Here is a 67,700-nt window from a genome sequence, read left to right as displayed (position 1 = left end):
TTTCTAAGAATTTGTCCATTTCTTCCAGGTTGTCCATTTTATTGGCATAGAGTTGCTTGTAGTAGTCTCTTAGGATGCTTTGTGTTTCTGCAATGTCTGTTGTAACTTCTTTTTCATTTCCAATTTTATTGATTTGAGTCCTCTGCTGCTTTTTCTTGATGAGTCTGGCTAATAGTTTATCAATTTTATCTTCTCAAAGAACCAGCTTTTAGTTTTATTGATCTTTGCTTTTGTTTTCTTTATTTCTATTTCATTTATTTCTGCTCTGATCTGTATGATTTCTTTCCTTCTGATAACTTTGGGTTTTGTTTGTTCTTCTTTCTCTAGTTCCTTTAGGTGTAAGGTTAGATTGTTTGCTTGAGATTTTTCTTGTTTCTTGAGGTAGGCTTGTATTGCTATAAAACTTCCCTCTTAGAACTGCTTTTGCTGCATCCCATAGGTTTTGGATAGTCGTGTTTTCATTGTCATTTGTCTCTAGGTATTTTTTGATTTCCTCTTTGATTTCTTCAGTGATCTCTTGGTTATTTAGTAACGTATTGTTTAGCCTCCATGTGTTTGTGTTTTTTACGTTTTTTTCCGTGTATTTCATTTCTGATCTCATAGCAATGTGGTCAGAAAAGATGCTTGATATGATTTCAATTTTCTTAAATTTACTGAGGCTTGATTTGTGACCCAAGATGTGATCTATCTTGGAGAATGTTTCGTGCACACTCGAGAAGAAAGTGTAATCTGCTGTTTTTGGATGGAATGTCCTATAAATATCAATTAAATCTATCTGGTCTATTGTGTCATTTAAAGCTTCTGTTTCCTTATTTAGTTTCATTTTGGATGATCTGTCCAGTGGTGTAAGTGAGGTGTTAAAGTCCCCCACTATTATTGTGTTACTGTCGATTACCTCTTTTATAGCTGTTAGCAGTTGCCTTATGTACTGAGGTGCTCCTATGTTGGGTGCATATATATTTATAATTGTTATATCTTCTTCTTGGATTGATCCCTTGATCATTATGTAGTCTCCTTCCTTGTCTCTTCTAACATTCTGTTTTAAAGTCTATTTTATCTGATATGAGTACTGCTACTCCAGCTTCCTTGATTTCCATTTGCATGGAATATCTTTTTCCATCCCCTCACTTTCAGTCTGTATGTGTCCCTAGGTCTGAAGTGGGTCTCTTTTAGCCAGAATATATGTGAGTCTTGTTTTTGTATCCATTCAGCGAGCCTGTGTCTTTTAGTTGGAGCATTTAATCCTTTCACCTTTAAGGTAATTATAGATATGTATATTCCTATGACCATTTTCTTAATTGTTTTGGGTTTGTTTTTGTAGGTCCTTTTCTTCTCTTGTGTTTCCCACTTAGAGAAGTTCCTTTAGCATTTGTTGTAAAGCTGGTTTGGTGGTGCTGAATTCTTTTAGCTTTTGCTTGTCTGTAAAGCTTTTGATTTCTTCATCGAATCTGAATGAGATCCTTGCCAGGTAGAGTAATCTTGGTTGTAGGTTCTTCCCTTTCATCACTTTAAGTATATCATGCTGCTCCCTTCTGGCTTGTAGAGTTTCTGCTGAGAAATCAGCTGTTAACCTTATGGAGTTCCCTTGTATGTTATTTGTCATTTTTTCCTTGCTGCTTTCAGTAATTTTTCTTTGTCTTTAATTTTTGCCAATTTGATTACTCTGTGTCTCGGTGTGTTTCTCCTTGGGTTTATCCTGTATGGGACTCTCTGTGCTTCCTGGACTTGGGTGGCTATTTCCTTTACCATGTTAGGGAATTTTTCAACTATAATCTCTTCAGATATTTTCTTGGGTCCTTTCTCTTTCTCTTCTCCTTCTGGGACCCCTATAATGCAAATTTTGTTGCATTTAATGTTGTCCCAGAAGTCTCTTAGGCTGTCTTCATTTCTTTTCATTTTTTTTTTCTGTATTCTGTTCCACAGCAGTGAACTCCACCACTCTGTCTTCCAGGTCAATTATCCGTTGTTCTGCCTCAGTTATTCTGCTATTGATTCCTTCTAGTGTATTTTTCATTTGTTACTGTATTGTTCCTCTCTGTTTGTTTGTTCTTTAATTCTTCTAGGTCTTTGTTAAACATTTCTTGCACCTTCTTGATCTTTGCCTCCATTCCTTTTCTGAGGTCCTGGATCATCTTTACTATCATTATTCTGAATTCTTTTTCTGGAAGGTTGCCTATCTCCACTTCAATTAGTTGTTTTTCTGGGGTTTTATCTTGTTCCTTCATCTGGTACATAGCCCTCTGCCTTTTCATCTTGTCTATCTTTCTGTGAATGTGGTTTTTGTTCCACAGGCTGCAGGATTGTAGTTCTTCTTGCTTCTGCTGTCTGCCATCTGGTGGATTAGGCTATGTAAGAGGCTTGTGCAAGTTTCCTGATGGGAGGGACTGGTGGTGGGTAGAGCTGGGTGTTGCTCTGTTGGACAGGGCTCAGTAAAACTTTAATCCACTTGTCTGCTGATGGGTGGGGCTGGGTTCCCTCCCTGTTGGTTGTTTGGCCTGAGGCGACCCAACAGTGGAGCCTCCTCAGGCTCTTTGGTGGGGCTAATGGTGGACTCCGGGAGGGCTCACGCCAAGGAGTACTTCCCAGAACTTCTGCTGCCAGTGTCCTTGTCCCTGTGGTGAGCCATAGCTACCCCCCACCTCTGCAGGAGACCCTCCAACACTAGCAGGTAGGTCTGGTTCAGTCTCCAAGGGGTCACTGCTCCTTCCCCTGGGTCCTGATGCACACACTACTTTGTGTGTGCCCTCCAAGAGTGGAGTCTCTGTTTCCCCCAGTCCTGTCAGAGTCCTGCAATCAAATCCCGCTAGCCTTCAAAGTCTAATTCTCTCAGAATTCCTCCTCCAGTTGCTGGACCCCCATGTTGGGAAGCCTGACGTGGGGCTCAGCACCTTCACTCCAGTGGATGGACTTCTGTGGTATGTGTTCTCCAGTCTGTGAGTCACCCACCCAGCAGTTATGGGGTTTGATTTTATTGTAATTGCGCCCCTCCTGCCGTCTCATTGCGGCTTCTCCTTTGTCTTTGGATGTGGGGTGTCTTTTTTGGTGAGTTCCAGTGTCTTCCTGTCGATGATTGTTCAGCAGTTAGTTGTGATTCCAGTGCTCTCGCAAGAGGGAGTGAGAGCAAGTCCTTCTTCTCTGCCATCTTGAACCAATCTCAGAAGATCATTTCTTTTCCTTTCCTGGGCAGCCTAACTGCAGAAGATCATGATATCTTAATCTAAGTCCCTTTTCAGAGAGAGCATCACACACATTTCTGAGATCAAACTAATCTCCAGCTACTTTGCCGGGTGGACCTGAAGAAGCATGTTCCAGAGTCAGGACCTCAGATTTCTTCTTTTTTAAAAAAATGTCACCTTTCCCGGGTCATCATCATAAACTTTTATATCAAGAAGCTGATCCTGATAAAGTGAGGAATGGAAAAGTTTAAATATGGGATGAGAATGATTTTTAAATGCTGGAGGATTTTCCTAAAATCATTCATGTTTTTCTATCCAGCAAGTCCTTTTTTTGAGTCCTTTTGGAATGACGACAGACCTTTGAATATTTTCTTCCCTCTAATCATTACTTCAAAGAACCTGGAGAAGGTGTGAAAAATGAAATTGATATCTGTTGCTTTATGGCCCAAACCCAGGCCCACCCACTGCTCTTCGTTGGGCAACCCCTTTCTAGATCAAAGTCGCGTTCCCCAGGAATAAACTCCTAGGTCGTTCACCGGCGACCTGTTATGTTGTTGTTACATTGGTGCCTGACTGTTACTCACTCCAGCCTCAAAACTGGAATGGGTGACAGTTCAGATCATGCTTTTAGTCTGAGGCCCGTTTACAGCTGTATGTCTGGGGACCACTTATCGTCAGTTTCCTTGTCTATAAAATAATAGTTGTCATGGAACTTTGCAGTGGACATCCTAGGAGAAGTGTGTAAAGGTCTAGCAGGTGCCTGGAGTCTGAAAGGGTGCAGTACAGATACCCTCTCTTTCCTTACCTGTGAAAGGTGACCACTCATCTGGGGCATTTTTTATTATTATTAAAGCAAGGAAGAAAGCTTCGTCAGAGGGTTCTGCCTCTTTATTGATGCCTGCCACCCCGTGACCCATCAGCTGCTAAGTGTCAATAATTCTGCTGGTTTTCCTTTCCTGAACACAGATGGTGGAGGCAGCATCAGACAGTTCCCCAGGCATGCTAAACTGAACTAAAACATCACCCAGGGAGAGCCCCATTCTGTTGAGAAAGCATCGTCCAGAACCTGAAGTAGTTGTAAAACACAGAAAAGATTCCAGGATCACAAGCACCCCCTAGGGAGTGGCCAGGAGAATGGCAAACGGTACTAAAGCCTCAGCTGTATCCCCAGACACAGCTCTCTGTGGACCACAGCATCTCAACTAGGGTAAATCGGCTTAATCGTGAGGTGACTGCTGCCTGGCTTCCCTTTTCTTTCCTTGCTGTGTTAACCCATGAATCATTGTCCCTGAGGCTGCAAAGGTTGGGAAGTTTGGTGGATGGAAAATGAGAATGGGAGTGAGATATATTAATTTCCTTTCCAGGAGTCTGAATTTGGAGGAGGCCTCTGCTTTTTCCCTATAATATAATCAAAAGTATATTTACACCAGCAGCGTGGGATTGATTGAAAGCGTACTCTTTGCAGTTAGACTTCCTGGGTTGATGTCCTGACTATGTAATTGAATCAGCTGTCTCTCTTTCGGTGGATTATTTGACTTTTGACCTTGATTTTCTCAAACTATAAAATGAGAATAATAATATTAGTTCACTCAGAATTGTTTTAATTTTAAAATGAAATTATACATATGAAGTGCTTAGAATAATGCTTAACAAATAGTGTTCACTCAGTAAATACTGTATTTGCTCTCCTTGTAGCAAATTGCTGGTATCCATGGCAAGAACACTGGGTTTTACATTCAGTTATCTAAGATTCTCTAAGACAGCTCTGGCATAATTTCTTCTGAGCTAGCACTCGGGTGACGCTGAAGACATCTTTTTCTATGTCTTTCATTCCTGGAGACCTCTGAGGTTTAAAGTTATATGTATCTTCTTTCCTTAGCAATCAATATCCATTACGTATAGCTCACGGTTACCGCTTTTCCTGGAGAAAGATGTTAATGGATTCTGTCAAGGCCACGAGGCAGCCACTTCCTTACAGAACGGCTTTTGAGTTTCTTAAAAGCCTGACCTTCAGTTAGAAAGTCATCAGGAAGCTTCCAATGAGCTCAGGAGTCTAATCAATATTTCTCAGTCTTTAGTGATGATCAGTTGTCATCAAGGGTCCACCAAAAAGTCATGTCACACAGGCTGTGGCTTTTCCTGACATTTTCTATCCATTAGGTGTCCCTGGAAAAGGGGGAGCTCTTCAAGTTTCCATGGCAGAAGTGGCTAATCTGCCGGCCTTCTAAAAAATAAGTACACAGATAATACAGAATTTAAAAACAAAAGCAGAACCTCACAGGAGTCTTCAGGAGACTGGGTTATTTGCGACTATTGACAGGTCAGCTTCAAGAAGACTGGATTGCAGAACTGAGAATAAATAGTATTTGCCTTTCCAATTTAAAATCTCCAATCATAGCTTTCAGGCTGCCAGCCCAGCTCCCCTTTTGTTCAGTGATAATTATCCCTATTTTTCTACCTCAACCCACGACCCTGGCAGACAGGAAGTTGTGTCTGGCTAAATTCACAGAGTTACCTCCTTAATAATCAAGAACAGGACTTTAACACATTTCTTAGTACGTTTATTTAAAGTCATGATTTTGACGGCCTGGTGTTGTCTGACAAAGGGATGAAATCGTCCAGCAAGCTGCCTGCTCACAGGAGATTTAGTTTCCTATGTCGCCACCTAGTGACCATTCTAAGAACTTCATTGATGGGTTGTCAGGTACAGACAGACCTGCCACATATATATGCACGTTTATAAGGAGGTGATTACCTTTCTTTAGAATATATTTCCCAGTTTTAGCACATGTGTGTGCTAAAATGTGTGGATTTTTTTTAATTCCACAATCTCGTGTCAGTACAGATGCTTTGAGAAAAAGGCAAATTGGGTATATGGAGCTGGTTGATATTTGAGAATACAGTCATCCCTTTGTAATGAGTTCTGCATGCAGGGATTCAACCAACTGAGGATGAAAAAATATTTTTAAAAAAATTCACAACTTTCCAAAAAGCAAAACTTGAACTTGCCACATCCCAGCCACTATTTACATAGCATTTACATTTTATTTACAATTATTTACAAAGCTACTATTTTCATTATATTGGGTATTACAAGTAATCTAGAAATGACTTAAAGTATACTGGGAGGATATGCTTAGGTTATATGCAAATACTTTGCCGCTTTATGTAAGAGACTTGAGCTTGGGAGGAGTTTTGTTTGGGGGGTCCTGGAGCCAATCCTCCACAGATACCGAGGCAGGACTGTAATGGATGCTATTGGCAATGCTGGTTTTGTCTTGTTTTCGTTTGGGTCACCATCGCTGCATTCCTGGCAGAAATGATATAAAAATATACTTGAGATTCCTTGGCACTGTAGCATTAGACAATGTATTTTAACAAATACGGATTCTGATATATTTTTTTGGAGAATTTTTTTTTTTATTTTTTGCGGTACGCGGGCCTCTCACTGCTGTGGCCTCTCCCGTTGCGGAGCACAGGCTCCGGATGCGCAGGCTCAGCGGCCATGGCTCACGGGCCCAGCCACTCCGCGGCATGTGGGATCTTCCCGGACTGGGGCACGAACCCGTGTCCCCTGCATCGGCAGGCGGACTCTCAACCACTGCGCCACCAGGGAAGCCCTGGAGAATTTTTTAAAGTGATTTTATGGGAAGTTAAACTGCAGAATCTATCCCCCAACTGCCCTCCACCCCCTGCAATGTACAGCCACTCACGTCTCTGCTCAGTTTGACTTCTTTTTATGTTTTACTGATTCCTGTGGGGTTCCCTGGTTCTGTATCACTCACAGGTCAGAGGTTTGGGCAGCAGTTTTGCTCAAATTCTGGGAGCTGATATACCTTTGGCCCTCTGTCCTTGGTCTGTGCCTGGGCTGGGGAGCATCGTCAAAGTTCAGCTGGGTTTCACTCATGCCTTGGATTTTCCTCTGTGGTGCTCTCTTAGGTACTCACCCCCCAGGTGGGGGTGGGATGGTGTGGGGGGCTTGTCAAACCTGCCATGCTTCCCTCATGTCCATACCTGCCTCTTCCCATTTCAGGTCGGTCCACTCTCGTCCTCCCTATGACTAAACCTCAGCCTAACTAAGATGCATCTTTGTCCTATTTGTTTTCTGTCGGCACTTTTGCTGATCAGTTGTTTGGCTTCCTGCTCACCAACCCAAACCAGCCCACTGAATGTCCTTAAAAAATGTAAATACAAAGTTAGATAAAAGGTCTTGGAAGGAGCAGTGCATGTGATGGGCCCCGAAGCCCCAGATTGTGGATAAATCTGCCTCTGTCCAGGGCAGAGGGCACATGACCCAGCCATAAGCACAGCCCAGCATCCCAAGACACAACATCCCAGACCCGTAGTAAGCTCGGTCTAAGTTGAGGCAAGTACTAGCATCAGGAAGGGTTATTTATTCGTGGCAGGGCAGCAAGGCACTTATGGGGCTGAGGTGGGAGGCAGAGGTGCTCGGACAGTAGGTCTAACAGGTAAGTCCATTCCCACCAGGAGTTCTGTCAGTGCCTGTGGGTTCAAGGGAAAGGATTCAAACCCTGGGAGGTGACAAGAGCTAGAAATATCAAGGCTATGAAATCATAACTGGCTCCATAACCAGGGACAGAACTGGGCCTACAAGGGGCCCACTAGTAGGGGATGGCTGTGAAAATGCTTCTTGATCTGTAGACAATATTGGAAGAAGAAGATCCCTAAGAAATAGAGCAGAGAGAGGCAGTGTTTGAAAGGACTGTAGGTAAAGTCTCTAAGGCCCAGGTTGAGTAGTATGGGCAAGCGTGGTGAATACCACCTGAAATTAAAAAGAGGCTCGATTGTCAGAAGGCCCCTGGGGTTATTTGAAAAACAGGGAAGCAGATTAGAAGACTAGAGTGATTATCTAGGCAGGAAGCAATGAAGCAGGAGGACTTAGGGAATTCCAGACATATTTATAATTGGAGAAAAGAAATTTGAAAAAAAAAGAATCACTAGAAATTGGTAGTTAGCTGAATGTGGAGCCCAAGACAGAGGATATGAGTGACGTCCTCGGAAAGGATACCATGAGGGGAGTTTTCTGAAAGAGATATGGGAACAATTAAAAAAAAAAAAAATCAAGAAAATGGTTCTTTTAAAGGGGGAATATCACCAAAATGTACATTGTTCATCAACATGTATTGTTCAGGCAAATATGGATATGTGAACATCCCTTCATTTTGTCTTTTTTAAAAAAATTGTTTATAGTTGATTTACAGTGTTGTTAGTTTCAGGTGTACAGCTAAATGAATCAGTTATACATATACATATATCCACTCTTCTTTAGATTCTTTTCCCATGTAGGTCATTACAGAGTATTGAGTAGAGTTCCCTGTGCTATACAATAGGTCCTTATTAGTTATCTGTTTTATATATAGTAGTGTGAATATCTCAATCCCAGTCTCCCAATTTAACCCTCCCCCTGACCCCTGCTTCCCCTGCCAACCATAAGTTTGTTTTCTACATCAGTGACTATTTGTTTTGTAAATAAGTTCATTTGTACTTTTTTTTTTTTTAGATTCCACATATAAGCAATATCATATGATATTTGTCTTGGACATGAGGATTATTGTTTGCTTTAATGAGGCTAGTATATATGATATGGAATTTCTCTTTTCTCAAAAATTTACATAAAATATTTCAATTAGTATATTTTGCATTAAGCATGCCTTTATCGGTATTGTTTCTTTCTTTCTTTTACATATAAAGATTTATTTTAATCAGGTAAGTATTCATCATCTCTTTTTTAAGTGTCCAACTTATCCTGTGGAGGATACACAGGAGACAGGCACTTTTGTGGAGGTCAGAGCACAGAGGCAGACTCTGTATCTCCTACCAAGACCAGACTCATGTCACTCTGGAAAATGGGACAAATTAAATCTATAACACCTATCAATATATACTGTGAAACCTTATTTCATTGCCACAGGCTGGTAAATGCCCTTGGTGCATGAATGCATTGCCCATCCAAGGTGCCAGTTTTGTTTCTTAAATGAATAGCTTTGATTAGAAAAACAGATGCTTTTTGAAAGCACACTAGGTACAAAGTGCTGAGTCACTGCTGTCCTTTGCTGATTTCACTCACTCTTCCCATCAACCAGTCAGCAGAGCCACAGAAATTCACCAAGAACCATCAGCTTTCTTCTTTGATTTGCAGTCTTTATTTCATTGAATCAGAAAATTTGCAGTTAGCCCTTGAAAACTTTATTTCAGTAAGTGAAAAAATAATTGCAGATAGCTTTAGCAGTTAACAAAAAAGAAAACAGAACCCATGAGAACACTTTGAGGAGCCCCCATATAAGAAGGAGCTGAAATCATTCCCAGGACAATCCCGCTCATCACTGTCCACTGACAGGAAGGGAAGGAAACAGTGCAGAAATCGCACAGGAAGTGCTCAAATCTGTATATTGTAAGGATCTCAAAAGCCCTTCGTGGGAATTGTCTTTCTTCTCTGCTGGAGTCAATTTTCTGAAATTTTTGTAATGCTCTGACTTTTCTGTCAAGTTCTTAAGGAATTCTAAAAAATAAGGAATTTTGAATTAACGTCTAGTAATTTAGAATTAACAGGAGCATTTCATGTCCTCTTTGGCTGCCTCCACAAGTTTAAGAAGGATTTTTGTAGTTAAAGTGACTATTCTTTTCCCTCTTTCACTGTCTACCTTTTAATTAACTAGTGGAATCTGATGTTTCCTGCACAGATTTCCTTGGCATCTCTGCAGGAGAGAAGTTCATTTAAACCATAATTAATGGTAATTATGTCAGGTTCAAATTAAGATAAGTACTTTTATGTTCCCAAAGAAATAACCTGTCATAAGAGATGTTTTACTTCTTAGACTCAGCGTTGTAATTTACTGTCCTCTAAGTTTTGACTTTTTTTTTTGAAGTAATTAGATTAAGGTAAGAAAATCCTAGAGCAAGAAGACTATTTTTTGTATTAAGGAGCATTTGAAAAATGGTAGATTTTTTGGGTAGCCTATGTCTGTGCCATTCTACAGGTAAATATTACAGAAGATGTTGTTTCTCTTCACCGTTTTCTGTCTGGATAAAAAACATTTGAAAAACTACCAGAAATATGTGTAGCAAACATCTAGGGAAGGTTAAGAAGATCTTGCATCCAGAATCCTCAGCGTAGCCTTGCACGGCCGTGTTGGATATCCAATTTCAAGCTCTAAATAAAAAGAGATGGTTAAAAGTAAATTGTTTTCTGCAAAATCTATAAGCATGTTATATTTCATTTATATCTACTAATTACAGTAACCTTTCTGGATTCTCTTGTACTTCATTTATTCACATTTTCCCATATCGCCTTAGCCATGGCTAATTAAGCCGTCATTATGAAATAAAATCAACAAGCCTATCACAAAAGAAAGAAAATCATTTTATTTTTCAATACAAGAAGCCAGTTTGCTTGCACTAAGGAGCATCTCTTTCTACTCCCCAGTATGAGACAGGTTCATCCTTGTGGAGTGGAGGGACCATTAGAAAAGTCTTTTCTTCTCCATCCCAACAGGGAAAGTGTATTGGGCAGTATTTCTAGTAAGAATGCTTTCTTGGGGAAAGCTTCACATTAACCCAGTACATTGTAGGGACTCAACAAAAGTCACTGAATGGATGAATGAAGGAATGAAAACAACAACTCTGAATGCTCATTTTGTCTCCCTTTGGCAAAAATCACAATTTTTTGATAAATTTTCTGACAATAGACCTAATAATTCAAAAGTGAAATCATCCCTCGGGCATAGTCAGTTATTGATTTGTAAGTGAAAACTTGGACAAAGTAATCATGGAAAAAACTGTTCCATTAGAAAGGATACCTTTTCTATGATTACCAGTACTGTTATGTCCTTTAAAATACCTCATGAGAACCCATGGTTATATATACTTTAACCAAGAAAAGTTTGAGAAAGAAATTTTGTTTTTGTTGTTATTTCCAAAATGTGTTCAGACTCTGACACTGTTGAATTCTAGCTTGCTCCTTCAGTCAAGTTGAAAACTAAAACATGCACTGCTGAATTTCTATCAGTTAGAAATTTAAACATATCAGGGGAAACAATTTCAACCTTCCTAATCTTTTGATAAGAACAGAGGATCTCTCCAATCAATGAGTAGACAAAGAACACAAAAGGAGGCTAGCATTTGAAAAATCTGTGTCAGGAACCAAATCAGATTTCACACACAGGCACACATACACATGAGCACATATACACACAGACCACCTCTTTTTGATCCATGAAAAACCTAAGACTGTAAATCGCTAGGGAATGGAGCGGATGGGGGTGGGGTGAGGCAATGATAGTTCAGGATAAGTGAAGTTTTATCAGAAGCCATGTTTCCTTGTTATCTTGATTGTAACTCTCTCCAACAATATATTTGGTAAGAAGATTGCCAGATATTTTTCAAGTACTAGAGTTTTCATTCAAAAAAATCTCAGTTGAAATCCCAGTAAAACCAATTTATAAAAAGGGACTGTGCTGGTGGAGCAGGGCATGGGGAGACATGCTCATTCCGTGCCACCCTGACTATACAGCACGTTCTGAGACCCTTTTGTGTGACAGGCCGATTCTGTGGAGCCACAGACTGAACACGACCTTGATCACACCCTTCTAGCCATTGAACAAGGCGTAATGAGAATTGCTGAGTTTACAAAGATGTAGTTGAGAATCTCGGTGATTTTGGCGTCCAGTTCTGAATAGGAAGTGTTCTGTGTGACCTTGAGGATACAGGTCTAGATAAAGATTCCAGTGGTACAGGTGCTCTTAGAAACCTGGTAATATCTCTTTTTTGGCTCCGTGTCTCTCGTGCATGTGTGGGCTGATTTAGCTTATTTGTTTCTTTCTCATCAATATTTATTCAGGGAAGACATCTCCTCAGTTAGCGGAAAGCCCTCTGCTGATCAAGGCCTCTCTGGAAGCTGTCATTGGGTTTGACCCCTGAGAACCAGGGCTGGGACCAGGGCGAGGTGAGCAAGGCATTTGTCCCAGGAGCAGCATTTAAGGGGTACAAACAAACTCTGTGATCACAATCAATAATACGTTGATGTGGTGTTTAAAAAAAAATCAGAATTAATTCCCAAGAATTCGTGATGAGCACAGTCAGTATTTTAAATAATGACGGGATCTGACTGTGTACTTACAAGAGTCACTGTGCTCTTTATCACCCTAATCCCAGCCCTGCTGAGAAGTAGGAAGTTCCTATTTCTGCCTCAAGTCAGAGAGCCATGTTATATTGTTGGAAATTTTCAAGGGACCAATGAGTGGTTACGTGGCACCAAGATTATTAGTGAAATGTACACAGACTAGCACAACCAACAGAAAAGAGCCAAGGGACCATACCAGCGTGATGTAGTGCGGACTCAAGAAACTGGTTGGAGTCTCTCCGAGGACTCTGCAGTTCTTGGCTGACGAAAAGAGATACTCTTAACCTGCAGTTAGGGCTCAAACAAATATGACTATTTTCCAAGCCTACAAAATACATTTGCTAGTCGTCTCCAGGATACAGTCCTAGTAAATGTACAGATATTGAAACACACAGAGACCATATTCTTGCCTACGTTGTTCTCTTGTGATGGATGAGTCTAACAACTTATCTGTAAATCAAGCATACATATAAGAGTGGGAGTTTCTTTACATGTTATGATATGAGTAGTTCAAGGTCAGTCTGTTAACTTCCAAATCTTAGAGTCTCTAATTGTCTGCATGCCTGAAATTCCACAACCAGGCACATCCCTTTGGACCTTGGAGGTCTTTGAGGATTTCCAGAACTTACTATCTGTAATGCAGATGTGCCCTGCCGAAGTTACCCTTTTTGAAGTGCTTTCTTTTAACCCCCGTGGACATTAATACAACCAGGCAGCGTGGTTCAGTGGAAACAGGACCTAGGAGAGGCACAGGGTACCAGACAGAAAAGCTAACCAAATATCATTAATGTAACTGGGAAAGGACACCAAACACAGATCTTTTCCAAACCACAATTTTGCTGAGAACTGGCCTTTGATGGGTAACTAATGTATCAGACAGGAGTCAGCTAAATCATTATTATTCATATAATTTTATGACAAATAATACAAAAAACCTAAACAAGAGATTCAAGGACCCAAACTGTCCTATACAATCTACATTTATAATATATTATGCTATATGGTTAATTAAATTCATTCATATATTTAACAAATATAAGCTCTTCTTCTAAGTTCCCCCATTTAATTAAAAATCCAAAAAGCCCTTAAGGATTTTGTATTCAATATAAATATGCCCCAGGCTCTGTTTGAACCTCTGGTGACTATCTATCATTGATCATATGCTCAGGCTAACTTCACCTGAATCCTTTCTCTGGGAGTGCAACTGTTTTGCACATTAATTTAAAGAAAATGTAATTAGGAAAGTTACTGCGACAGTGCATGAGGCATAGTAGACACTTAACACATATTAGGTGCTAAATATATACCAGACACGGTGCTAAGTGCATTTACATTCAGTTTCTTATTTAAACCTGATATTAGCATCCTGTGTTCTCATATCAGAAAATCTCAGTGTAAGCTTAATAAATTATTACACAATATTTTCCTTTCATTTGCGTGGACAATGTAGACTCGTTGATTTGGGTCACCACTGGCATAATAAAATGTATGAATGGATAAAAATGATCAACCATCATATTACCAGAGAAAGGGTAAACTATACAGACATAAGTAAGAGAAGTTCAGTAAAAGCCTTTCTACTATAATGTCATATATGTGTTCCTGGGGGTAGGGTGGGAGCTTGTTCTGTAATATTGTACAGTAAAAAGCACAGGGCTTTTGGGACATGGAGAGTTGGGGTAAAGCATTCAAAATCTCTGGAGCCATGGAGCAAAACCAAAAAAAAAAAAAAATCCTTATTTTAAAATACTAGCAACATTATATTTTCATTGGCATTTGCATCTAACAAGGATCAGTTCATACTTCCTTCAAGACTTAGGTCCTAGTGGGCAGTTTCATCGGTATAATCTTATCTCAAATTCTTTCCTCACTGGTTAACTTTTTTTAAAGGAATGCTTTTGTAGCTTCCTAAGCAGCACTCACATTTTTTTTTTTTTTTCCACCGAGTCAAATGCTTTGGAAATCATAGCTGTTGTTAAAGGTGCTGAACAAGCCACTGCTTGCAAGGACTTTTACAGGATTGTCAGCTTTTTTATTAGGTTTTCATATATTGCTATGGGTGTTATTTTAATAGACTTTTCTTTTAATGTAAAAGATACACAAAGAAATGTACAAACAGAAAGTATGAGGTGGGTGAATTTTAAAAAATGAGCACCTATGGGTAACCGAACCCCACCCAGATCAAAACATAAAACTTTAACTGTTCCCTCTGAAAATCTTCCCTGTGGTACGACTACCCTGACTTCTAATACCATACAGTAGTTTTGTCAGTTTGAATTTATATAAGTTGAATCATACAGTTTGCTTTTAGGTTCGGTGTGTTGTCTAAGAATATGTGACAGTAAGATATCACATATAATAGTATGTTGTAAATGTCAGTAGTTTGTTCGTTTTTCCTTCTCTGTAGCGTTATTGGACATACGTATTATTTTCACTTCTTGCAAATAATGCTGTTGGAACATTACTGTTGATGTTTTCCGATATACACATGTACACATTTCTGTTCGGTGTGTTCATAATGACAGGAATTGCTGGATTACAGCGAATGTGTATGATCATGTTTAGGGTATAGTATGAATTTTACCTATTGGTTGTACCATTTAAAGTTTCATTAGCTTTTATGAGAGTTTTTACTCTCTATATCCCCACTAATAATTGGCATTGTTGCCCTTATTCATTTTTAGTCATTTCTTGGGAAAATACAATACAGATAAAAAACACACACAAAACAGATTCATGGCTTAATGAACCATTTAAGGTAAATATCCTTGCAATCACTGCACTGATTAAGGAATAAAACTTTGCCATTTCAAGTTTCCTATCATTACTGTCACCCACTTCCTCCCCCCAAATTAGCCACTTTCCCAACTTAAAATAATGACCTCCTCCTTGCATGTGATTACACTTTTACCCCCAGATATTTATCTCTTAACACCATCGTTTAGTCTTGTACATTTTAAATTTTTTACGAGAAAAAGATTTTTCCCAGTATTTTCTGATACTGATCTCTAATAGAATTTTATTTTGAGAACATATTTTGTATGACCCCAATTCTTTTAAATTTATTAAGATTTGTTTCATATCCCAGAATATGATTTATGCTTGTACATTTTTCCAGTCATGCACAAATTAGTATTTTATTTAACCAATATATTCTGCTCTGAAATAGTGTCTTGGTATGTTTGAGTCCTGCCATCCTCTCCTTCCCTACCTGTCAACGGAAGGTTATTGGTGTGGAATCAGGTTAGACCATTCTGCGTTTCCCACCTCACTTAGCTTAGGGATAGTTCCACTTCACACATACATACAACTACTTTTTAAATTGATTAACTAGTGCAAATGGTATTTTCTTACATGTAGGGGGTGAATATCAGGTAAGATGGACTCAGTCCTTGTCTGCTGCTCATCACCAAAGTATCCTTTATTCTCCACTCCTAGGGTTTCTCTCGGTGGGCTGTCAAGAAAGGAATTGAATGTTGATACCAGCTAAAGTATGAGGTAAGCCGGTGGTTAATATTAAATCATCTCGGAGATTTTTTAAAGACTGATACTCATGTTACACTCTATAACAATTAAGTCTGATGGAGGAATCAAATTTAGTATTTTTTAAAAATCTCCTTTTAAAAAAAAAATTGGAGTATAGTTGCTTTACAGTGTTGTGTTAGTTTCTGCTGTGTAGCAAGGTGAATCAGCCACGCGTATACAAATATCCCCTCTTCCTTGGATTTCCTTCCCATTTAGGTCACCACAGAGCATTGAGTAGAGTTCCCTGTGCTGTACAGTCTGTTCTCATTAGTTATCTATTTTATACATAGTAGTATATGTATGTCAGTCCTAAATCCCTTTTGATTCCAGTGTGCAGCAGAGTTTGGGAGTCACTGGGATAAACATTTCAATGAGAGCAAAGTGTGTAAAAGCTTGACTTATTACTAATCTACTTGGCCTTCAGTAAGAGGCTTATACTTTTCTCCCATCTCTATGGCCATAAAGCTTACATAGTCTCAGTCATGGTCCCCTTCAACACACAGAGAATACAGACATACCTTTGAACTTGCTTCAACTTACATACATTTTTTTGTAACGAATTAATACTATGACAACCACAACACCAATAATAACCAGGATGAGCCCAACCACCAGGATGGAGATATCTGTAACATTAAGACACATGAACTTCAGCCAGGACATCAACTTTAGGATGATGGAATATTAACACTTAACTGAGCTGTTACAATTCTGCTTATTCCTTCCTTAAAGGGCTTTAATTCTCCCTCCACCGGTTATTTTTTTAAATAAAGTAAAAGACCAAAACATTGCACAAATTATTATCTGTATTAACAATTAACACTCCACCCAAGATTCCATTGTGTTTAAGGGAATCACAGTCAGCAGGAAAAGTTGGATTATCAGTCATTGACTATAGAAAAGGCCTTATTGTGTTATGGGTTCTTAGAAGAACTCATCCAAATTTAACTAGAAGGAGATATGTTCATTCTAAAAAGAAATTTTAGTAAATTCAAACTTGGGTATTTAAATATCCAATGTACCAAGAAGACCATACAAATCCATACAGAAATACAACATATGTGCAGTAGACTTAGAATATAAGCAAAAAGCATTCTCACCGGTGAGGCTTTTGATATATGAAAGATATTATATTAATCTAGGATGCTCACTGGTAACCTTTAAGGTTTCCTCCCATTCCGCAGATGCCTGTACTGCCTCACACTGGCACTCAAGTTCACCATCATCCACCTGGAAGAGCCGTAAATCATAATTCATCAAAGGACTGAGGTAAGTTGTGTCTTGAAGCTCATTTAGCTTAGTGCCAGCTCTACATCAAACACACACACCCAAAAATACACACACCCACGCACTCATGAACTTTTTATTGATTAATTAACGAAACTGCTTACCAAAATCAATGTTGGGAAAAATAAGCAAACAGAATACAAGGAGCACCTGTCTTTGAAGATGGCCTTGGAACAAGAGAATGATCCTGACAAATTCAAAACCAGATGAGCCAGGTAGTTTGACTTATTTTTCCAGAAGCCATAAATCTTATTAAATGAACAGCCCGGCTAGAGCTGGACATGTCATAGCCAAAGAGGAGACTCTAACTAGGCTTAGTAACAGTGAGATAATGTTAACGTGGGAAAAAAGCGATGGCGTAATGTTTAGTTTATCAAAGAGCATTGTGTAATGGTTAAGAACACACATTCTTTCTGTATTGAATTCTCAGCTTTTCCTTGCACATACCATCAGTGTGACTCTAAAAGTGGGCATAGAAATAGTACTTATCTTTTAATGTTGTTATGAAGCTTTTAAAATTTAATATATATGTAAAGTAATTGAAAGAGTACAACTCTGTATACGTGTTACTGATTAATTTGGCTTAGGAAAGATGTTACCCACACATGCAAACTGCTAGGTACTGCTAGTACCTAGCTAGGTACTGCTAGTATTGAACAGTGTTAAATGAGTGAAAAAAATTGCTTTTATTGTTTTTCTCAAAAGCTTTAGGCTATTGTTGATACTGGTGTAATTTAACTGTAAGTGAAATTATGATAGATCCAATGTTAAACTTCAGGTTTAAACTTCATTCATATGTAAGCTCCTGGGTTTCTAGATTACCAGTCCAATGATAAGACATATACTTGCAACACTGGCATTATCTATGTATAATACTTGGTTTGGCTTTTGGATCAATATTATTGATGATACATGAAAAAAATGGATCCCAAATGCATATTTGATTTAAAAATCACTATACATACATATATACATACATACATACATACACGCCCATGCGCACACCTGCACTTATACATGGGCTCAGGAATGAAGTCTTGTGTAAATAAATGACTGGTAAGACACTAATTTTAAAGGGAGTCAAACCTTACAGAATTTTCATTGCACTGAGAGGAGCAGTCGGTTGAATTGTAGGCCTGTGCAGTAGTCACACATTCACCATCGCTGCACACCTAGAAATGAAGTCACCAAGATGAATCAGAATTACTTGCTCTTAGAATTTGCATCATTTGTTCTGTTGGGAAAAACCACATGTAGAATCTTCTGTGGAAGAAGAAATCCTCTATAAATATTCAATGGTTATTTGAAATGTGTACTGCACATTCAAATACTGTTGTATACAGACATTAATTATTATAATGTCTATGTCCTTATTAATTCTTCAAATGTTAATCTATCAAAGATTCCACCATTGTAATTACAGCGATTTCTTCTGTTACTTCTATCAGGTTTTCTTCTCATTTGATAAGGATCTGTGATCGTTTATTTCACAGTTGCTGGTTGGGCATTTTGTCAAAATCAATTAATCTTCTTATTTATACTTACTACTTTCGTTTTAAATTATGCTCGTCTTGGGGGGTAGGTTTTATGACCAAATTACTGTTGTTGTGTTGCTTGTGGTTATTGCCTGGCTTATCTTAGCTCATTTATTTGTCAACTGTTATTTTTAGTTTTACCTGTTTCTTTAGAAAAAAAGCTTACATCTGGAAATGTTTTTCCAACTCTATTGAGGTATACTTAGCAATTAAAAATTGTATATATTTAAAGTGTATATCGTGATGACTTTAGGTACTCTTATGCATTGTGAGATGACCACAAACAACCTAATTAACCCACCCATCACCTCAAATAGTTACTTTTTTTGTGATAACACCTAAGATCTACTTCTCAGAAAATTTCAGGTACACATTACAGTATTATTAACTATAGTCACCATGCTTTACATTAGATCTCCAGAAGTTATTCATTTTATAACAGAGAGTTTGTATCCTTTAACCAATGTCTCTCTGTTTTCCCTACCCCTCATCCTCAGCAACCATCATTCTCCTTCCTGCTTCTGTGACTTTAATTTTTTTTAGATTCCACATATAAGTGAGATCATACAGTATTTGTCTTTCTGTGTCTGGCTTATTTTGCTTAGCATAAGTGAAATATCCAAGTTCATCCATGTTGTTAAAAAGGATTTCTATTTTTTAAGGCTAAATAATATTCATATATATATATATATATATATATATAAAGTCACATATATATTTACATATATAATCACATTTTCATTATCCATTCACCTGTCCAAGGACATTTCAATTGTTTCCATTGGCTATTGTGAATAATGTTGCAGTGAATACCAAAGTGCAGATATCACTTCAATTTAAATTCATTTTCCAGTTGGCTGGAGTACTTGACTATTCTTCTTTTCAGAAAATAAATGCTGTCTAATTTTACTGTATATTGTCTTAATCATAAGGTTGTGAGGGTGTTGTTCTATTACTTTACACTCTGAATAATAGCTTGGTTATATATATGGTTTTAGGGTCACCATATTTCTGTTTCCCAAAACTGTGGATTTTGCTGCATTATCTTCCGGCATGTTTTGTTGGAGATAAATATGATGGTAACTTGATAATTTTTCCTATTGAAAAATAATACTTGCCTTCTTTTGTGCTCATAGAACATTTTCTTTATTGTTGACTTCATGGTATGAAGATAAGTCTAAATGCTCATTTATTTTTATGATTTTTTCCTGGTACTGAGTTTTTACTTTATTCATTCCTAAGCTCAGGGACATTGTTGGGTATTATTTCCTTAATTACATTTTTTTACCTCTATTCTGTTTCCTTTATCTAGAATTCCTATTAACACTGTATCAGGTTTCTTAGCACTGTTTCTCTTGCTTTTATTCATTTTCTTTTATTTAAAAATTTTTCCTTATCTTATTTTTCTGTGTTAAGAAGTTTAGCTTCCAATTTCCTTTTTTTTTTTTTTCCTGGAGTTTCTATTCCATGGCTTACTGCATAAATTGCATATAAACAGGCAATCACGATTCATTTTGCACTTTGAAGGCAGTGCTTCTTGATTTCAAATTATATCATTTTTATAGATTTAATATCCTTCTAAATAGTATAAAATATAAATTTAACTTATTTCTAAAGGATTTTCCTCTTTTTAAAAATGCATCTGTTTCATAGGAGACTATCATCTTTGATATCTTAGACTGGTCTCCTTTGTTCACTACTGAATTGTCTTATGTCTGTTATTTATCTTCTTTCCTTATGCTTCTAGAATGGGTTTTCTATATACATGATTAAACACTGAGAAACATTGTTTTAAAACCCATGTAGACCTCACTTCAAGTATTTCAGGCTCAACTAAAGGAAAATACTGAGATGTATTTTATTTTGATTTTGCTGTTCTGTATGTTTAATAAAGAGATAACTACAGAGACAGTTTTTGAGCAATTCTTCTCTGGTAGAGAATGAAAGAATTAACTAATTTCCTCTCTTTCTTCTCTTCTCTCCTCTACTCTCATTCTCTCTGCAGTCTACTATCTTTCTCTCTTACTGTTTCTCGTCTTTTACTTTTCATTTTTTTTCTTATCTATGTTGTAAGTTCTATAGTATAACTAAGGAAAAGGGCACCCAGGGGTAATGGGATATGTTTGTCCTCTTTTCCCATGCCAAATTAAAATTTACCCAGAAAGAATAACTACTAAGAGAAACTAGAATGTTTTTAGGCATTTAAAGTTCCTCAAGTCTAAAAAATAGTATCTCAGAATAAATATGAAAATGACAAATTCTGTCAGTAGTGTCCTTGTGATACCTCTACAGACTAGCGTTTGCTATGCATAGATTCCCTCAATAGGAATTGGTTCAAGAATTGGTACCATTGTGAGTGGCGCACTTCTGTACTAAGATTTCTCTAGAAGGAATTAGGCACTCAATGTGGTGGTACATGGTCGTGATGTGTTTGCACAATCACGAAGTGTTCCATAGTAACTGCTCCCCTATCATTTTCTTGGCTTAATTCCTGCCATTCTGTGAAAGGGATGTTGTATGTTTGCTTTGTACCTCTGGCTGATTTTCCTTACCTGAAGTGAGTAGAAAATTATTCGGTATTTTCTTCAAACCAATGCCTCATATACTCTATCTTACTGAACGTCCTTGAACTTTCTAGTTTGTGGTTGGTACACATACCCAAATTTTCACAGGTATTTACTCCTCGCCATTTTTATGTTTATTTAGTCTTTTAATGGGAAACTGTATAATTAAATCTATGGACTTGAAATAGAGGTCTCTATGAAATTATTAAATTCTGCTTTTACATGCTGAATTTTTACTTTCCAATTCATTTATCTATCTCATTATATGAATGATACTGTAATGCTTGTGGATGGCAGTGTCAGGGGGTGGTGCATATCACAGAAACCGCTCAACTTCAAAATTGCTGATTTTCTCTACGGCGTTATATTTTTTCAAATATTCTTGTGTTTTTAAACCTTGATGAGATGGCTACTGTTTTTAGTTTACATTCTCACGGTTTCATCTTGGAGTGATAAAGCCTCTCCAATCAGGCTTCACTCTACCTGTTCAATTTAATTTTTTGCCATTTCACTCGGAGCGCCAGTCACTCTGAAATTGTCAGCTACCTGTCTATGCCATACACTTGTACCTTTGCGTATTATGTAGGTATATTTCTTTTTAAAAGGTCTTTTCTCATCTTCTGTGTGTTGAAAAATGTTGTTCATAAAGTCAAAGCTGAAATGTCGCTCATTTAATGGTGTCAGAAGATGCCACTCTGTGTTCTACAAGTAAAGTCAGCCACTGCCTTTGGACTCGTGCACATTGATCACATCACCGTGAAAACAGTTGAGTTTTGTAGTGATACACTTAATTTAATCTACGCAATTCTCAAGTACACTCATCTTACATCAAGTGTGCCCTACACAGACACTGGCACCATAGTACGTGCCCAGTAAATATGTCTGAATGAATAAAATAAATGAAGGATCTATGGCTACTTCATAGTCAAATAAATTTTTAAAAAGTCAGTCTATAATTTTATTGAGCATCTACTGTAAGACACTAATTAAGCACATTTATAATATTTCCATAATTTGTATAACAAATATTAAGCAAAATGAATATTTACTATAGTGTTATTGCTACTCTGCTCAATTAAAAAAATACTGCAGAGTTTTTTTCTGTGTTCCCATATATAAGCCCTCTGGAACCATTTATAGGATCCAGTGAGGTTTTAAGTGACTGGACAAGCAGTTTTAATAAAACAAAGGGCCTTCGTCTTACCAGTCCATCTCCACATTTTGTTCCAGGAGCAACCAGGCCAAAATCCTTAGAATCGTGGTATAAAAAAAAAGTTTTGCATTCAGTGGCATTCTACTTCAGAGGCTTCTTAAGGTGATAGATCTTTTCTTCTCCAAGGACAGAAGAATGCTGCCCACCTGTGCAGAATATCTTTCCACATTTGATATCTCTGAAGGAAAGGAGGAGTATTCTCACACTTGGGACCAGAAATACAATAGAACTTTAGAGACTAGGTTGGAAGTGAAGTGGCCCGGTCACGTTTTTCTAAACCAGGCTTGTCAGAGCCCAGGAGAGGCTGGGTAAACTGTTGGACCCTGTTTCCTGACCCTGGAAACTGAGATGAGTAGACAAAGATGTAAAATGATTGTATCTCTTTATAATATCTATGTAATTCTCATAAAGCAATATTAGCTTAAGTTTACAGGAGAATATTTCTAATTAGTAATTTGAATTAGCATAACTTTAATCAGGATATTAAGATTTCCTTCTTACTCTTTCTTGCGTGGAGCACATCAGTTGATTCTCGTAACAAATCTATGAAGTTGCTATTATTATAACCCCCTCTTTATAGATTAGGCAGCAATTGGAAGTGAGAGAAATTAAGCTACTGCCTATTTTTAGGATTATATTTAGAAGCAAAGTTGAACTCGATTCTAGGTTTTTATTATTGTTGTTTTCAGTCCAAATCCTGTTTGGGGGCACACAGAAAGCCTTGCCAAATGTCAGAAACAAACCCGGAAGTGGGGGTCAGCACATGCTTTTTAAAAATCAGATCTAACATCCAATTGTCCCATTCGTCTTCAACTTCAGCGTCTACCTTTCTTTCTTCTGATGGCTTTCCTTCTTTTTTCCTCTTCTCCCCTTTTCTACTTATTTTCGCCCTCCTTCTGTTTGCTTCTTTCTCTCTTTTTTTGGTAGCTTCTTTTCCTCCCTTTCTTCCTAAGAATCTTAAATCTTCCCCATCTTTCCTCCTTGTGTTCCATGACTTTCAGTTACAAAATACAGAACATAAATGCCGGTTAATTCCATCAGGGATGTGTGCTCTCTCCCTTCTTGCTTCCCTTTCTTCCTAATCTCAGTAAAAACAGGCTGGCAGCTGTCAGAACAAGAGCTGTTCTGATTTTGCAAAACACTCTCAGAGGGCACGTACTTTTCTTTACAAGGCACTTACTTTTCTTCAGAAGGAATTAATATGTGTTTCTTGTTTTTGCAGTATCCAAATTTATTTCCAATTTTATTCATCTTGTAGCAGATATCAGAACTATCTTTTGCCTCTGGGACCCAAAAACGGTATGATAAAAGTAAAACGTTGAAAGCATGAATATGACATATCATAAAATGCCTTACTTTTCTAATATAATTGAAATTTCAGTGTCATGTAGCAGTGAAGCAGAATGGGACAACTAAATAACTTAAAAACTATCCTATTGCCTCGGGAGGATATTTTAGGAAGGAATATGAATATAAAAAAGAAACATACCTTAACCCACATACTGAGCTAGTCAATTAATATTAGAGGTAAAGTCAATGAATATGAAAGGTATTATTCAGAAAGGTGCCAGGTGCCAATATCTGGCACAAATGGCATTGTCTCCAATCTTGTCCCCAGATTCCTAAGGGACAGTAACAGAAATAATGGCTGTTATCTTTATCAATCATTCACTGTAATTGTCTCTCGCCTTTATCAAACACTTCAGAGCACTGATCATCCCGGGTGGGACAATTCCCCATGAAGCAGTAGCCTTTTGCATTCTTGCAAGGAAACCCATTTATTTGGAATTGGTCCTTAGGACACCCGGAAGAGTGGCCAGTACACATCTCAGGAAAATCACACTCATCTTTTGCTGGTCTGTATATAGACGCTGCTTTTTTCAGCTGTTGAAGAAAAACGAATAGATTGAATCTTGGACACCCATAGGTTAGGAAAGGTTCAGTAAGTAGGAGGAAGTAAGGAGGTTGCCCCATTTAATTTATCTAAAAGTTTTAAGGATGGATCATGACTTCCCTCTCCACTCCACTGAGAATTATTAGCATTCTTGGTTTTTATGTAATTTTAGGAGCGACAAGTTGGTGTTTTTGAAATTTGGTATTAGAGCAGCACTGAGAAGAGTTGGAATGGACATAAAATGGAGAAATGAAGCATATGTTCTGTTCATCTTGCCTTCTTCATCCCTTTAGTACATCCCTTTCTCACACACACACCCCCCCCACCGTACACACACAACTGGGAGCACCTGACTCTAATGAGGAATCACCACTCCCAATAAATCAGATCTTTTCAGATGAACTAAAAACATACCCAGGCTCTCACTGCTGGAGGGCACGACATGGAAATATTCTCTCTCATTCAGCCATTCAATATGCATTTAATTTGTGCTGGGTTTTGGAAAGATTTGAAGATGAATAAAACACACTTCCTTTCCTTTGTCAGTTTGCAATCCAGTGGCGTGAAAGAAGTGTCAATAAACCCTTAGACAGAGGCATTTGGACTTTTGGTCATCTTTCCTAGGAATATATCTCCAGCTACTAGTCACTGTCACTTTCCAATTCCAGGATAACCCTTTTCCCTTTCAGTTCACTGTTGTTGGGATGCCATTTTCCCCCTCAGCTGAGGTGAAGTAGGTTGGCAATGATGGGCAAAAAAAGCAAGAATCATGTTAGTTGTATAACTCCACTCCTAAAAGTCCAAGCACTGCTTACCTGCTTCTCCACTCTCCAGACCATAACACTGCTTAGTATTTAGAAGTCTGAGCATCTCAGAAGAGGCTGTATTGGATACAAGCAATCTTAGCTCCAATCTGGGATTAGTGGTGGAAAGTCATTCAGTGGCCAAACGACTCTTTGGTTCTATGTATACTTAATAAACTGAAACCAGAGAAACCCAGTCCTAGCAAAGGATCTTACCTGACAAGATTCACAGCATTCTCCTTCTGCACAACTAAATCCTGGCTTCAACATACATTTGTGTGCCTCACAGCAAGGATTAGTGCACTCCTGGCAATAATCAAAAATGAAAAATTAGGGCTTTCCTGGTGGCGCAGTGGTTGGGAATCCGCCTGCCGATGCAGGGGATGTGGGTTCATGCCCCGGTCTGGGAAGATCCCACATGCCGCAGAGCGGCTAGGCCCCTGAGCCATGGCCGCTGAGCCTGCGCGTCTGGAACCTAGGCCCGCGTACCGCAAAGAAAAAAAAAAAAAAAAAAATTAGAAGCAGTTTGTAGTTTGGCTCCTGTTTGAAGAGTTAATTTGTGGTGCTTCTATGCAGTTTAGCCATAATTGTTTTTCGGAGTTAAATCCAAATGCATGGTCCTTGGCTGTGATACGTATACAAAGACTACCACTTGCAACTGGTGTTTGGGACTTTTACTTTGTTTCCTTCCCTTGTGCTGTTCAGTACTCCACAGCTAATGATTCTCACTGGTAGCATACAAAGCCCAAAGTTTGTGACCTTCCGTTCTCCTGATGACTTCTGTTCTCTGGAAGAGTCCTGCTGCTTCTCATGCTAAATGTTGGGTGTGAGACTTCTGATCTTATATTTTCTCAAGATGCTAAATATTTCTGGCTGAACTTTTAACAAAATGCATCGTTAGATAATAATAACAGGCTGGACACTTAGACCCTATCTGCTGAAACAAAGTTAGGACTGCAAAATATCGTCTGCATCCTGTCATGTAAGGTACTTCAAATGTTGGAATGAAACTGTAGAACTATTCCAAAAAATGCACATAGGCAAAGCATCACTTTCCAAAGTTAGGATTCTCTTTCCATTTAATCTGAGACATTTGAACAATAGAAGCTGTAACCTCTGGACCTTCGCTGCCTCCGCTCTGATCTTGGAGTCTCTTCATAGTCAGAGTGAATTTTGAATTGTGCAGTGTCTAGAGCATAGCTACTTAAAATGTGGTCCTTGGACCGGTGGCCTTAGACAACCTTGCAGGTTGGTAGGAATAGGATCTCAGTTCCACTCCAGACCTACTGAATCAGAATCCACATTTTAACAACATGCCCAGGTGATTTATGAGCACTTGATAATGTGAGAAGTCATTATCTAGGACACATACCTATATGATGACCTCTTGAAAGAAAAAGCTCCTATGTTAGAGAAAAGCAGAATAAGAATTAATTTAAAATATGCCTCCAAGGCTTATTCTAAATGTACCAGAGACTGCAATGAATATGTGTAAGTTTAGAAGGTTTCTGCTCAATTAACTTTTCTAATAATGTGAACTGGTCAACAGGGATATAGACTAACCTCATAAGACCCTGAGTAAAACTCGATTGACTGACTGTGAGGGATTTTGTAGAACAGATTCCTACTGTGCATGAGAGATCAGACTTAACGACACCTATGAGCCCTTCTCACAAGAGGAGCCAATTAATGTATAAGCCAGGCTAATGTGATGCTTTGAATCTCCAGCAAGATCATTACATGACTTGGTAAGAAGCCTTGCATTGAGGCTGCACCAACAACTTGTTTCCATTTTTTTTTTTTAAAGCACAGTTTTTAAAGCTTTATAAGAATTACCATGGTTGATTAATGGCTACATCCCTGTCTAGATTCTAGCTGAGGTTACACTTTGTAAATGCAAAGGCAACATCATTTGCAAATACCTGAACAGGGCTACAATCACACTCTTCTCCATCGTCCAACCTCTTGTTTCCACAATATGGATAATCACTTAACTTATCAGAAAATGGAATATTGAACATGCACGTTGGCTTGTAATCCTTGAGGTATTGCTGGTACTGGGTTTTGCTGCATTTACTGAATTTTAGTGCAGGAATGCTAGAGATAGGACGAGTTAAAAATAAAGATTAATCATTTCAATGCATAGTGGTAGAACAGCTATGAAAGTTCTATGAAGAATTTAGAACAAAAAAACATACGTAAATGACAGACTCAAGGTCCATTTACCTTTTTTACTCTTGTCTCACTGTTACAGCAGAGTAGTAGCTGGACTCTTTATTATAGAAAATGTCTTATTGAAACACAGCCAACACATACTATTTTAGTGAAAATACTCAGACTATATATCCTCCAGAATATCCTTCCTGAAACCCATGGTTCTGACCAATTGTGCCTGCTGCTCCCATATCACTTTTTATTTGCCCCACTTGAAATAATCTATATATTTGCCTACCATCCATGCAAGAATACAAGCTTCTCAATACAGGGACTGACTCGTGTTCAAAGTTTTTAAAAATAAGCACTAGTTAACACAGTGCCTGGCACAAAGTAGTTCTCTATAAACATTTTCTGAAACAAACTATTAATATATAGTACGCTCTTACACATCTTAGGAATGTGATATATTTCTTTTTAAGCTGAAACTTGCCTCCCTTCCATCTTCCTTTTGTTTTGACTCCTTTGTCATTATTATTGATACAATGATTGGATACAGATGGACTTTTAAAGTCTTGGATACGTTTGAGTGGGATGTTATGGTCTCCCCAAAATATTACTAATTATGTAGATAATGATGTAAAATTAGATATCAGTTACTGAGTTCTTACCCAGGAGATAGTAGGAAAATTCCAGATAATAACAATATGTCCCTACAATATTGAGTTTTACTCAAAGCCACTCCCCCAATATTGAAATATATTCTCTACGTTGTTTAAGCCTCACCTTCCATCACTATCCATCGCGCATTTTCCCAAAGTACAGGTACATGGGTAATCATCATGCCACATCCCAAGGTTATGCCCCAACTGATGTGCCATTCTGCTTGCAATTGCATTTAGGTCAGGTAAAAGATCCTGATGCCAAAAAAGATGTGCATTAGAACTTTCTATAAGATAGTACACTACAGTACATAAAGCTTTGAACTAGTGGTTGAGAGCTGGTTTCTAGCTTCTGGTTAACTAGTATTTTATCTAAGGGGTCGTGGACCTAGTTATCTTCCGTTCTTGCACCTTAGTTTCTTCAGTTATATATAATGAGGTTGGACAAGTAACCTTTTGGATGTCTCTAACACTAACACTTTGAAATTTTTTTTTTTTTGGTGCAGTCATTGTTGGTTTTATATAGACTCATTTTTACAAATAGCTCAAATTTATTAATTAAAATCCTACACAATAAAATAAACATTATTGATTGTCTTCTATTATTAGATATTCAAAGGGAATAAAAATAAAAATATGTGAGTTTTGGGTTTCCAATTTATAGTCTCACATTAGGCGATAATGTTATACAATCATGAAGAGGCAGTTACTACTATGAAAAAAGTCAGAAGATCAGTAATGTAAAAATGGGATATCAGGTTGCTGTAAAAGTAAAACACCCCTAATTTGGTGATTTCATCTTACTCATATGACATTTAAAATGTGTCCTGGATGGGTTATAATGTCATAATTGGAGTGGACAGCCTATATTAGATTAATTTGACTCCCTATTATGCAAAATTTTGTTTCTAAAATACCATGGGCAAAGGCGTAATCATAAAAAGAACCATAGGAATAATAAATCAGGTAGTCATTTTAATAAGTACTGGCTTTTAAGTTCAAGGTCTTACAAGACTTGCTTAAGCATAACAACAATTAGGCAGAGACACTATAGGAAATCAACACAAACCTTGATATCTTTTTTTTTTAAAACAAATTTTGTAATGTATTTTCATAGTCTTTGTGCATATCCTTTTTTTTTTTTTTCAAAACCTTGATATCTTAAAGAATGTCTTAGATAGTGTTATTTGGGCAGCATTTACTAGAAGTGTAGTGACTTGGGAAGGGATCAGGTAAACAAGGGGAGTCAGCAGTATGTAGGTTTTAGGCTTTCTGAAAGTGAATGGTAAAGCCATCTAGGTATGATATTTTCCACATAAGAACAATTATCCTTACTTGCTAAACCAGCCATCAAGTTTTATGTACATCACATGTCCTTATAAATAACTATATTTAATATGCAAAAGAGCTTTCCTAATCTTTGTAGGTTAATCCGTGTATGGCATTCATATAAACTCTGGAAAACACTGGCTTATCTTCATTATTTATCTATAGTTTTTAATAAAACATTTCCCATTTAATAACGGAAACATGACAGTTTCATCGTGACATTTTGGTGGGAATGTATGACAGGATGCATACGTGGTCCCTTTCAATAGGACACAGAAGATTACAGAAATCTAAGGTAAGCATTTTGATTAAGTAATATAACATAAATAAAACACAGCCCACCTTAACGACACTGGAGGAATAATAGGGCAGGCATATACCCCCTGGATAGGAAGTTCTCTGTGCATGTGCGTAGAGCCACTTTCCGGTATAAATGAGATATAAATAAACTCGTAGTTCAGTTAACACAAACACTGGAGCGTAGTGAACCCCTCCAATGCTAGTGCCTTGGCACTGGAGTTCTGGAATTGAGGATGACCTTGGTTGAGACGAAGCTCATTTTAAACCTGTGGTATTTTAGAGGCACTGAGAAAGTCAATGTAGTCTTGAGTTGAAATCATAAACGAGTATTTTCCCCCCAAAAATAATAATAAGGTCAGAGTCCATTTGACTTGACTTTAGTTTGCCTTACACTCAACTTTGGAGAAAACCACTTAAAAGACCAAAAAAGTTTAAAGTGTTCAGAGGGTAAAATGCAACATAGTGAATGGACTGAACACCATGATTACTTTGCCATGGTTGAAAATTAAAACAAAAAATTAATCAACCATAGAAACTCATAGAGGATTTGATAAGTATAATCAAACATTTAAAACACTTGTCATTGGAAAACAAGTCTATTCCTGGATTATCTAAAAAGACAGATGTAGATGTGTATATTAAAGGGAGCCAAATTTGATATGCTTTCAAGAAGAACATTTAGAGTTGGACCACTTTAAAAAGAACCATCATAGGCTGAAGGGCCATACGTAGAGCATAATAGAGACGGTTCAAATACAAGAAAGCTAGTCAGGCTAGATGACCCCTTTCAGTGTTTAACTTTTCTGATCAAGAAGATATGCTATATTTCTTTCTTCACTACTGATATGTTCCTGTCCCTACATTTTAAAGTCTTAGTATTTGACGATGCATATTGGAAGAACTTAGAATTCTGGTCTTCCCAGACTCTGGAGATCTTGGGAGAATACCAGCTATGGAGATGAAGCACCAGAGGAAGCACAATCTGGATTCTGACTTTGCTGATGGTCACTGAAAACCAAAAGTCACACCATGATAATATCATATACGGTATCCAATCACTTCTAGATCTATGTGAATATAGAGGGAAGACATATAAGAAACCAACATAAAAACTTCTAAATATGATGCCCAGTTAGTCATTTAGTAGCACTCCCCCATATCTCTATTTGTAGACATACTATTGGTGTGTGAAGCTACTGCTCAGAGTAAGAGACACACATGGAAGTAAAAGATTGTCTACTTATACCAACTTAATTTTCCTAGGCTAATTTATTAAGTATTTTAAGACATACATGCAAGGAATAGGCAAATAGAGCTAATCTTGCCTGCTGTGAAGGTCATGATAATATTTTACTGTATCTCCATAATTTTGGGGCACAGTAGTACATGAATATCTGAACCCAACCACTACTCCCCTGGAGATATGTGTTGTGGACCATCCTGGATATGAAAATCAGAAATGATATTTGGAGGTCTGGTTCACTCATCAATCTGCCAAAGGGCTGAACCTGACCTCTGACTATGGGCATTGGAAGCTTCACAGTTCTGAGCTCAGACTGAAAGTTAACATTTAGATAACGATAGAAAGCATATTTGCAGGCTATGTTTGTAGACTTTAGGAGAAATACTGGCAATATAGGTAGATGAAATAGTTAAAGTGGATACCACTCATATAGTAGCTTTAAAGACATCAAAAGAGATGCTAAAAGACTCCACTGCTTCAAATTTGTTCTTCCCTAATTTAACATTCCTTATGATGACAGGACTATGTGAAACACAAAGTTGATGTCAGATCAGTTCCACCATAATTTATCACTTTCCTATAGGCTGAATAGTGTACTAGGTATTTTGAATGACAAAGTGGTAAAAATAACCCCCCTTTTAAGGAATTAATGACCTAGTATTACAGAAAAATCCAACCCTTTACTTAGGAACATTAAAGCTGTGGCAGGTTTAATTTATCAGATTAATAATCTGTTATCTTAAGTATAGATGCTCTTGAAGAGCTGGTCTGGATGCACACACTCTGTTGAGGGAAAATGTCCAGAAAATGAAGTGCTTTCTCAGAAAGGTGGGTTTCGGTGCAGTGTTGAAATGGCATGGCATGGAAGGCTGAAGAGAGTTCAAATTGGATGCTGATAAGTAAAGTAAATGGATTCTAAGGGTGCTTTGCTTACCTAATGACATTTTCAGCTCTGCCCAGCAACATGAATATTTCAAGGTTTTCATTTCTGATATTAATCATTATTAGGAAGAAAGGTTATTTACAAGCTCACCTGGAAATTTTCTGTATAGCTACACATAAAGTTTTTGTCCCTGTGGCTTTTATCCAAAAATCAGCTGCTTTAAAAAGTATTTTGGTTTATTTGTTTTGTTTTCTTTTTTAATAATCCACCTAAGATATGCAGGAAAATAGAGCAGCGACAGACCTGAGTAACATAACATGATCAAAATTCTTCCTCTTTTAAAGGATTATTTCTTGCCAAGCCAAAAAACGTAATAAGGTAGTTTCTATTTTAGAATCTATACCTATTTTGTCTCCATTTGTCCATATTTCAAGGCCAACTAATGTCACTTGAATGTCCAAGGTTTTATAAATCTGTTCAAAGGAGAAATAATTTTTCACAATGTCAGGTTGCAGAAGGATCCTTTATCATGACTATATTCCTTTACATTTAAAAAAGTAATTTTAATGTGTGAAGTACATAAGCAAAAGTTTAGACCTCATTTTACAAACAGTTGTATTGAAACAGAATGTAGAGTTGAATCGTCCAGGATACTGGGTGAATTGCCATGACCAACAAAGAAACTTGACCAAAAACACCTGATTCTCCTTGAACTATTATAATCCTTACACACACTGGGCTCAGGATATGTCTAAAATAAATAATTTACTAAAGCTCTGAGATTATACCTGACCTGAAAATATGAATTTATGAACAGTGGCACATAATGGAATGAATGTTCTTTATTCATCTCTCTACTTAGGTCATGAGTTTGTTCTGTAGCAGATTAGAAAGTTGATATTGTTTTCAAAAACCCATAGCTTAGCTTTCATGTTTGTTCCCCATGTTTGATTTTTGGAACTACTTTGTTGTGTCAGAAATCTTATTGGGGATTGCTCAAAGCCTCAAAACAGACAGAAATAGTTGTAGTCCAAGGATTCTCACCCCTATTCCCATCTGCTTTTGTAAACACCTAGTTGATAGGTACTTTGATGCCAGGACAAAAGAGTTTAAGAGTTTAAGTCATTTCATAACCGTGAGAACTATGGTTCTCATAAACTCTTATAAAGTTAGACCTTTAGTTAAATCATGATCTCAAACCTAACTAGATGTCCGTTCCTTTTGGCTCTGATTGTATTGTGGAATAAACCTTATGAATTAGGTCCCACCAAGCAAGATAATTTTTTTAACCTTTGAATTCTCTACATTCATGGGTGGGCTTTAGGTCCATAAAACTGGATTCAAGTGCAAATGGGAACAATATTTGTTATTCTATGGATGTATTCTCTTCTAGTGAAAAAATATCCTATAAAATAAAGCCATATTTTATATACAGAATGCTTGGATGGATTTGGATATACATATTTGGAAGGTTGTTGAGAAAGAACTTTGGAATTTCTGAGACAAAAGAGGTGAAGACATGAAAGTAAAGTGAGAAAGGATGCAGCGAAATAATGAGTGTGGAGGATAAAGGGCCAGTAAGAAGAGATATGACGGGAAGAGTCAAGGACTTTTAGACTGTGCTACTTTAAATTGTTTGTGGTATGAGCCCCCAGTCTGAACTGAAAATCTTTAGTAAAAGTTCAGCAATGTGCAACAATCTTGGAGATGGGACCCCAAGGAGAGAGTTAGAGTCTTATATTTGGGTCAGTGTTAGAGGAGTAATAAAGACAATTGCAATATATAAGAAGCAGGAGAAGCAGCACTTGAGATCACCCCCAGAGCAAAGCCAGTACTGGGTGTGGGAGCTCCCCACTATGCCCAGGAAAGGGATTAATTTATATCCAAGGCTAATGGTAGCTCTCAGCCCCTCCAATCCTGTTTGGGAAATTGAGAGTACCCTGAAGCAACTCCTCCGCCTCCTGCCCATGCTAGGGGGCTGAGACAGCCCCGCGCACTGTGGAGAGTGTTTTCCAGCCCCATCTGACCCGAAGGGCTGGTGAGAACACCTGAAAGATGTGCATGCCAGTGGTGCTCAAGCTGAGAGAAGGGCAGACAGAGCCAGTAGTCTGCAAGCAAAGCCAGTACTCCTGTTCAGCTGGGAAACTTGGGGTCAGCTTGAGTTAAGGCAGCAAACAAAGAGCTTTACCAGTTTCAGGGCTGCTTCTCCTGCTGTGCCCAAGCAGGGAATTTAATTTGCAGCCCCACTCATTGCTGAATATAGACTTCAGCCTGTCTGACCAGGGACCCTCACTGTGAGACGCTACATAGCCCGTTCAAACTGCGGAACTTGAACGGAGTTCAGCCCGTGGCTTCCCCCATCTGCGGAGCAAAACTGGTGGCCTCATCCACCCTGGGAATTCAGTGCACTCAGGTCTGATTCAGGCCCCAAACATCCTAGTAAAACACTAGAAAAAGATCAAATGTCCTTCAACTGGTGAATGCAAAAACCACTGATCTAAAGGAGCGATTTCTTACAGTGTCTTTCTTTGGGGCCTCTTTATCCTGGTAATGGAGCTGGTTGGAAGGAGTCAGCTTTTAAAAGATGTGTATAATTCACAGTCTTGCTTCTTTGACAGGATACTAGTTCATTTCATGTTAGACGAATTAATCATTTTAGTGAATTTTACAGAAATATTTCCCCTGATTTCTCTGTCTAAACATGGGCAATAAATTATAGCTTGAAAGACTTTTTGCTATGCAAAGGTCATAGAAGAAAATAAAATAGTGGATTTGATTTACTCATGATGGGTATTCAAATCTTTGTACATTGCTTTATAAATTTTGTGATAGTGACCAATATTTGAAACTTACGTAAATATTAAGTGTCATTTACTTAGAAAACCAAAAACTTAGAGCTATGATGCATTTGTTGCTGTGATTTTTTTTTTTCAGTGGAATTTTGTTAGACTACTTGGTGAACTGTTATGTTTTGGGCTGTTTTAATATCAGTATTACTACAAAAATCCAGCAGAGATCTATCCTAAAAGTTTCTTTCCATTTGTGTTTTTGGCTTGATTCAGACTGTATCAAATCTTACCATGTTGACAAAATTGACCATTCCCCAAACTCGATTCCTCAGTTTGTTAGGGTGATTTTTCTTGCGATACTGGAAATATAGACATCAAATCAATACTCATTAATCATAGGAGTTGAATAAAAATTCAACATCATGAGATATTTCGAAGAAAAAAATTCATTGGCTTTCCTTCCAGAGGGCTAAAATATCTGGGCAACTTATGCAGAAGTACATGTTTTATATAAAATAACTAGATATAGCAGTTTCAAAAGTCATGCTTCACCTTGGCACTACTTTAAGGTTTTCTTTATGACTCTGTTCCCTCTTCACATTAAATATATTACATTACGTTGATTTATTAAACCAACTGATAAGTGTGCTTTAGAGTCCATATTCATAACAAAACTTATTAAAGCTCCACAGCAACCATTATATTGCAAAAAACAACTTTGTCAGCACTCCTGTATCCATGGTGGCTGCAAACTAAGGAGCATATAATCAAGGACCTGGAGCCAGGGATAAGATGGAGAGGGGCAAGAAATTGTGGTTTCCCCTCCTTTCTCTCCAGGAAAAGGCTAAGAAGACAAAGCAGTTTCCTGCTCCAGCTAATTTTCTATGTTGTTCTCTTCTTACAAATGGATTCCCTATTTGTACTTGTTCTCAACATTATCAGTTTAGACCTAATAAAATACACTTAATAATAACATAAGGTATCCCATAGAGATAAATGCAAATGGTCAAGCTTCTTTTATAATAATAATTTTAAAAAAGCCTTTTCTGAATGCTGCAATTATCCTATAGTTAACATTCCATTGCTCGCCTGTTATCTTAAATATCTGAATACCCCCAAAGATATTACATTAAAATCCCTTTAATTTTCATTTCTTACCCACTCCTCAACTTACTACTCATTGATTTAAATGCCACTATTCTACTGAAACTATTCATGATAGGCCCATAAATGTCCTCTTAATTATCAAATCCATTGCATTACTAGAATAAACCTTCATTGTTATGCACACTTTTTCTTTTGATATGTGCTAGATTGGGTTTGCAAATATTTTTAGGGTATTTGCAGTCGTATTTGTAAGTGAAATTGGCTTATAATTTTACTTTCTTGTCTGGATTTGTTATCAGTGTCATCATAGGTTGTTATGGTAATGACTCGTAAGGAATCACTCTTCCGGGTATCTGCACCGATGTGTGGTTCCCTCAACCATTGATTCCAGACTTGGCCATATGACTTTAGTTAATAAGACATTTATAAGTGTCCTATAAGCAGAAGCTTGAAAAGCTCTTGTACATTGAAGCGTGGTCTCTCATGATGTTTTGATGCCCAGCTATAATAACAGAAGAACGGGCTTGCCTACTGGGGACACATGGGCCAAACCCAACACTATGTACCAGACAAGTGGCTAAGGCCAGGTTATACCATCCAGCCAGCCCAGTGGAACCACCAGATTACTGCAACTGTATAAATGACCCACACTAAACTTTGGGTAGTTTGTTACACAGCAGTAGATAACTAATATGAACGTTATAATAACTATGAAATGTGTGAAGAATGTTTCCTATTCTTGAAAACAGTGTATAAAAGATGGGGTTTTCTGTTACAATAAATTTTGGTAAAAATTTGTCTTTAAACTCATCTGAGCCTAGTTATTTGTCAGTAGATTGTGGACTACTTGTTTAACTTTAAAACTATGTTATATTCTTTTTGGAGTTTCCTATTTCTTCTCAAGTCAGCTTCTTAACATTGTACTACATTCTTCTTCTCATAAATTTATTGGCACAAGGTTGTACATATATTTTTTAATGATATATCTATAACCTTTCCTATATTTATAGTTATGTTTTTCTTTCATTCCTAATTTTATTTGTACTTCTGTTTTTGTCTTAATAGGTATTGTCAGAAGTTCCTCTATTTCATTTATCTTTCCAAGGAACTAGCATTTGACTTTCTTTTTGTCTTGTGCTTTTTATCAATTTTACTCATTCTTAAAATTATTTTTCCTTCTCTTTTTTGGTTTTATTCTGTGTTTATGTTCTAACTTTTCCAGTTAGACTCTTAATTCATTAAATTTCTTTCTTTTTTAATATAAATGTTTGTCTACAAATGTCCTTCTAATTACTGTTATGCCACCTGCATCTAGAAAGATTTATCTCAACTAATGTTTTCTTTTTGCTATTATAAATATTTCATACTTTCAGATTTGACTTGTTTAGTCAATTAATATTTGGCAATGTATTTTTCTTTTAGTTTCCAAATCAATTTTCGTTTTGTAGTCTAGTTTAACAATTTTTTTGTTATACCTTCCAATTTGGTTGTGGTTAAAAAAAAGCGGTGATCTTCTCCATATATATCTTTCCTATCTGTTTTGCTCCCTTTGTGGCAAAATGTCAGTTTAATTCTTGAAAATGTTTTGTTTGAACTTGAAATGAATACATATTGTCTTTTTTCTGGTTGCAGTATACATCCATCAATTGATTAGATCAAACTTATATTTATGTGGTTCAAATCTTTTCTATTTTTGTTGCATGTTTTCCCTGCTTAGCCTAAAATTTTCTAATAGAGATGTAAAAAACAACACTTCTTACCCTGTAACCATGTTTTTTTTTGTTGTTGTTGTATATCTTTTTATACTCTGCTGTAAGATGTATAATCTGAAATATCGTTGGATGATTTGCAGTTCTTGGAGAGCTCATTCTTCTTTTCATTATGTTGGTTGACTCTTCCTCGTGTGATTAGTTTTACCTTGGATTATGATTATAGGGCATTTTTGACTTGGAGTCCAGCAGTTTACCGAATTTCTGATCAGTTTTTTTTGTTGAAAGCTTGGCGTGGCATTTCTGTATCTAAAGAAAAGTATGTCATGCTCCACATCAGTGCAGGACACAGGCTTAGGATTTTGTTTTCCCATGCATAACATTTTCCCTGCCCATTGCTACAGGCAGACAAACAAAACGTTTCCTTTCTCTTTGCAGTTTCACTAGAGAGCTTTTCCAGTTCCCTTTCAGAGCTGGGACAGCCCTTTGTGGCTCTGGGCCTTATGCAATATATTCTATATACTGTGTGTTGTGTCACCATGCCTTTGAATTTTAGTTACTATTTTGATGGAGATTCTCTGCCTCATTTTTAGCACTTGGAGATTTTCTGTGTTTTTTTAGCTCAACTATAGATGGTGAACATATTTTCAATTTTTTGAATTTGTTCATCATTTCCATATGTTCATAATGTGGAGGGAGGTTCTATATTGGCTTAGTCTGCTATACTGCCAAAGGACATTATCATCTCTTATATATGTCTGTTTGGGGAAGCTAAAAACAGAACATTGAACCTGGAATGGAATTCTGATTGAAATACTACTTTCTCTTTGTTAAAAATCACAACTATAGTTTTATAAGAATGAATGGGGAGCAAATGTTTCTCTGAAAACTTACCATGTTATCATCAGCAACAATGAACAGTTCAATATACTTTTCTTTTTCCATACTCTGGAAATTTATGGAAAATTGAATGAAGTACGGTTAATGTCTCTTAACATTTTAAGCTAAAATTTTCAAGGTGAGAAATGTTAGTATTATTGGAAGTTGACATGCAGGAGTATATCTAATAATTCTAGAAATGTAGGTACATAAAACCCACTATATTATTAAAACATGTGGTTCTATGCATCAGATTCTAGTAGACCTGAAACAACATTCCATATTTTATTATCCTTTTTATTTTTGCTTAGTCTTTCAGGTAAAATAAGGATTATAAACAAAGAATCATGAATCCAGTTTTTAACATTTAGGGTTTTTTTTAATTTACAGAGTAAATGCTTACTAAGTAAGCTCATGTAAAAGGACCATTTACAGTTGAGAGCAAGACATATAACTGGCCAACAGGAGTGACTGTATTCCTTCTACTCCTCTTCTATCTCCCAATCTCCCTTTATGGGAGTGTCAATTCCAAGGAAACATATGAAAGTTGTTAATTATAGATCTTTTATTTTATAAAACACAATACCAAGAAATTCTAAGTTTTCAGCTTTCAGTGTCATGCATTGAGGTACATGGATATGCTCTTGAATATAAACCAGAGGCATATTGTTCAAATATTTGACTGTCATTCTTTTCTGAACTAAGTAATCATTTATTGATTGATCTATTCAATCAAAAAACCCCATCTATTAGGCATCTAGTAAGTTTCAGATACAGTCTACACCATGGATATGTGAAGAAAATAAACACTCACACATCTTAAAGGCTAACATGTAGAGGGGATTTAAGTTGATATGAACAAGTATAGAAAAGCCTAAAATATGGAGGACTATCATTGTGCCTTCATTCTACTAGAAATTCCACCTTAACAATTAGAATATTTGGCGTGATGAAAGGGGGATAACCTGGCTTATCATCAACAACTCCTCCCAAAAAAGTGGCAGGAAAGACAAGGAAAGAAAAGACAATATCTAAGAGAGATTTCAAGATGTAAATTTCATTCTTTCCAACCACTTATAGCCCTAATACTATAAATCTATATGTAGGATTGTAGATATGCCCCGTCTTAGAAACTGATGAGACGAACTGGGATTTGCTGTAGGGAATGAACACTTTCTGTATAGATAACAAAAACAAAAGTTTGACATTTCAGATTTCAAACACTGAAGATTCAGATTCAGGCAGCCTATACACTTCATTAATTGGGCTCAATCTCTCTCTTGAGATCAGTAAGAAAGTAAGAGGCATTTGACTTGGGATAAAGATAATTTTAAAATAAGGCACTCACTTCCTTTTTGGAGTCTTCCATGGATTTAGTATTGTCATTTGGAACAGCTGTCCTGGTAAAATTGAGCTCTGTACAAGAATAATTGGCAGGTTGCTGCATCTGGGGTTTATATTTGAACACCAAATGTTCTCCTTCATCTGAATATTTCACTGGTTCAATGAGGTACCTTTGGTCACTCACCCTGAAGAACCCCCTGTGGAAATTGGGAACACAGTTGTCTCTTTAAGATCTCTTTCATTTTACTGCTACATTACTTACACAATATTTCTCTGTTCCACTTTATGGAGTTTGCCTTTTCAAGAAAGGGAAACTGCAGAGTCAAGGGCTCATGTAAGCATGTAGCCAGGTATTCTGAGAGACAAAGAGGTGAGATGGCATGTAACCTTTGACTCAATAACTTTTCTAAGAGTCAACTCATCTGGATTTTCAGAAGTTTAACAGCCCAACCTCTCCTTTGAAGCATAGGTAGAGTAACAACTCCCACCTGGGGTTGAGGACCTCTGGCAAGTGTGAGTTCTTGCGAAAATTTTGTGAATTTTCAAGTCCATCATTCATTAATTACGGAGTAAATATATGAAGGTACAGACACTACTATGTGGTAATTGTGTCATTAAAGGGTTTCTCATTCTTTAAAATTCTGGGACCTACTCAAGTAAAATCCTCAAAAATGAAGACACAGGTTTCTTGCTCTTTACTCTTTGCCTCCCCACATCTTCTTCCTTTGTCCTTGAGCCCAAGATCTAGAGACAACAATATAGGCTTTACTTCCGACATTTTTTACTTTCCAGAGTCTGGAAACACTGCCTAATTTAGTAAAAAGCTGTGAAGCATTGTGGTGTGATGCAGTGGGAATTCACAGGCCTACAAATTAGGAGGCCTGGTTTTTGGACAGAGTTCAACCACCAGCAAAATGAATGCTCAGGAGCAAGTCTCTGATGTCAGTATCCTGATCTGTAACATGAGAGGACAGGTTGGATGAGTTCCCGTCACATTCCAACTCTGAATCCCTTGATCATATACTGAAAAACTTGTCTTGCTTAGGGCTGTGTTTTACATCTTTTTGTCAAAAATGAACATAAACAATGGGCTGGAGTGGATCCTCATGCTGAAAATATACAGTAGCTTTTTTCCATTAATTTTTCTATTTAAAGGTCTTAAAAAGAAAAGAGAAGTGAATGTCCTTGAAAATTCATAGGAAAACTCATAAAGGTAGAAGGATACGGTGCATACCTCAGACCATTACATGTGCTGATACTGGCAGCAGAATCAAATTCATGTATGATGGATCCTTGGTAAAAACAGTGATCCTAAAATAGATGAAGAGGCTACTGATATAAGTACATGTATTTATATTATATAAATATTAATATCTACATATTTTATGTTCACAATACATCATTATTTCATTTTCACAAACTACACTTACGTTCATTTATGCATTCATTCATGCATTCATTCATTGCATTCTTTCATTGGAAAATTTCGAAGCTACTTTAGAAGCCTTTTATTTTAATTGCATGATTACTTTGTGTGAAGCAGTGTATGAATTCTTCTCTCACAAATTTAAGAGTCTATTTGTTGATGCTAACCTCAGAAATGTGACCCTTTTCCTTTGAAATATTACTTTTTTAATCCATCTTAAAATCCTATCAAACTACCCCTCCTGTGCTATTATTATAAATTTCCCCCAGTTGCCTATGAAATAAAGTCAAAATTTTTGGTGATCGCAGAAATTAGGTCTCACTCTCCAACCAGGTCCCCTCGTGGCTTTGTCTCCTGCCTCTCTGCTTCGATCAAGTTGGTATCTTTATTACTCCCTTCTGGGTGTTCATCCATGGTGATTCCGCCAAATAATTTCTCTTTCCATCAGTTCCTTATGTTCAGCTCCTGCCTATGTGTGACACTTTCCATGGTCCTGGACCTCAGACTCTCACAGACGAACAACCACTCACTGTATAAAAGAATGTTACCCAGTTTTCTTACTGTTCTATTTTACAAAGATTGCATTATGACTGAGATTTCATAGTTGATAGCTGCCTTAAACAGAGGCAATATGGTTTAAAAGTATACATTTAACAGAAGAGAATAAAGTCATCCTTGGCTAGAAGGCTGCAGTGGGCATGTTCTGTAAAGGGGAAAAAATATAAAAATAGAACTCATATCCACTGGAATAATATTCATGATTAATGAACAAAGATTCATTTGGAGAATGAAGGAGAGGACTCAGTGTTGGTGCATCAGAAGGACAGGGCAAGAGGATTTGACTCCCATAAGCGTCAGTTAGATGGAGGTTTTAAACTTGTTTCATGTCTTGAAGTTTTATCCTTTAGCTTAATTACTATTCCATCATGGTACCTTATACTTCTCTGGTGTCCTGCTTTACCCTTCCTCCAGACTTAACCCTATTTTGGGTACATAGAAGTCAGTGTGGTAAGGGAAAATACATTAGCAGTCATTGATTTGCTTGTTAGGCAGTGCTCAATCTCCTTTAGAGGTCAGAGTGTCATAGTTTCTGTTCTAGAATCATTCAGTGATGGTAGTCAATGCAGGAGTAATTTCTGATGTAACACTTTCTGAAGCTGCTTGTAAAGCTAGGATGGGGTTTAAAAATCATACGAGGGAACAATAGTTTCAGAGAAGAGACATAGGAAGGTCCCATAAGATACTGTGATCTGAGGATGCTTGGTGATCTGCTCTCCTTTTGTGGAGTAGTATGTCTCACTGTAATCTGAGGCTAGGAACTGCCTGGAAAAGAGAGCAGAGAGGTAGTGAGATTCACTTATTCTAAAAAGTTAGCAGATAAAACCTATTATGTGAGAGTGAAGGCCCTAGGCTGCTTTCACTTCTCAGCAAGATCCTCTTATGCTAAAAGCAAATAAGCAAAATCAATCCCAGTCACATGAAAAGCCTTTCTACCTAGATTTCATGGTTTGGTAAAGATGGTAAAAGATTCTGGCAGTTTTAACAAGGCATCGTTTTGAGAAGAACCTAGAGAAAATATTATCTAAGTAAAAATCTTCTTGCCTTAAGCGCCAAAATTGATGCAAAAAATTGTGATGTATATGTATCATATATATAAATGCTATATATATTTTATCTAAATATACAGCTGTTGGGTTAATATGTATTAAGATATATGTATCATATGTACATAGATATGGATTTAATATGATTGCAAAGTTTTTACATTTTACGTGAAATTATACAATATTAACTGTAAATATTGTAACCTCTAAAACAAAAGCTTTAAACTAAAGCAGGGAGATATTGCTATAAAAACAGTCAATAAACAAAAAGCCAGTAGATAAGAGTAAAAAAGAAATCAAATAATTCAAAGATCCAAAGAAGGGCAGGAAGAGAAAACCAGAGGACAAACAGAAATTCAATATTAAATACAACCATATCATTCATGACATTAAATGTTAATGGATTAAACTTTCCAATTAGAAATCAGATTGTCAGAATCCACTAAAAAGGCAGAACCCAACTACTTGCCATCTTACAAGAGACACATTTTAAATGTTAAGGCACAGGTACGTTGGCATGAAAAATAGAGTATTATGGAAACAGTAAATATGTGAATGTGGAGCTAAGCTGTATTGATACCAGGTAGAGTACAGTTCCCAAAAAGACGGGCATTCCATAATGGCATAATGATAAAAGAGTAAGTTCACCATAAAGAAAAAATAATAGTACATGTGTATAACCTAATAGCTAAGCTTCCAAAACATGAAGAAAATATTTTAAAAGTTGAAAAGATAAACAATTCCAAATCATAATTGAATGTTTTGACATTCCTCCCTCAGCAGTTGACAGAACAGATAAACAAGTAATATAAGTAAAAATAGAAGATATAAATAATCCTATCAGCCACTTTGTCCTAATTGTTGTTTATAGAGCACTTCACCCAGTAACTGCAAAATACATATTCTTTTCAAGGTATGTTTAACAAATTAGAACATAGGTTTGGCCATAAAACAAATTGCAATACATGTTTTTAAAATCCGCGAAAAAAAAAAAAAAAAAAAAAAAAAAATTATATCATACAAAGCTTGAGAAAGGGTATGTAAAAACTACCAAATATTGGAAATTAAATAACCCACTCTTAAATAATCCATTAATCAAAGAAGAAAACTTAAAAGAAATTAGACAATATTTTGAAAGGAATGATAATAAAAAGAAAAGACGTCAGGGTGTTTGAAATGCATCTAAATTAATGCTTGAAGGAAATATCATGGTTTTAAATATTTTAAATACTATGACAGAAAGATCAAATGTTTGCATAAAAAAGTAAATACTAAATAAGTGGAATAAATTAAATAATAAAGATAATAGATGGATTCAGTGAAATAAACAGACAATAACAATAATAAACAAATTCAAAGGGTGGTTATTTGAAAAGATCAACAAATTGATAAACCTCTTTAGATTTGTCAAGAAGAAAAAAGAGGGAGAACTCAGATTACCAATATTAGAAATTATAAAAAGGTTATCATTAAAGGTACCACAGATATTAAAAGAATAATCAGAGAATATTATGAAACACTTTATACCAAAAATTTGACAACATACATGAAATATACATTTTCCTTGTAAATTACAATTTAAAACTGACATAAAATGAAATAGAAAATCTGAATAACCCTCTCAATAAAATTGAATTTGTAATCATAAAACCTCCTCCCCACACATACACACAAAAAATCCCTCAAGGCACAGGTAGTTTCATTCGTGAATTCTATTCAACAATCTAAAAATAACATTCTTCAGAAAATATGGGAAGAGAGAACACTTCCCAATTCATTTTTGAGAACACTTCCCAATTCACCTCTTAATATTAAATATGTGACAAAGACATCACACACACAAAACTAAAAATACAGAATAATATCTATCGTTAACATGGTGTCAAAATCCTTAAGAAAATCTTCGTGAACTGTATACAGCAAAGAGGGTTTTATCACAGGGATGCAAGTATGGTTTAACGTTCAAATATCAATCAGTGTAAATTACCGTATGGACATTTCAATGGATACAGATGAAATGCTTTCAGTAAACTTCTCAGGAAGCTATCTTAATCTCATAAAGTACACAAATGACAAGTCTACTGGCAATATAATATTAATCATTCAATATTTATCACTTTTCCCTTAAGATCAGGGATACTGTAAGATTGCCAACTCTTCTATTTCTACTCAGATTGTACTGGAGTTCCTAGCCATTACGATAAAGCATAGAAATAAAAGGAATAATGACTAGAAAGAAAGATATACAACTGCCAATATTTGCTGATGAAAATCTCTAGGTAATCTATGAAACAATAGATAAATCTGTAGATTAAGACCTCACAATAGAAAAATGAAATAATAAAAAACAATTCGGCTTACAAGAGCACTGAAAGCATTAAATATGTAGAAATACATCTAAGCAAAGACGTCTGAGAGCTGTACACTGTAAACTACAAAACATTGTTGATAGAAATTAAAGAAGATCTAAATTAATATAGAGATGCAACACGACTCAATATTGTTGATATCAGTTCTTTCAAATTCATGTATAAATTCAGTAAAATCACAACCAAACTTCTAGCAGCCTCTTTAAAAAATAAAAATTAACAAGTGAGTTCTAAATTTTATAGAGAAATGCTAAGGTGATCTGCAAAATCCAGTGGTCAACTCTCAATCTTCACTAACTTGACCTTTTACAACCTTTGACCTGTTGATGACTTTCACCTTTTGAAGAGTTTAGCTCATTTGTGGATCTCCTCCATGCTAATTCACTGCTTCTTCTTAGTCTCATTTGTTGCATCATCCTTCCCTCCCCAGTATCTAAATACCTCAGATCCCCAGGGCTCGATTCTTGGAATGTTATATACAGTCACTAACAAGGTGGTTCTCAACCAAACTAATGGCTTTTTCTTACTCTGGTACCACAAATCTAGCAGTGCCTTGCATATACACACTGTATTCAATATAAATTTGTTGAATGAAATAAACCTAATTTGCAACATGATTATTATCTGGCTACATCCACGTGTGTTTCTAAAAATTTTGAGCGTAATTGAAACAACTTTAATCCAAATGAGCCTCTCTACCAGTAGAGTTTCTGATAATCTTTCAGGTCATTACAAGAGGTAGTTGAAGACTGATGGGCATACTCAGTATATCTGACCCATCACCAAACAAATACTCATCCACATATCAAATGGAACTTAGCAGCTTCATTCACAGTGACAGTTAAAGAGAGCATTTTAAATTGGGTGATAGGTTGGAACTATATTGAGCTTGCCTTTATTACAGTCTAAATTGTGGAAACTAGAATAAACAATGTTTAAAATACCAATTGTGAAATCCCAGTTATTTATGGTGTCATGTTAAAGGATAAGGCTTAAAGGCATTTGTCTGATGCCTTTAGTTATGGCTGAGCTAACTTTCTAGCATGTCTGTAAGATTAGAGATGTGACATTATCCATGGCTAATCCAGGTGAAGCAGCCAACAACTTTCAAAGAAGAAAAATTTTTGGAACTTACTCATGACCCATAATCAATAAGTGAAAAGCAGACATTAAGATAAAATTTCTTCATGGCTCTGTGTTCTTATTAGACACTAGTGCTTTTTTTGAGGGGAAAAGAAACTTTATTTTTTCTCATAAAGCTCTGTCAAGTGACTAGTGTGGCATAGTGCAGTATTATAATATAACTAGTTTATAATTTACTCTCAGTCTCAGGTCACAGCTTTCCGTGTTTAAATTAACATCATCACTAAAGTATATAAAGCTTTAGAAACAAACAGTGACCCCTGAAGCAGATTTCTGTCAAAGTGGCTCTGGGAAGTCTGCTTATCAGACAAAAGCAGATTTAAAAAATTAGACAAATAGGAGAATGTTCTGTCCGCTCATATCTTAGCTGCAAATTAGTGAAGCAACCTCTCATAGGAGGTTCTCCAATCGAATGCCATCTTGGTTTCAGGGAGGGGTTTGGAGGTTGTACATTCTTGTGTCCAATCCTTATCATTACTAAGATCACCCTTTAACAAGTAGTGAAGCAGGAGTATGTGTCTTGGGGGCTTCCCAGCTTTGTGAAGCGCATGTCCACTTTCTCCCTTTGACCTCCCTCACAATCCAGGTACCCCTTCAGGCTTGCCGTCCTGAGCGTCCTTCTCTCTTTCTTTCCCTCAGTCCACCTCCCCCTCTCGTAGCCAGCAACTTAAGTTGAGAGCAATCCCTCACCCCTTCTTTTTTTTCCTTTCTCCAATCGAATGCCATCTTGGTTTCAGGGAGGGGTTTGGAGGTTGTACATTCTTGTGTCCAATCCTTATCATTACTAAGATCACCCTTTAACAAGTAGTGAAGCAGGAGTATGTGTCTTGGGGGCTTCCCAGCTTTGTGAAGCGCATGTCCACTTTCTCCCTTTGACCTCCCTCACAATCCAGGTACCCCTTCAGGCTTGCCGTCCTGAGCGTCCTTCTCTCTTTCTTTCCCTCAGTCCACCTCCCCCTCTCGTAGCCAGCAACTTAAGTTGAGAGCAATCCCTCAGCCCTTCTTTTTTTTTCGGTACGCGGGCCTCTCCCTGTTGTGGCCTCTCCCGTTGCGGAGCACAGGCTCCGGACGCGCAGGCTCAGCGGCCATGGCTCACGGGCCCAGCTGCTCCGCGGCATGTGGGATCTTCCCGGACCGGGGCACGAACCCGTGTCCTCCGCATCGGCAGGCGGACTCTCAACCACTGCGCCACCAGGGAAGCCCCCCTTCTTAAGGACTTAACAGAGTGAATTCACAATAGTGGAGGCCCAGGAAGCATGACAGATGATAAAGAATATATTCTAAGTCAGAAACGGCGGCGCACTCTGCAGACTCAAAATGCTTATTCTTGTTTCTCTTTGCCAAGAGAAACATGAAGAAAAGGAGCAGTAAATTCAAGTGAATGAAGAGAATGAAGTGAATAAAAAAAAAAATCTTATTCAAATTACAATAGAAATGGCAAAAACTTCACACAGAAATACTGGAAGAAAGGTTAGCATTTTCTGTCTGACTTTAAAAGAAATATCATTATAAAGTACTCCAAAACCACATTAATTAAGGGGAACTTGCAATTCTTTTTGTAGAAGCTAGTTTCAGCCGATTAATTGTGTTTTAAGTGCATTGAAGAGAACACTAGATTCAAAATCAGGAACTCTATGTTCACCTGTGACTAATTCTGCTACCTCTGCCAAATCAGTTATTTTCTGGGCCCCAGTGCCTTATTTATAAATTGGGAATATCAGATTATTTGATCTTAAAAATTTTTTTTTAACGTCAGGATGCTGTGTTTCCATGCTTTTACTGAATTTTTTTCTCCTTTTCCAAGACCTCTTCACTGTAAGTAGAAATTTTGACTTGATAGAATAATGACAAGTTTGGACGGTTTTTTTTTTTATCATTACCCTACTTTCCACAAATTAGTATGCATAGTAAATGTCATGTTATAAATGCAACAAGAGCCATAAAAAAAATTGACTCAGTCTGCTACCCAAAAGGACAAGGTTATTCCTGGGGAGTGGCAGACCCAGACTAAAAAGAGTGCATAGAAATTTCACCTCTTAATTCTCATAGTCACATTACTTAACTAGTGACATTGAACAAATTACTTAATATTCCTAGAGTTTTGGTTTCCTCGTGGCAAATTAAAGATAATAGTGCTTCCTACACAAGATCACTGTGTAGATTACTAAGATAATTAATGAATAGTGCATAATACATATACGACTCTCAATTTTGTTGAAGGGTTGACATTATTTCTCACTTTGAATTTAACTGTGTCATAAGAGCTTTAGGGAATACACTAACTTCAGTAAGGTCAAAATGTTTAAACAACATAGATTTAAAGCCAAGTAGTGACAGGGTATGAAATGAAATGCAATTAGATTTTCTCCAGTTGCATAAGTGATAGCATTCATGGTCCTATCCATAAGGCCAATTCCTACAGAACTATGTCACACCTTCACTTCACTCCTCAACAAGCTGTAATTTTCATTTTTAAACAATTTATAGTAACTCTCTTGATCTCTCATGCCCTTCCAGCAACCTTGATATTTTCCTTTTATAGCAAAAACTTCTCAAGGAGTTATCTATAATCGCTGTTCTCAGTTCTTCATTCTCTCTTTAAGCCACTCCAGTCAGGTACAAGAGACAATCTCTTTTGTACCCACTACTCTACTGAAATTACTCATCTAGGTCACCAATGATCTCCATATTTTAAATTTGTGGTTAATTTTCAGTCCCAATTTCATTTCTTGGTCATATTCGATTTGTCATTTGACCCTCTCTCTCTCTTTTTTTTGTGATACACTATCCTTACTGGAAAGGAAGCCCTGCTTTTTCTCTCTCATTAGATGCTTTTTTTTTTTTTACTTTGATTCACTCATTTCTCCACATATCCCAGACCTTTGAACATTGGAGGGTCTCACTCTTTGAACTTATTCTCTTTTCTGTCTATACTTATTCCCTTGGAGATCTCAACAAATCACATGTCTTAAAAAACTATTGCGCTGCTGTTGATTGCCAAATTCATAGGTCCCAGAATTATTTCCTTGACTCCAGTTGTCCGTTTGGCATCTCCATTTCGATGTCTAGTGAGCATAACAAATTCAATATACACAGAAACAAAACTCCTGATTTTCATCCCCAAACTGCACCTCCGCACATCCCGCTCATCTCAGGAAATGACAATGCTGTCAATCAAAATAGCTACTCAACAAAGACCTTCATGTTGGCCTGGGCACCTCTCTTTCTCTCACATTCCATACACCATCTCTCAGGAAGCTCCAGAGGCTCTTCTTTCAGAATGTACTCTGCATCTAATCTTTTCTCATCTCCTCCACTGCTACCACTCTGAGCAAATCCACAGTCTGTTACTACAGTAACCTCCTGACCAGTGGTTTCACCATTTCTATCCTTGCCTCTCCCTCGTAGTCTCTTTTCCAAAAGTAGTTAGTGATCATCTTAAAATGAAAGCAATGCCATGTTAATTCCTTTGTTTGGTATCCTCCAGTGGCTTGCCATCTAATGGTGAGTGGCAGCTAAATTCCTTGTGGAGATTTATAAGTCCCTACATGATCTGGAGCCCTGTTACTCTTGGACCTCATCACTGGCTCTTCTCAGCTCTCTTCAGCTACTCTGTCCTTCTGCCTGTACCCAGGATGGACACGCTAGCCCATTGTCGCTTCAAGGCAACATCCCTATGGCTCCCTCCCTCACCTCTTTTAGCTCTTTCCTCAGTACCTTTTCACCAAGACGTTCTCTGTTCACTCTATTTTAGATTGCACCTCTCTCTGAACAAATATCTAAGCACTCCGTACCCCCCTTCCCACTTGGTGAATGAAGGCTTCTTAGTACCTGGTCAGTGAAGACTTTTATTCATGTATTTATTTTTCATCCTCTGCCTGTTCTAAAATGTAATGTAGAGATTTTTTTCTGTTTGGTACTATACCCCCAATGCTTAGCCTTGTCCCTTGCATTTAACAGACTCTCAATAAGCTTTTTGTGTAAATTAACCATTTATTTCAGGATATTGTCCATATAGCTTATATTTTCTTTTCAAGAAACTGAGTATTACCAATGAATGACTGAGATTCTGGCCTCTTCTGCCTTTCTGAAGAGGATTTCTTAGTAGCATGGATGGTCAAATGTAAGGAGACATAAGTTATCCTATCTAGCCACTGTTTGCACAATATTTTAAGATTATCAGCAAAACGGTGTAAGGACTTTACTTTTAGCCAAGTGACCGTTTGGTTGGTTGGCCCGTTCAGTTCTTGGTGCCCCTGCTCCTTTTATCAGCATGCCTGTGGGAGTTCTCCTACACAGTTGGCCCTCCTTTCATCTGCCTACAATTTCAGCTGAAACATCTTTATTCGAGGTTGATTAAACAGAACTCAGAGTATACTTGTCAGTCTTTTGTGACTTCATCATGTGCTTCATTCCATGCCACCCTTTGCCTCCAATTTGACAAATATAATAAATCACTGTCTGGGGTGAGGGGCCATCATCCCCTGTCTACCTTCCCTGAACCCAACACATCTAGTACCACATTCTTCATGATACTTCTATTACCCCTAGTACCCACCGTAGCGCGCGCTGCTCCTTCCTTCCCCTGACTCCTGATACCCTGCCTAGCTCTGCTCTACAGTCTGCATGTTGGTATGTGAGTACCTTTGAGTGAGTCTTTCTTCTCTGCTTGTTATGGTAGACTAGATATAGTGGAGTCTGCAGTATTGGGTAAGTTTGTTTGTTTATTTCTTAATAAAGTGATATATCTGAAGTTACCCTCTGCCTACCACTGCTCTCAAATATTCGCAGTCATAGAAATTATTAGTATAATTTTCACTTTATCTTCTGAAATATGTGCAAGCCCTTTGAAGACAGAGATCACGACGAGCATTCACATGTCACCTGTGGAGTCTAACAGTACCAGACCTTGCATGTTGTTGGTACTCAATAAATAGTAATGTAAGAACTTGATTATAATTTATCATAACATTATTGCTACACTCATTTTATAGAACAGATGATAACTATTATTGATTCACTGGGACTGAACAAAAATTTCACAATAATTCTCATTTTCCTGAAAATGGGAGCTTCTTTGGGTCTCTGTGTAGCTAACCTAAGCCTGCTTAAAAGCCCCCTAATCACTGTGACTAAGGGCTGTTCATGGACCATCAGGTAGTAGGAGTCAGGGTCATAGTAATATTTCGAATAACTTGGATATCGATCGTGCCTTTCTTCTGAAAATGGGGAAGAATGTGATACCATCTCTACAGTCTGCCCATTCAAACTCTGTAGACTGCTTTCACCCACAGTAATACCTTCCAGCACAGCTTGATCTCGATGTGCCTGTACCAGCAGCACTTCATTAATCGTGGAGCGGAGGCTGGGAATGGCCCTCAAACCTGTGCCAGAAGCTCCCCATGGGGCCAAAGTTGTCGCCTCACAAAGAGAACATTAAGGGAGGGAGGGGTATTGGCACCTGGATATTCCTTAACTCAGAATGCACAGTCTTGATTCAGCCTTGAAATTAAAAGCTTGGTGAAATAAAACTTACACCCTGAGCATTCACTCTGTCAGTCACTTGCTCATTCAGTGTTAACAGTATGTGGTAGTTAAATAATAATTTAGCCAGTTTACAGATGAAAAAACTGAGTCTCAAAAAGGAAATTCACCCATTCAAGGGTAATCAGCAAATGGTGGAACTTTGTGTATGCCCAAGTCCCTTAGACAATGTGTGAGGTTCCCATTATCCTGCTCTCTCACTTCTGAGCATAACAGAGAAGTCCTAGAGTAGTGATAATCTCAAAAAAAAAAAAAAAAAACTTTTAGTCTTTCAAAGTAACCAGCCCCTGCATAAGGTTTGAAATTCCCTTCCAGTTTCGAACTCTAGCCACGTGCCATGCAAATATGGAGTATTTTGAGCCTTTGCTTTCCACGGTGCTTTGTTGGTGATGGTCCTGCTGCCTGCTAGTGGCCATGGTTAGAAGCAGAAATAGAAAGAGAAAGTTGAGATTGAGAGTTTTAATTTTTTTCATTGGTTTCTTCTTTTAAGAATCATACTTATTTTCCCCTAATTCTTAAGGAGACTTCACCCAAGAAAATTATTTACTCTCATTCTCTTCCTATGAAGTGAGGAAGTATGCTTTTGTTTTGTTTTTGTGTTATGTTTTCCTCTTTTGTTTGTTGTTACGGCTTGAGCCCCTCTAATCTTTGCTTCTGCCATTCCTTTGTTGAACTTTCTCAGTTGCTTCAACTGAGTAATACATTCTTGTAGAAACTGTAATAGTCTTTTAAGCAGGACAAAAAAAAAATTAGTTGGATATTAATGGAATGATGAGATTTGCTCAAAGGTATGAACTCTCTAGGAGAGTATTGCTATGAAGTTAAATGAAATTGTTTAAAAACAATGTAGATGAAGTCAACTCATACCTAAAATTCTGACAGATCCTTTGATTTGGGTGATCAATGGAGATGTTAACAATGGAACATGTTAAATGGGATTGGAGAGGTAGATTGTGCCATGAAAGAAGGCTTCCCAGGTAGGTTGAAGATGGAATATGAAGAAGTCAGTTTGCCAGAGTAACAGGATGATACTTTATCCTGAAGACAATAGCTGTTAGAATTTTAAACACAGAAAAAATATTGTCAGACCTGTTTCTCATATGATAAGGACATCTGGCATGATGGATTGGAGTGGAGAAAGGAGAAAATGGTGTTGATTGTACCAGATCTTCTGAACAGGAAGGAAAATTTTATCATAATTTAGTTTTCACTAACATTGGTAAATTTCAGTCCTATCCCTCAGATGGAGGGATTTTATTCCTGGGAGTTTTCCTTGCTAGAGACAGGATATTCCAGCTGTATTTAGTGTGGAATATTAAATGTAATGATTTGTAACCCACTATTTGGAAGGTTGCTCTGTGATATTCCACAAAATTAAGAAATAAAATTGCATCCATTGTATTTTATGAGCCAGGGGTTGTGATATGATGGTCTGTGGGCCACCAGTTTTATAAATAAAATTTTATTGGAACTTAGCCACACCCATTTGTTTATGTATTGTCTACGGCTACTGCAGAGAAGTAGTTGTTACATCAGAGACCACATGACCCACAAAGCCTAAAATACTCGCTATCTAGTCCCTTACAGAAAATATATACCAACTCGTGTCTTAGGCAACGTTGTTTTCTTCAGTGTATTTTTCCTTTGTTTGTTTTTAAAGTTTTGAACCATTGAGGAGATAAATATTCAATAGTATTGAGGTTGCTGCATTACATTTTACTGATCAGAGCTCTTAAGAGGAACTGAAATGGAAATCTGGAGAAAAGAGTTGAATAGAAGTCCTCTCAAATAGCCTAAGTTACAGAGTACTGCACATATACACACAGACATGTACACACACACATAGTAAAAAACAGAAAAGCAAGAAGAAACAAAAATGGAACAATTTGTTTTGCTCACTGTGTTACATAACGCTTTATCTTTTTTGTTGAAAGAAAGCCAAATTTGTCTTTTAGAGTATTTAATCTCATAATGAAGTTTCTAGGCATTCTTTTCCTGGACACTGAGGCACCACTCTTTGTTGAAAGTGTGTAAATGATCTTGTCAGTATAAGTGATGCAAACGAATGCAGTCCTCAAAAGATGCACAAGAAGTTTTCCAACTGTGTCCTGAGTTACCCTCCTGTTGGTGAAGAAGGTAGAGCTATGGAAAGTCAGAGATATTTAGATGGTCCATCAGAGATTGAACAAAGAGAAAAATGATTTCTATTTTAGAAATTTACTAAAATTATTTTCCATGGGTTTAGTGCTTACTGTGTCTCACACACACAGCTAGCAATTTATATATCTCTGTTAAACTGCCAGAAGTTTGCAGCATGTAACCATACTTCATCCAGTGCCTCTACATCCTGTGTCCTCATCTATTAATGGGGGGTAATTTCATAGGTGAGTAAACCTATCTCACTTTCCAATTTCATACACGTGGTAAGTGGCAGAGTAAGGATTCCAACCAAGTCTATATTCTACAAAGCCAGTGCTTTTCAGGATATCACACTGACTCTAATAAAGGTCAATACCTTTTTTAAAAATCCCAAGCATCTACCTCCTGTCAACATTTATGATTTACAAAACAGAAACAGACTCACAGGCTTCAAAAACAAACCTATGGTTACCAAAGGGGAAAGGGGGGGAGGGATAATTAGGAGTTTGGGAGTAACATATACACACTACTTTTATAAAATAGATAATCAACAAGGACCTGCTGTATAGCACAGGGAACTGTACTCAATATTCTGTAATAATCTATATGGGAAAAAAATCTGAAAAAGAATGGATTTATGTATAGCTGAATCACTTTGCTGTACACGTGAAACTAACACAGTATGGCAAATCAACTATACTCCAATAGAAAATAAATTAAAATTTTAAAAAGATATACTAATTTTAAAAGATTATGATTTAAAGCAGTTAGAAAGCCCATCTGGGTAATAAGACCATAGAAAGGTAACTGGAAATATATAATTCTGAAGAAACACAAACTTCATCAGTACTACAAATCAATATGTATCCTAGACATACTTTTTCTAAAATTAGCTCTGATTCCATTAGGGTTGTTAAATATTGAAGGATTCTTCTAGCTCTAAAGTGCTCTGCTCCTAATAAGGAAATCTGACTTCAATAACATGCCCTGGGCATAAAGCCCTTTATCTGAAAAAGTAAAATCAAAAGAACATTTAAGTCAACCTAATGAGTTTTTCTCTCTATTTTACAACAAAATATTTTGGTTCTCTAATTTCTGTGAAGCTTATTTTAATTTCCCAAGTGGAAGTAAAACAAAAACAAAACAAAGTCACTTTTTTTGAGTGAAAATAATGGATTTTTTTCCTGCTTGTTTGTTTTCTGTGTGTGTATATGCACAGGACTTATGTATATGTATTTTACTCTAAAGAGAGAGTCTCTTAACTAGGAAATTAGTTGATTTCTGAGATTTATTAAAAGAGAAATTTCAAGGACTTAACCTAGAGCTACTTTCTCCTACTTTTGCTGTTCATATAAATTTTATGATCTTGCCATTGTATGACTGAGGAATATAGAGAAAATATTTTTGTGTTTCTGCAGATCAAGGATCTTCTGAATAAATTTTGTAGAAATTTTGTACTCTGACCTAAGAATAAGCCATGAGAAGACACTACACCAGTATAGAGAGCGAGAGAACTCCAGTGACATTTATCTAATTCCATAGGTACAAGTATGAGTTAATATTTCAATGGAAAATGAGACCTGGGACCTTGGAGATATATCTATAGGTCATAGAAGCCTGAAAGTCTGGGGCATCTCTGGCCTTTGGAGTGATATATTTATATTCCAAAAGATTAGAGTAAGAACTTAGAAACTTTTCCATCCTGTCTCTAAGGAACAAAGGTTTTTCTGTTTTCTTTTTGGACTGGAGAGAAAGACAGCCATGAGACAGCTGAGGAAATCCATTTTTCTCCATTTCTTGCTTAGGGAGTATCTGACCACTCAAATAAGTTTTCCCATCTGGCTTTCATTGTATTGTCTTGGGGTAAGAGTGGAGCAAAGGAAACAATACAGCTATTATTATGGAAATACTAATAACTAATCTCTCTCTGATCCAGAACACCTCTTATTCACATTGAGGACAAAATTAATAAAGATGAATATTTAAAAACCCAGAGGTTTACTTTTTGTTGCTTGCTTCAAATTGATGTTTTCATCTTCATGTATTATGTATCATTATTAGTTACCTTAACAATTTTTTTAACTACCTAGTGTAGAAATAAGTAGGTTGGTATGGATAGGATGATAGATTAGAAGAGAGAGAGAGACCAGGCAATAAGCTTTGATATTCATATTTACTAGTTGTTTTGTTTTTTTTTTTACTGTGGATTACCAATTAAGGGAGATATATGATTTTTAAAAAGCTAATTTAAATCTGAGGATAATGAATAAATATTTGACTGTACTAATTGGAGATCCCATTACTTTTCTTAATGAAATGCATGCAAATGTTCCAGTTCTCCATATAGTTAAAATCAAATGCTTTTCAGGAAGAGAGACTCAGGACATACACTATCAAAGTAACTTCTTAGTAAAATAAATATTCTCACATACATTATAATGGCTTATGTCAAGGACATTGGGACTTCACAAACATGTGTATGACATATATATAGCTCAATACATCTGAAAAAGGTACCTCATAGATTATCTCATGTGATCCTGGTAATACCTTGTAAGTTAGTAAAATAGAAATTATCCTTATGTCTTAAGCTATGAATAGTGAAGTTTAGAAAGAATAAGTGGCCAGGCCAAGGCATGCAGACCAGGCGTGTAGAATTCCCATAAAACAAACAAAAAATATTTACAAGCATACCTCATTTTTTTGTGCTTCATAGATACTGTGTTTTTTTAGAAATTGAAAGCTTGTGGCAATCCTGCATAAAGCAAGTCTGTCAGTGCCATTTTTTCAACAGCATTTGCCCACTTCGTGTCTCTTTGTCACATTTTGGTAATTCTCTCAATATTTCAAACTTTTTCATTTTCATTCTGTTTGTCTTGGTGGTCTGTGGTCAGTGATCTTTGATGTTACTGCTGTGACTCACTGAAGTCTGAGATGATGGTTAGCATTTTTCAGCAATATTTTTAATAAGGGCATGTACTTTTTTGGATATAATGCTATTGCACATCTAATAAACTACAGTATAGTGTAAACATAACTTTTATATGCATTGGGAAACCAAAAACTTCATGTGATTTGCTTTATTTTGATATTCACTTTATTGTAGTGGTCTGGAACTGAACCTGCAGTGTACCTGTATTGAATGGAAAAACACTGTGAATAAAAAGACATATAGTTCTGGTTTGAATAAGAACTTCAAGAACTGGAAATGATTGCATTTCAATCATGAGATCGATGTACAGTGCTCTAAAATAAGTTTCTTCCTGCCCTTTTACCTAGTGATAAGAAATGGAGTACACGGAATAGTTTCTGTGAGTGGGAGGTACACTTATGTTTATAAATTCATGATGCGTTTTATCTTTGAATTTAGCGTTTATTTAAAGGGATTGGATTTTTCTTATATTTTACAATAAGAACAACGTTTTGTTAGGATAACTGCATCCAAATACAATATGTTATGGTTAAAATGTTATTCTTCACTGCTTTGAAACTATAGGTGTTAAGGTGACAAATGAAACTTAGGTGTTCCTTTCCCCAAAATCCACAGATAACTGATGAATGGAATAAGAAAAAATGGGTCCACATATTTCCAATTTCCTCATTAGGGGGTATCGAAATTCGGGTTTATACTATAGACAACCAGAAAACAGAACAAATTATATGTAATGATATTTTTAGAAATTAGACACCAGGCTTCCCTGAAATAAGGGAAACAAACAAGGAAGCCCCACAGTAACCTTGATTTCAACCTGAAATGCAGCACAAGAAGAGGAAACACAAACATAGCCTATGGTTCTGCTGAATTGAGGAGAGAGTTCAATTGGGTGGGAGAATCCTTAGGAGGATAGGATTTGTAGATCAGTGTAGCAGAGAAAGTGCTCCAGAAATCTGCACATTGGGTCCATTGAGTTTATGGATGAACAAAAATTTGTGCGTGTGTGTAACAGAAAACTTCATGAATCAGGAAAATAGCGACTTCCGGAGAAAGAATAATTACAGAGGAGTAATAAACCAAACAATTACAAAAGCTAAGCTAGTAATTCTACAAGCTAAATTCAGAACCAGAATGGAGAGACTTTGTTCATCACTCAGAACATTCAGTAGAGTAAGGGGGGATCACATCTTAGTAGTAAGGCTAAGCTAAGTGCTAGATTCATGCTCTAAAAGACTACTCTAGATCCATGCTAAAAGTTCTAGAGTCCATGCTGAAAAGACTATCAGAGGGAAGTCCAGTATACTTTATTTATTTATCTTATTGGAGTAAAATTGCTTTACAATGTTGTGTTAGTTTCTGCTGCACAATGAAGTGAATCAGCCACATGTACACCCACATCTCCTCCCCCTTGGACCTCCCTCCCACACCCCCATCCCACCCACCTAGGTCATCACAGAGCACCGAGCTGAGCTCCCTGAGCTGTACAGCAGGTTCCCTCCCACTAGCTCTCTATTTTACACATGGTAGTGTATTTATGTCAAACCTAATCTCCAAATTCGTCCCACCCTCCCCTTCCCCCCCTTGTCCACATGTCCATTCTTTACGTCTACATCTCTATTCCTGCCCTGCAAATATGTTCATCTGTACCACTTTTCTAGATTCCACATATATGCGTTAATATACGATATTTGTTTTTCTCTTTTTGGCTTACTTCACTCTGTATAACAGACTCTAGGTCTATCCATGTCTCTGGAAATGGCACTCTTTCATTCCTTTTTATGGTTGAGTAATATTCCATTGTGTATATGTACTACATCTTCTTTATCCATTCATCTGTTGTTGGACATATAGGTTGTTTCCATGTCCTGGCTATTGTAAATAGTGCTGCAGTGAACATTGGGGTACATGTGTCCTTTTGAATTATGGCTTTCTCAGGGTATATGCCCAGTAGTGGGATTGCTGGGTCATATGGTAGTTCTATTTTTAGTTTTTTAAGGAACCTCCATACTGTTCTCCATAGTGTCTGTATCAATTTACATTCCCACCAACAGTGCAAAAGTGTTCCCTTTTCTCCACACCCTCTCCAGCATTTATTGTTTGTAGATTTTTTGATGATGGCCATTCTGACTGGTGTGAGGTGATACCTCATTGTAGTTTTGATTTGCATTTCTCTAATAATGAGTGATGTTGAGCATCTTTTCATGTGCCTCTTGGCCATCTGTATGTCTTCTTTGGTGAAATGTCTATTTAGGTCTTCCACCATTTTTTAATTGGGTTGTTTGCTTTTTTGATATTGAACTCCATGAGCTGTTTGTATATTTGGAGATTAATCCTTTGTCCATTACTTCATTTGCAAATATTTTCTCCCATTCTGAGGGTTGTCTTTGCATCTTGTTTATGGTTTCCTTTGCTGTGCAAAAGCTTTTACGTTTCATTAGGTCCCATTTTTGTTTTTATTTTCATTACTCTAGGAGGTGGGTCAAAAAAGATCTTGCTGTGGTTTATTTAAAGGAGTGTCTTTCCTGTGTTTCCCTCTAAGAGTTTTATTATAGTGTTCAGTCTTATATTTAGGTCTTTAATCCATTTTGAGTTTATTTTTGTGTATGGTGTTAGGTAGTTTCATTCTTTTACATGTAGCTGCCCAGTTTTCCCAACACCACTTATTGAAGAGGCTGTCTTTTCTCCATTGTATGTTCTTGCTTCCTTTGTCATAAATTAGGTGACCATATGTGTGTGAGTTTATCTCTGGGCTTTCTATCCTGTACCATTGATCTATATTTCTGTTTTTGTGCCAGTACCATACTGTCTTGATTACTGTAGCTTTGTAATACACTTTGAAGTCAGGGAGCCTGATTCCTCCAGCTCCTTTTTTCTATCTCAAGATTGCTTTGTCTATTCGGGGTCTTTTGTGTTTCCATACAAATTGTAAAATTTTTTGTTCTAATTCTGTGAAGAATGCCATTGGTAATTTGATAAGGATTGCATTGACTCTTTAGATTGCTCTGGGTAGTATAGTCATTTTCACAATATTGATTCTTCCAATCCAAGAACATGGTATATTTCTCTTTTGTTTATGTTATCTTTGATTTCTTTCATCAGTGTTTTTAGTTTTCTGAGTACAAGTCTTTTGCCTCCTTAGGTAGGTTTATTCCTAGGTATTATGTCACTGTTGAACATAGATGCAAAAACCCTGAACAAAATACTAGCAAACAGAATCCAACAACACATTAAAAGGAGTATACACCATGATCAAGTGGGATTTATTCCAGGAATGCAAGTATTCTTCAATATATGCAGATCAATTAAGGTGATACACCACATTAACCAATTAAGGAATAAAAACCAAATGATCATCTGAATAAATGCAGAAAAAGCTTTTGACAAAATTCAACACCATTTATGATAAAAACTCTCCAGAAAATGCATATAGAGGGAACCTACCTCAACATAATAAAGGCCATATATGACAAACCCACAGCAAACATCATTCTCAGTGCTGAAAAACTGAAAGCATTTCCACTAAGATCAGGAACAAGACAAGGAAGTCCACTCTTGTCACTCTTATTCAAGAGTTTTGGAAGTCCTAACCTCAGCAATCAGAGAAGAAAAAGGAATAAAAGGAATTGGAAAAGAAGAAGTAAAACTGTCACTGTTTGCTTATGATATGATACTATTCATCGAGAATCCTAAAGATGTCACTAGAAAACTACTAGAACTAATCAATGAATTTAGTAAGGTTGCAGGATACAAAATTAATGTGCAGAAATCTCTGGCACTCCTATACACTAATAATGAACAATCAGAAAGAGAAATTAAGGAAAAAAATCCCAGTACACTTTAAAGGAACACAACAAAGCCCAGAATTCAACAGTATAAATCTACAATGCCTGGCATCCAATAAAAATTACTAAACATGATAGAGAAAAATATTACCCAGTACCAGGAGAAGATAAACCAATAAAAAAAGAACTAGAAATCACAGAAATAATGAAATTAGCCCACTAGAACATTGATATGAAATATGTTCAAAGATTTAAAAGAAAACGAAGTTAATGAAGTGATGAATGATACAAAGAATACAAAAAAGGAATTATTAGAAATTTAAAAATTTGTCTCAAAATTTAAATTTCTGCTTATGATTTACAGTAGATTAGGCATGCAAAAGGAAAGATCAGTGAACCTGAAGATATAACAATAGAAAATGTCTATAATGGAGCGTAGAGTGTAAAAATTCTGAAAAAAATAAAATTTTAACAACTTATGGGAAAAAGTCAAGATTTCTAATATGTATATAATTTTAGTCCCATAAAGAGCGGGAAAGTAAAATTAAACAACACAATCTTAAACAACCAGTGATCAAATAAGAAATCACAAACAAAATTTAAAAATACCTTGAAGCAAGTGGAAATGATAAAAAAAAAAAAAATTCAAGAAGCCAAAGGAAAAAAACCTTTACCTACAGAGGAGCAAAGATAAGGTTACATCTAACTTCTCCTCAGAAACTATACAAGAAAGAACAGAGTAGAGTAAAATATTCAAAGTATTGAGAGAAAACACCAACTATCCTAGAATTCCATACCCAGAATAATTACTTTTTAAAAGTGAAGAAGGAATAAAGACTTTCTCAGACGAAAAAAACTGAAGGACTTTTTTGCTGGTACACCTGCCTTCCAAAATGTGTTAAAAGAAATTCTTCAGAAAGAAGGAAAATGATCAAGTCAGAAACTCAGATATACATAAGGAAAGAGCATTGAAGGAGGAGTAATTGAAGGTAAATAAAAAGTTTTATTGTTCTTATTCTTAATTGATCTAGTGGATAACAACTTGCTCAAAATGATATTATCAACAATGTATTCAATTATGCTTATGTATATATCATATATATGGTTGTGTGATATATATATATATATATATATATAGTGTGTGTGTGTGTGTGTGTGTGTGTGTGTGTGTGAATTGAATGGTAGTAATCAGGATGGGACTGGTGAGAAATTAGAATTATTTTGTTGTTATAAAATATACTACCTGGGGCTTCCCTGGTGGCGCAGTGGTTGAGAGTCCGCCTGCCGATGCAGGGGACACGGGTTCGTGCCCCGGTCCAGGAAGATCCCACATGCCGCGGAGCGGCTGGGCCCGTGAGCCATGGCCGCTGAGCCTGCGCGTCCAGAGACTGTGCTCCGCAATGGGAGAGGCCACAACAGTGAGAAGCCTGTGTACCACAAAAAGAAAAAAAAAAAAAAAAAAATTACCCAAGCATACGTCATTTACAAGAAATCCACTTGTCATCTACAAGATATATATAGCTTAAAAGTAAATGGATGGAGAAAAAAATACCATGTTAACACTAATCAAAAGAAAGCAGGAGTAGCCATTATTAATTTCAGACAGAACAGACTTCAAAGCAATGAACGTTATCACAGTTAAAGAGTATTACATTGTGATAAAGGGGTCAATTCTGCAAGAAGGTATACCAGTTCCTACTGTGTAGGCACCTAACAACAGTGTGTTGCAAAGGCTGATAGAACTGCAAGAAGAAATAGATAAATCCACTTGATAGTTGATAGTTGGAGACACAACACTCCTCTCTCAGAAATGGACAGATCCAGCAGGCAGAGAACCAGTTAAGACATAGCTGAAATAAACAGCACTATCAATCAACAACAGAGTTGGCATCTGTAGACTACTTCATCCAACATCAGCAGAATATACATTCTTCTCAAGCTCATGCCTAACATCCAGGAAGATAGACCGCATTCTGGGCCATAAAACACACCTTAACAAATTTAACAGAATAGATATCATACATCTGCTCATGGACCACAAACTAGAAATTAATAACAGAAGGAAAACCAGAAAATCCCCAAATACGTGGAGATTAAACATTTAGGTATGAAGGTAAGACTGGACCTCAAACTTTACTTCTGTTTTGCAAAAGACAATGTAAAGAGAATGAGAAGACAAGACACAGACTGGGAAAAAATATTTGCAAAAGACACATCAGATAAAGGACTGCTATCCAAAATATACAAAGAACTCAAAATTCAATAGTAAGAAAACGAATGACCACATTAAAAAATTGGCCAAGGTCCTTAACAGGCACCTCAGCAAATACTATCTACAGACGGGAGAAAAGCATATGAAAACATGCTCCATACCATATATCAGGGAAACACAGGTTAAAACAACAATGAGATAACACTGCACAACTATTAGAATGGCCAGAATCCAGAACACTGAGAATACCAAGTGCTGATGAGGGTGTGGAGTGCCAGGAACCGTTACTCATTGTTGGTGGGAATGCAAAATTGTACAAGCACTTTAGAAGATGATTTGGTGGTTTCTTGCTAAACTAAATATACTCTTTCCATGTAATACAGCATTTGCCCTCTGTACTACTTTCCCAAAGTTGATGAAAACTTAGGTTCACACAAAAACCTATATGCATGAGTGTTTATAGCTCTTTTATTCATAATTGCCAAAACTTGGAAACAACCAAGTTATTCTTTAGTAGGTAAATGGATAAATACACTGTGGTACATCCAGACAATGGAATATTATTCAGTGCCAAAAAGAAATGCGATCTCAAGCATGACAAGACATGAAAATACCTTAAATGAATATTAATAAGTGAAGAAGCCAACCAAGGGGTGCTTACTATATGATTCTAACTCTATATACAATATTTGGAACAAGGCAAAATTATGGAGACAATTAAAAGGATGAGTAGTTATCAAGGGTTGGGGCAAGGAGGAAAAAGATCTGCAGAGCACAGAGGATTTTTAAGGCAATGAAAATGCTCTGTTAGATACTATAATGATGCATACATGTCGTTATTCATTTGTCCGAACCCTTAGAATATACAGCACCAAGACTGAACCCTAATGTAAACTGTAGATTTTGGTTGATAATGACATGTCAGTGTAGGTTCCTCAGCTGTAACAGATATGCCACTCTGGTTTAGGACTTTGGGGAGGCTATGTGCATATGCATGTCGGGGCAGGGGCTATATGGGAAATCTCCCTTTCTCTCAATTTTGCTGAGAACTTAAAACTGCTCTAAAAAATACATACTTAAAAAACAAAAAGAAATAAAACCCTTTTTTAATTAAGTGTAGTTGATTTAGCATGTTGTGTTGGTTTCTGGTATACAGCAGAGTGATTCAGTTATACATATATATCTATTCTTTTTCATATTCTTTTCCATTATGGTTTATTACAGGATATTGAATAAAGTTCCCTGTGCTCTACAGTAGGGCCTTGTTGTTTATCTATCCTATATATAATTTGCATCTGCTAACCCCAAACTCCCAGTCCAGCCCTCCCCTGCCTCTCTGTCCCCTTTGGCAACCACAAGTCTAAAAACAACAATCCTTTTTTTTTTTTTTTTGGAATTTTTCAATTTTATTTTATTTATTTTTTTATACAGCAGGTTCTTATTAGTTATCCATTTTACACATATTAGTGTATATATGTCAATCCCAATCTCCCAATTCATCACACCACCACCTCCACCGCCACTTTCCCCCCTTGGTGTCCATATGTTTGTTCTCTACATCTGTGTCTCTATTTTTGCCCTGCAAACCAATTCATCTGTACCATTTTTCTAGGTTCCACATATATGCTAAAACAACAGTCTTTTAATCTTGGAAAGAAATCTTTAAGAAAATGAAAAGGCAAGAGATAGATAGCCTAGGAGGAAATATTTGTAATAGGTATATCTGACAAAGAACTTGTGTCCAGATACATAAGCAATTGCTATCAGTCAATAATAGGATACACAACACAATAAAAATGTACAAGTGATCTGAACGCACACGTTGCACAAGAAAATAGATATAGCCAATAAGCGTACAAAAGTGTGTTCAATAACATTTGTCAATAAGGACACGCAAATGAAAATCACATGGAGATAATGCTGCATACGTAGCAGAATGGCTAAAATTTAAAAAGATGAATGATACTAACTGTTGGTGAAGATGTGGAGTAACTTGAATTCTCACATATAAACTGATGGGGATACAAAGTCATAATATTCTAGAAAACATTGTGTTACTTTCTCATGTGAAATATATACTGCCATATGGCCTAGTAATTTTATCCTTGGTATTTTCCTGAGAAATAAAAATATATGACCATAGAAAGACTTGTACACAAATATTTATTGCAGTTATAGTCCTGATAGCCACAAACTAGAAACCACCTAAATATCTATGAAAAGTTAACTCGATTACACTAAGTATGGCACAGCCATACGATGGTACTCTGCTAATTGATTTTAAGAAATGGACTGCCAGGGCACACAATTAAATAGATGCGGTAGTTTTAAAACATGTTCACAGATTCTCTGAACGTGGACCTCTCCTCTTGAATCTAGACTGACCACAGGGGTGCATTTGCAAGCAATACAGTACAGCACACGTGACGCTATACAACCTCTGGGACTGTGTCAGAAAAGGCCATGCAGCTTCTGCCTGGCTCTGGAGGCCTTTGGATCCAGGACCTGCCGTATGCTAACGCTCACTCACCGTGCTGTGGGGAAGCAGCAGATAAGTGTCCCCGTCTGTAGAGCACAGAGGTCTCTGCCCATAGCATCAACCGCTAGATGCATGGGTGACATCGCCTCAATTGCTCTGACATCCAGGCATTTAGTCACTCCTAGTACTTCCAGCTAAGACCCCAGACAGTAAAGGGCTGTCCCCAGCGTGCCCTGTTGAAATCCTAACCCACAGAGCCCATGGGCAAACTAAACTCCAATAAAAATTAAAAGAAAAGAAAATGCTCAAAACAAAACATAGGAACAAACATACAAAAGGAACTAGAAACTATAGAAGGGTGCTATCTACCTGCTCAAAGAATGGGTAGATGTCTGCAAATATTTGTCCATCTGTGGTCACTAATTACTCATCACCAAATCCTCAGGAAAAAACAAGGGGGAGACACAGAGACATGCTTTGGGCTGCTTACAATATTTCAACACATAATGCTACCTACTTAATACTGGAATTTCAACGGTCAGGAAAAATTAACTGTTATTTGCTCATTTTCTCCTAGAAGTTTTCATGTTCTAGCAATATTTATCTCTTTTCCATAGGAAAGACCAGCAAGGAATTGGAAAGTAAGTTCTTTGTTTCTGACAGCAGGTGTCACAATTGCCTAATAAAAGAGAAGCATGCTGTAAGTTTTCTTAATGAAAAAGAGAAAGGCACTAATCACTTTGACATATGGCTTTAAAAAACAGGCAACTAGTATCATTAGCACATTGTGAGAATTGACATGGTCATGAGTGCATTCCCGCATTGGCAAGTAACATGCTGGTAAACTACAGCATTGATTTAATTATAGTTATTGAAGAGAAAAACAGAACACTACCTCATCAAATGTGTGTGTGTGTGTGTGTGTGTAAAAATATACATCCATATATACTACAAGCAATATCCCAACTTCATAAATGTTAAAATGTGAAAGGATGTTACCCTTAGCACCAAGGAAATATGGTCACTAACCACATGCTGTTTGCAAGTGGCTGGTGAGTTTCACACCCCTGCCATGGCTTCCCAGTTTCCCAGACATCTGCCCTGTTCAGTTTCCCTTGTGCAGAGCCTAATTCTGGAGGGTGCCAACCGAGTGTCAATACACCTGCTGGCTGATGCTTTAAGAAAACAACATGATGCTATACATCATCAGAATTTCGAGGCCACAGGGCCTGGGGTGATGAAGGATGGTGGTGGGCCCTGGTATTTGCTGATGAACACAGGAGGTCGTGCCCTCTTTTCCATTTGCATTTTTGGAGTAGTTAAGGGGGAAATAAAGAATTCTCTCTGCTGCCTGAAATAGGAGCGTGCAGCAAGTGCCTGCTGTTTTTTTTTTTTTCTTGGAGTTCAATAGTACAAGTAGGAGTTCAGTAAATACAAGAAAAATAAACCAGGTAACAATCTCCACACAATGACCATCCCAACCCTGGCAGCAGACCATGAGAAACTTTATCTCCCAGTTTTCAGCGGAAGCTTTTATCTTTCTTTGCTCACATTCTTAGAGAAGACTTTATTGTTGAATATTGTTTGTTTGTATTTCCCTTTTTTTTAAAAAAGTAATTAGCCCCTAGTTTTTCATATATTACATCTCTGCACTCAATCCCAGGCCCCTCATTTCAGCGAAGACCATCACACCCTTTTGGGTGGCTATCCCTATGTAAGACAAGAGGTCGACATGCACTGTGGTCAAAAAAGATGTCCTCTTGTAGCTGAGTTGTGCAAAATATCCTGGCATATTCCAAACATGAGTCCATCTTCCTCAAATTTACAATTTCTTCTGTACTTCTACTTATTCTACAAAAGGAAGAAATATTGCCATAAACAATCAAATAAATAGACAACAAAAAAATAAAGCAAAAAAAAATACAAATCCTAAATTATCAATTATGGAATATGAGATTTTTCCCCCCCATGGAGACAGCCCTCTCCAGGGTAAAAGCTGGAATCTCCAGTCTCTAAATTGAATTACTGGGCCAGCAATGTTGCCTAAAGCAAAATATAGATGATGCCACTGACTTGGAGGATGGGGAAGACAGAGTGATGGTCATATCAGCCTGGTTCTTGGTGGGAGGGCATGTGTACGGGACAGCAAGTCATCACATAGCAGCATTAGGAAAGAGTGAGGCACCAGGATGTGGAACAGAACACACATGCCATGTCCAGACTGAATGGCGGTCACTGAACTGGCTGCACAAACTGATTTAGGAATAGCCGCTAGATCCTAAATAAATGTGACACATCAATAAAGATCATTGGGATTTGTAATCCTCTAGACGACATACAACAAGCAAAGGCAATATTTAAATTAGGGGGGAGAAAAAGCTGTTAGAATGAATAAGTTAGTTGAGCAAGGTCATAGATTAGATACGTAGATCAATGAAACAGAATAAAGAGTCCAGAAACGAGCTCTCACATATAAACGATTGATTTTTTTGTTTTTACAAATGCATCAAGGAAACTCAATGAGGAACTGAT

At 37.0% G+C, this 67,700-nt stretch overlaps 1 protein-coding gene across 1 annotated transcript; it reads right to left on the bottom strand.

Moving 5' to 3' along the window:
- Positions 1–11,772: 11,772 nt before the first annotated feature.
- Positions 11,773–65,311, bottom strand: ADAM7 (ADAM metallopeptidase domain 7). Its single transcript, XM_024747735.1, is given in 20 exon segments — positions 11,773–11,904; positions 15,670–15,769; positions 16,359–16,384; positions 16,387–16,466; positions 16,992–17,070; positions 18,219–18,299; positions 22,431–22,617; positions 23,620–23,722; positions 24,128–24,323; positions 25,353–25,442; positions 27,059–27,233; positions 28,077–28,207; positions 29,624–29,708; positions 32,011–32,180; positions 34,787–34,855; positions 38,207–38,260; positions 39,540–39,732; positions 40,770–40,846; positions 42,206–42,284; positions 65,220–65,311. Coding segments are annotated over 20 exon segments (2,199 nt in total).
- Between the last annotated feature and the right edge of the window lie 2,389 nt (positions 65,312–67,700).

This window comes from Neophocaena asiaeorientalis, unplaced genomic scaffold (genome assembly GCF_003031525.2).
Source record: "Neophocaena asiaeorientalis asiaeorientalis breed wild unplaced genomic scaffold, Neophocaena_asiaeorientalis_V1.1 scaffold429, whole genome shotgun sequence".
In the NCBI taxonomy this organism is placed as follows: domain Eukaryota; kingdom Metazoa; phylum Chordata; class Mammalia; order Artiodactyla; family Phocoenidae; genus Neophocaena; species Neophocaena asiaeorientalis.
Note: the sequence above shows the minus strand (reverse complement) of the source record. Positions and strands in the feature narration are given on the sequence as shown.